We start from the raw sequence: 71,414 nt of genomic DNA on the forward strand, positions 1-71,414 counted from the left end.
GCTTAAACCAATAAGTTCTCCAAAGAACCATTTATTGGGAAAAGTTCAAAGAACCATTCATTACCCCAATAAGGAGGGGATGCATAACAAGATCTTTGATCCGGGCTAAAAGAGCCCAACATCTTGCTAAAAACGTTAAAGACTAGCAAAGGCATTCGTAGGGTGTCAAAACCCTATTCCTCCCTCATTTCTATCTTCTATTTCATTTCATGCAAAGTCTAGATACTTGTTTTTGGTTCTCATATGCATTGAAAGGAACTTTGGTGAAGATTACATGAGCTTTCATGTCATTATTGAGCATTCTGCAAAGTTCGATCGATCGAACTCCATTCTGCATCCAACACTTAGAAAAAATTTTGACCTGCAGAAACCTGCAACCAAATCACATCTCTATCCTATCGTTCGAACTAACTCTTAGATCGATCAAGAGACCTTCGATCGATCCAACTTCCAAGTTCAATCGATCTCATGATTCAACACTTAGAAAAATTTTGAGCTTGCATCCACCTGCATATTTCAGCTCTCTGTCTGATCGTTTGAAACATTCCAAGATCGATCTGAAAGTTCTTCGACTGATCCAACTTCCAAGTTCAATCGATCTCATGTTCCAACACTTAGCCAAATTTTTGAACCAAAAACCTGCATATTTCAGCTCTCTGTCTGATCGTTCGGAACATTCCAAGATCGATCTGAAAGTTTTTTGATCGATCCAACTTTCAAGTTCGATCGATCTCATGTTCCAACACTTAGCCAAATTTTTGAACCAAAAACCTGCATATATTTTGCTCTCTGTCTGATCGATCGAACTCTTGTTCTGATCGATCTCAATTCTTCATTTCATTGTTTGACTTTGTTTTGACTTTTCAAATTTCAAAAGTCCAAATATATTTTCATTTTTTATTTTCTTGTTTATTTTCTTATTTATTTCAAAAAAAAAATTATTCTCGGTTCGATCGATCTTAGATTCTAGTTTGATCGATCGAACTCATGTGCGATAGTTTATAAATAGAGGATAAGATCCCATTTTTCCCTATTTCCAAACCCTAGTTCATACGCCGCCGTAACCTCACCCATCTCCTCCATCTCCGGCGAGATCTCCATAAGGAACCAGGTGTCGATCTCTCCCTCTTCTCGGATCTTTTTCTTCTTCACCTTTCATCTCTCCTCTCTTTGCTTCAAGGTAAGATCCGAGATCTCGTTATTGATTTCACACCTCGATTTGTTAACAATATGCTTTAAGTGTTTGATCCACTCCCATATTCATGATGATTGTTGGCCATGGATGAAGTTTTAAGCTTTTCTTGTCTATATGTCCATTTTTGTCTTTATGCCTTATCCATTATAATGAGTTGCTTTGATTTTTGGGAGTGTGAGCCATTTTAGGTAATTATGATAGATGATTGTTGTGTTGATGGGCCCACGAACATGTTTGTATGGGTCCCGTGTTCCCACAGTCATAGATCTGTGACTTCTCGTTTTCACAGAACACAGTTCGATCGATCAAACTTATGCCCCAGAACGATCGAAGTTGTGAGATCGATCTCACTTATTTTCGATCGATCCAACTTTTGTGATCGATCTCACTCCTTTTTCTGATCGATCGAATTTCACAGATCCCCCACACACACTTCATTCATCTTGTATTCATTTCATACTATCATATCTATGCCCAATGCTTGTGATATTCCACATTGGATGCATTTCATTCTTTTATTGCTTGGCATATTTCACATCCTATCACTTACATAGATTTATGTCATATATGTTTTGTCTATCCTATCTGACAAACATGTTTCTATTGTGCCTTTAATTCATTATTCTAGCACTTTATCCCATTGTAAGATTTCCTTTTTGTAGACTATGACTAAGAATGACAATTCTTCCACTTCAGTCACACCTGAGGCTCATGATCAGATATGTCACTTAGAGGAGCACCTTCAGAGTTTGGAGGATATGCTGGTTGCCCTTAGAGCTAACATTAATACCCTTCGTCTGAATGTGATGGTTGCCATTCGAGCTGACATTTCTCGCTTCCGTACGGAGATCTTGACTGCCATTGATGACTTAGCCAGGGAGATCCGCGGAGCTCCCTATGCCTGAGACTCCCAATCTCTTTATCTTTTTATGCTCTCTATCTATGTTATGTGTCTGCTACATTTGTGATACTATTATTTTTGCAGCCGGGTCTATCGGCTTTGACACTGGATGTATTATACTTTATTGTGGTTTTTATCTATGATGGATGTTGTATGTTGTATATTTTTATTGATATATCTGTCATTTTAATTCCATCAGGTGCATCTCAGTGACTTCAGTGAGAGAGTGCTACCCAATTTTTAGGACCACCCTTACACCTCTCTTATTTCTTTATCTGTTTATCCCATTTACACTTGCATGTCCACTGTGCACTGATTATCCCATTTTGTTATCTGATAAGTTTATCCAAGTGTCAATTTTCAGGACCACAGTTCATCCCAAGTTTTGGGGGGCTATGCCACCCACTTCAGATACTTCAGTCCCGATCATTCTTGCTTAGTTGCATTGGTATACTCTTTTCTTTGTTCTCTTTGCACATTGAGGACATTGTGCAATTTAAGTTTGCGGGGATTGGTGCTTTACAGTGTTAGTTTTAAATTCAAATTTTTAGCATGACTTGTGTATTTGAGGGATATTTCTATGATTGGTCCATATCTAGCTATGATTTTGATCTTTTGAGGACTATATTGCTTAAAATTTAAAAATTACTTGACTTGAGAGTCTAAAACTCCTTGTATGCCTTAGGGATATGCCATTTAGGAGTAAATTTTTCGAAAAATTGATATAATGCTTGCACTTGTAGTCCACATCATCCTGATTTTGTGATTGTTTTGAGATTCACTCTAGTCTTCTACACTAGCAGGTGCATACTAGCAATCATTTGTGGGGTACATGCTTTGTTGACTATTGAATTGGTTATATCCCAATTGAGCTAGTAGTGCATTGAAAGCTTTCATTCTTGATAAAGGTGGATAACAACCCATTTCCATTAAGTAGTCGGGATTCTAGCCTCATGAAGCACTGAACTTTTCGCGCCGAAAGGTGGAGGGCCCAAACTCTAGGTTAATAATTGAACTTGCTGAAAATAAAAAAATAAAAAAAATAAAAAAAAGAAAAGAAAAAAAAGAAGAAGTTGCAAAAGTAATAAAAAAGTGAGGACTTCTCCCAAAAGGTGAGAAATGGAAAATGATTAGATGGTTGTTGTCTTGATTTGTAGCCTAGTTGATTTGAGCTTGTAAGTTCGTAGGGGTATTTGAATGCCTAATGCCCTAAAGCCGTCTGGTTTAGGAGTCATTGACCTAACGCTCGACCTCATGAATCACTAGAAAGCTTAAGAGATCAACACATTGCACCATACTTCCATCTTAGATCCTAAAAAAAAAAAAAAAAAATCGAGTGAAAAGAATAAACGCACCTAGATGAATAAAGCTTTAATAAAATGGTCCACTTTTTGTTTTGATGATCAGTACTAGATTTGTGTGCTAGTTTGAGGGTAAGGATGTGATTAATTCTTTAGTTGGCTAAGATAGCAACACATTTGATGCCGGTTCACTCAAAAGGATTCTAGAGTTGTTTTGATTTTTATGATCATTTTCTTGATGTGTGGAGGACCATACTTGCTTGCTTGATGTTGAAATTTTGAGAGATTGCTTGGAAATGTTTGAAAAATTGCATACTTGAGATAGTTTTCTCCAAATACTTGTTTGCAATATTGGTGCCTCTTTTGAAAGAATGAGCTTAATGTTTATGGGTACCATTTCTGGAAACCCTCACGAGACTTTACTCGTCCACTAGGGGTAACCTAGGGGTTTAAAAGGCTTGTTGCATATGCTAAGTGCAATCGTGTTCCCTACGAAAGTGGCATTATCCATTTATTGTTTTCTAGTTCATAGTTGTATAGTTGTTCATTTCATTCCTTTACTTTCTAATTCATTAATAGGGACTAGCAATATTTAAGTTTGGGGGTGTGATGAGCACTGAAAAGTATATATTTAAACCCCTTAAGCTTAGGCATTCTAGTACCTTTATCTATCTTACTTTACCATTTTATATTGATTTCGTATTATTTCCTTTTTCAAGCACTTGTCCCGAAAATAAGCTAACTCAACCAAATAAGAGCTTAATTGAAGCAATTCTGGGATTAAGCAAAGAAAGGAGCAAAGTGGAGAAAGAGGGAAGCAAATGAAGCCAAAGGTGGGAAGTAGCAAAGTTCGATCGATCCAAGTTCAAGGTTCAATCAATCGAACAATGATCGATCTCAACACTTCAAGATAGATCCAAGCCTAGACCCAAAAGCATAAAGTCCAAAAGTTCGATCGATCCAACACCATCCTTCGATCGATCGAACACTTTTGTCCTTATTCAAATGATTGATCCTATCCATAACTGTACCACCTACTAACCACTTTTGTCCTTTTCCCATAAATATCTCGGATTTGTCTTTTTCCAAAAAGCTCAGCCAGTTGGATCGATCCAGCCTAAGTTTAATAGATCTCAGCCAGTTCGATCGATCCAAGACCAAGGTTCGATCGATCGAACTTCCTTCAGTGTGAAAAAATTAAAATTCCATCTCATTGAAAGTTGTCCTTTATCCAATCATTAGGGAATATTGTGTGCACGACCCCAACTCATTTTAGGTGTCATTTTGACCTACCTATATAAGGATAATGATTGCTTTTTACAAAGGGGAGCCAATTTTATTTTGATTTCATTTCTTGGAGAGGAAGCTTAGAGGAAGAGGAGCCTAGAGACACCATTGGAGACTCTTCATCAACAAGGAGCAGATTTCAACCATAGAATTAGCCCTTGAGGGTTGGAGCATCATTACCATGAGTGGCTAGACATCCTCTTGGGGGTAGAGTTAGCCCCAAGCATGCTTTCTATATCTTAATCTTATGTATTATTGAGGGATTAGTGTTGTAATTAATGTTTTGACACTTTTATACATATAGATCTTGTTTATTCAATGATTTATGTGGTTTAATGCTTCCAATTAATCATTTCATTCTATCCATATGTCTATGTATGCTAGAATAGATGTTCATGTGTTTACCTCTTCTTCTTGTGTAATTGATGCATGTCTATGTGTATTAATGTTATGGATTTAGGGATTGTCAAAACATTGTGCTTAAAAGAATGCTCTTGTGATTTTTTAGATGGTCCATGCTCACTTCTTGATGGATTATGCCTCTCTCTTAACTTAGTTAGTTTAATTTCATGTCTTTAGTTTAATTGTAATGTAGTGATAGCATAGTTGTTAGATGAGAGGACAATCCATGCTAGTTGTTTGATGTTCCATACTTTTGAATGCAAGTAGCATATGTCTTTAACCTTGTGGTGTATTAGGCTTGTAAGCTTAATGAAAGGATTAATGACTTGCTAGATATGTTGTGCTTTTCACATGCTATTTAGACAATATATACTTAATTGCTAGATATATTGTATTTTTCACATGTTGATTAGACAATGTATGCTTAATTGGTCACCCCTTACTAATTGAATCAACCGAACACACACACACACACACACAAATATTGCAACATACTTTTCCCTCATTAGTCACTAGTTAGAAGTGTAGAAAACCATTGCTTGGTGGTAACCTCTAAACCCCAAGATTTCTCTTTCTCTTACTTATTCTTTGTTACATTCAATTACTTAGTTTAATTTAGTTGCTCTCTAGTTTACTTACCCAACCAACCATTTGTTTAATCACTCGACCTACTAACCCTAGTTGCATTTTCACATTCAAGTACGACTCCAATCCCTTGGGATGATCCTTACTCACTCTTGCTACTTTAGTAGTAGTGTTGGTAGTGGTTTTTATAAATTCAAATTTGACCCAAAAGGCTTTTCTTGAACTGCACATTCACTACATCAATTTGGCGTACAAGGAACAGCCATAACTCATCAATGAGTCAATGATTATATACATATTTTCCTATGCCATGTCGTTGCTTAGACAGTTCGTTCCTTGAGTGTCTTAGTTGGCCGCAAAAGAAACAATTTACTTCGCCTTCAACATACACTATCTTATTTCCTTTAACCTTTTGGATCCCCATGTTTTGTGCTATCCTAGTCCTATTGTCATCCTTCTTCTTTTCCTTTGCCCTTCCACTTATGCCTAAAAGAAGATGGTATAGACTATGTTAGATTGATAGGAACACCTATACTTTTGTTATCCCTTCGTATGTTACCAACTCTATAAGAATATCAGCGAGTGTGAACTCAAACTGATTCCTTATTTAGTTCACTCTAAAAGAGTCGAACGAGATTGAGAACAAGACAATAATCATATCAACTTGAAACTTACCACCCAAGTCAGCCCTATTGACCTCCAGTTAATTTTTAAATAATAAACAATCATTTTCCAAAATACGATCTCATACTGGAGTTCTTTAGGCTATCTTGATGGTATTCAAGTCTGACATAGTACTTAGGCATACACTCTATCTAATCTCACCAAAGCATCTCATTGAGATATAATATGATGCTTGAAACAAATAAAATAATACAAATATTAGCTCTGAAGCGTATTTGAGATAAACTATAGAATGTTACACCGAGCCATATCATTTGTCTTATTTCACTTATTAAAAGCATTAATGTCATATTGGGTATCTTAAAGTAAAATGATTAGGTATAGAAGTAGTAAATACATTTTGTACCCTTATATTGTGAGTAAAATATCTAAATTCATTTTTTTCAGTCCGTATAAACGAGGTCCAGTTACATTGAATATGTTAGCAAGCAGATTAAATGGATTAAACATAATTAATCTGAATATAAATGCATTGATACAATAAGTAAGGTGAATTATTTAATACTATTATGCATATTTAAAATTAAAATGAGTTTGTCAACCACATAGTATAATAAATCTCAATAGAATAAAAGTTCATTATCACTATTGGTGAACAATCCATTTTAATTAATGTGAGTCCCTCAACTTCGTAATATAATAAATCACACAATCAATACGTCAATAATTTATCCTGATGGAGGAGTTCATTATTACTATTGTTGAGATTCATTTGCTATTAGACGAGCACTTCCATTAAAATAATAATATATGGGTCCCTTAATTACTTTGCATGAAAAATCGGATAACCAATACGCCAATAACTTATTCGGTTGGCAAAATTCATTATTATTATTGGCGGATAAATTCCATCATTTCCATATTTCTTAAGACAATGCCTTGTCTATATATATGAAATGATTCCCGATTATGTTTAGCCTTTCTAAAATTACCTAGTGTAGACTACTCTGTTGGGGAGCTAATACTATTGATTTTAGATTGAGTGTATAACGTTATTAATACTTCAATGAAAAATAAAACATTAAATATCTTGTCATTATAATCTTAGACTCTTTAAATCACACGTAGGGCCTTATTTATAAATATCTAATTACAATGAATATTTAATATTTTTATTTTTATAAGACAACCATTCTTATAATATTAAGACTCTTCAAATCATGCGTGGGGCCTTTTAAAAAGTAAAATAATTTTTGAAAAATAATTTTTCATTTCTCCTTAAGTATCCTCTAATTAATTAGTAATCAAATTCAATTAATTTTTATAATTTAATTAATACAAATCAAGTCATTTAAATAAATATTATAGATCCAATGCATAAATAATAATAATTAATAATTATCTATTTCATGCATTTTATACATCACATAAATAAATAAATGACAAGCAAAAACAAATAAATGAAATGGTCAATGGATTTAACTTTTAACATTAAAAACTAAATAATTACTAAGTGCTATAATTATTACACCACATATAAACTCCCACTATCTTTAAATAATGGAGAATAATTTTAAAATCCACTTTGGAGCAATAATTCACTCTTTAATGAGCGAAAACAGTACAAAATAATCATAAAACAAGACTGAAGGTCTACCGCAAAGTCCTATACACCTGCAGAAGCCAAGAATCAGGTTCAATGCTCTCCCACGCGCCAGCCACACGCTTTCCAAGCGCCACACGGGCCTGCACGCACTTATGGAAGTTGGCAGCGAGTGGCACGTGTTGCCACGCGCCTTTTGGCTTTGGATCTGCCAGCGCGTGGTCCTCACACGCTGGTTTATTGGTTGCACATGGTGCACACCCTAGGTGCGCTGCACCTGATCGTCTCTTTGTTCAATGTCGCTGATTGATGATCCTGCGGTTGCTGGTGCACGAGCATGTGAAGCGCATCGCACCAGATCAGCCACCTTCACTCCAGCACCGGCGTTCCGGCAGCCGGAAAAATGCCGAAAATTCCAGAAATTTTTTTAAAAATTTCCAGAATTCATTATTTGACCTAAAAAATTCCAAAAAATTCTTGAAACCAAAGTAAATCATCTTGGATCTTCTTGAAACTTCATAGCATTCTTTGATGAAGATTACATGACTTTAAAAAATATTTACACTTGAAATATAATGAAAAAAATTAAATTACATCATTAAACTTTCAAATGGATAAATCAAAACCTTAATTACATTTATCGAAAGATAAAATTACATTAAATTAACCTATAAGCTTCATCAATGGCCCAAACATACATCAACATCATCCAATCACAAATATACATACATCATGATCATATATTAATATATACATATGCATATATAAATTTGGATCCATGAATGATGATTTTCTTCAATAAAAAATATGAACTTTATACATGAATCAAATCTAGCTCTGATTCCACTGTTGGGGAAACGGAAGTTTTAAAAACTTTATGAGGGTTTTTCAAATAAAGAATTTGATTTATGTGTAGAGACAAGTTTTATGCATGAAGAATATGATGATCCATTCAATTTTGGAACTGAAAACTTACATCAATATTTGAGTAAACCTTTGATCTCTCCTCTAAAGTGAATATTCTCACTTATTGTAAATCCCTTTACTAGATGCCTTCTCCTTGGATCTTTGTCTTCTTGGTAATAGTTTTGCTTTTAGGAATCACCTATAAGCCTCCATGAATGACCTTGAGAGCTAAGATTGTGGGAGCCTCCATTAGATGAGAACACTAACCCTTAAATTCTAGAGAGAGAAAGTATTTTTTTATCTTCTAAAATTATTTTACAAAGCATAATCTAAAATATAAATGAACTCCATGTATATATAGGCAACATAAAAAATAATAATTAAAGACATTATATTTTTCTCAATCTCTAAAACTAACGTGATATCTCAAATCTAATAGGTCTCCAATATCAAGTTAGGTTATACGTGAGAATCTTTTGGGCTTATTATTTTCTTAGCTACAATGAATTAATAATTGGTCCTGTCCATGAACCCAATTAAATTAATTCATTAATTAATTTCTACTCCACTAAAAGAAATTAATTGAACTCAAATTAAATAATAAATAACCTTTAAGTCAATGTTACACTTTGACTCTTCAATGCATAATTAGTTATCGGATAAATAAAACCATCAATCTGACTACTTCATTAATATATTTATTTTAGTTCCTTTGATTATTTCCGGCTTGATCACAATAAAATATTTGTTTGATAATAAATAAATAAATATATAATAAATCATTTTGTCTAAAAACACACGAAGGCCTTCAAATTACTTTGTGATCAATCATAATCAATACAAAATAAATACAAGTAACAATGATGCAAATATTGAAAATATAACCCTTTAACTATTAATTACATAATTACCCAAAGTGTCGGTCTATGAATTCCGAAGATTCCGCTGAACAAATCAAAGTAATTACTAATTAATAAAAGAGTTTATATTTTTTTCATGCTTAAAAGTCAAATGCCATAACAGTGATAGGGAGCAATTGCATATGACGGCTCTCGCAATATATCTCAACCTAACACGAATCCAGTTCAAGTCTTAGTTAATAATGAGTCCATCCATAATTACCGACTATGAACAATTCATGATCATCATTTATATTCATGTATTGATTGTCATCACATACATAAATAAATATCTCTTGTAATCAAGTGAATCGCAACATAATACATTGAATTCAACAATTATATAAATCATAAATATTTTAAATATGTCAGGAACATATGTCACTACAATCCAAATAGAAATTTGATATGCCAGGGTGTATAAATCCCAACAGAAAGGTGTTGAAAAAGTGAAAAGAAAAATTAAAAGAGAAGAAAGTGCTAAAGAAGAGGCAAAAGTTGATATATGAAGTTAATTGGTGAGTTAACATCTTCAGGTATGATTAAAAATTCCACCTTAAAATAAGTTATATTTAACTTATTCGATGACATTATTATTTTTTCATATTCATCAAATAGTACTTTTTTTTGTGGAGAATGATGAACTTCTCTTGAAGAAAATTGTTCCAATTAAGTGTGAGATTGAAACTCAAGTTGATGAGAATTTCTTGAATAGTTTTTTGCAAAATGGTTTCGAGAATTTTGTAATTAACACAAAATGAGGTAGAACTCAAGACCAACCAATGAACTTTTGATCGAGCCCCAAGATCAATATGAAGCTTTTTCAAGTTACCAAATCAAGTTTAAAGGGGGGTGTTGAAAAATAAACTTAATTTTAGTATTGAATTAGTCATTTCATGAAGTATTTATCTTACATAATGTATGTGGGCATTCAACATGTTAGTGGGTAGTAAATTGTCTTAATGAGAATTAGTATATAAGAGTTAGTATGATGGTGAAGATTCAAGGGTCATGAGAGTTAAGATTAGATGGTTATATTAGTGAGAGTTATGCCTACTAAATATCATGTTAGTATAAATAGTGAGTGTAATTAGTTATTTAAATGTAATGGTTACCCATATATTTGTGAGGCTTATATAATTATGTACTCTAGCAATTTTATTAAAATTATTTCTTAATTCTCTTCCAAATATTGTATTCAAGGACGGATCCAGAATTACATAATAGGGTGGGATAATCTATTCTGGGGTGGACTAGTATTGGGCTAAAATTACCTCTAATAAATTTTTTTTAAAAAATATTTTTTGGGGTGGGCTCAAGCTCACCAGAGCTCACCCCTGAATCCGCCCTTGATTGTATTGAGGGTTGTGTATGTATTCAGGTCACTATTTCCAACAAAGTGATATTAGAGCAAAAGGCAATAAGTTTTGCAAGTACCAAATTAAAAAATAATAATTAAAAAAAATTAGTATATCTTTAACTGTGAGGACCAAACTATCATTTTAGTCTTTTGAACTAAAAGGATGAAAAAAAACTTATGTTTGTATTTTGTTATTTGTTAATTTATTTGTCGGGGTTGTAACTAAATCGAGCCTAGTCTTGGATTGTTCTGGCTTGGATAGTCAAACTGCAAGAATGTTTGAGCTTGGCTTGCGTTCGAACTAGCTCTTCTTAGCCTTGATCGTGCTCAATTTGACAAATGTTAGAATGAAATCGTCTGTCAATACGTACATTTATTATATAGATACACACACACAGAGATTGTATAATAATCATCTATATCAATAGGCATATATATACACGCACATAGACAAAATAATCATGAAAACAGAAAGAGCAGAAGATGGAGAAAAATGAGAGAAAAAATTGCCAAAACAAAGAGGAAAATGGAGAAATATGTACTAACCTACTTGAAATCGTGGAGTGTTGCTTGCGGCTGCTAGGTCGTCATCGCCGCTGCGTGTTGGTATTGTCCTACTTAGGTCGTGTGAATGAGGAAGAAATGCAATAGGCCATTAGGGTTACCTATTGGGATACTGCACTATGGCCTGGTAATTAGATGGGCTTAGGCTATTTTATTTTATAAGGGATGAAATTATGTAAATTTAGTTGTGTTGGCTGTTTAATTTGGGCTAGTTTGTTTATGAATTGTAGTAAAGTAAATGGTTTTTAAAACTATATATATATTTATAATTTATCATGTTTGCAAAAACATTCACCAGCTTTGTCGATGAACAAACGAATTAGCGAGTTTATTTGAGATTAGTTCGTATATCCGAACTATTATTGAGTCGAGCTCAAACTAGCTATTTGCCGGATGCTTGGTTTAGTTACAATCCTATTCATACATGCTAAAGCCAGTAAACCAGATCATAATTAACCACAGTAGCAGACCAACATTTGTTGAATTAGAACACATTATACTATTATAGGACTCACTTCATTGAAGGAACAGCGCAACACAATAGCAAGTGATCTTTTAAATTTGTTTAAAATATATATATATATATATATATATATATATATATATATATATATATAGTAATAATTGTAACAAAGAAAAATCAAAAATATTTCATAAATATGGTTAATAACTGATATGGCCAACTGTAAAAACAATCTTATTCACTTTTCTGGTTTTGGACAAGAAAAACGTTTACACGTCAGTCAGTATATATATGAGCTTCTTCGCTGGACTAAACAATAGTTGTTAGTAGTTTGTATGGTTGATCATATTTAGCTTCCTAGCTCCACCCAACTCCAAATTCAACGTCTTCTTCATAATTCTCTTTCTTTTTCTTGTCTTTTTTTTTTTTTTTTTTTTTTTTTTTTTATGATCTGTTTAATTTTCTGTATGTATTTTTTTCTTTTGGATTAATTTCAATTCCATAAGGTTTTGATCGATATAAAAGATTAGATCAAGATGAGTTCACCCATAGAACAAGATGAGACAAAAGTAATGACCGGCGAGGACTCCTGCGTAGCTGAACTTATGCCGCTGCATTCACAGGGCATATGGAACCTACAAAATTTGCATAGCATTTACAATTATCCATTGCCCATGCTTCACATGCAATTGGCAGTAATATTCATCCTCACTCAATCTATACACACGGTGTTGAAACGCTTCAATGTGTCCCGGATCGTCTCCGAGATCCTTGTATTTTTCTCTCCCTTTCTGCTTCCATAAATGTTCTTCGTAAACTTTGTTAACTGTTTTGATAATCTGCTTGCATTTTGTCACAACTATATATTATGACATGTTCAAAGAATGATATAATCAGAAGTTTTTTATTATTATTATTAAAAAGACAGTAAAACAAAGAACACTCGTATTGCAAAGTAATACAATACACTATATGTATACATTTTTTTGGGTAGATAAGATAATTGATGATCATAAATATGTTGATTTCAATCTGCAGGCTGGTGTAATACTAGGACCAACTTTTCTGGGATCAATTCCGGGGTTTACCAAGACATTCTTCCCCCAACATTCAACCTCTGTTCTGGACATGTTATCGAAACTTGGCTACATTTTATTCATGTTCCTCATAGGAGTGAAGATGGAACCAAGCATGATGATGAGAACTGGTAAAAAGGTCTGGACTTTGGCATTTGTATCGGTCGTGCTTCCCATATTTACGGCCATGGTCTCTTCTAATGTCTTCCCGATGACAGCAACAGTAAAATACGTTATATTAACACAAACCTTTAGTCCATTTCCTGTCATTGTCTGCCTCCTCAATGACCTAAAAATCATGAACTCCGAGATCGGCCGCCTTGCTTTAGCTACAGCATTGATCAGGGAGTTCTTCAGTTTAGCAATCCATACTCCACTCAACTATGCTAGAGTTTCGACACAAGGCGGGTCGTTTAAAACTGGGGGACTCACCCTTTTTCTGTTTCTAATTTTCATCCTTACCATTTGCTTCCTCCTGCGCCCGGTGTTTCTATGGATCATTAGAAAGACACCCGAAGGGAAGCCAGTGGAGGAAGTGTACCTCTCTTTCATTTATTGTGGGACTCTCCTCTCGGCCATAATCACTGACTTCTTAGGGGCTCAGATGTACCATTTCGGTCCTATGATACTCGGCCTCGCCATTCCTGTCGGACCACCTCTAGGATCCACACTGGAAGAGAAGTTCGACACCTTTGTCACGGGGTTCTTCACGCCAGTGCTTATGACCTTATGCGGCATGAATGCAAATTTTCGTTCAGTAATGAACCTGAATATCATGTACGTCTTATTGACAGTCTGCGCCGCTGGTGCTGTAATTAATTTTATAGGGGGTTTTCTTCCTTCATTGACCTGGAAAATGCCTCCCAAAGATGCAGCTACTCTTGCACTCATCCTGAGTACTCAAGGCATTGTTGAGATGGCCGGTCTTATCGCCTACACGCAAAATCAGGTACTAAAAATATGTCTTCAATATTGATCCTTCAAATAATAAAATGTGATGGATCATATATTCCACTGCACTAATCACTCTAACTCTCTCCCTCTCAAATTGAAGCACAGACATTAGATGAAGAAGCTTTCTCCATTGTGACTCTTGTAGTCATACTAGCAGCAGTGATCATACCGTATCTTGTGAGACTTCTCTACGACACTACAAGGATATATATAGGCTACCAGAAAAGAAATATGCTACAGGCTCAAGATAACGCCGAGATGCGAGTATTTGTGTGTGTCCATAGACAAGATGAGGCCTTGGCAGCAATTAAACTACTTGAAATTTCCAATCCTACCAGAGGAAGTCCTCTGCTAGTCCATGTACTCCACCTCATGGAGCTCAAAGGCCGAGCCACCCCCCTCTTAATCAACCACAAATTCGGCCAAAAGATATCCGCTGTCTCTCGTTCACGGCAGATCATCGACATTTTCAATTACTATGAGAGTCAATTCTTAGGGTTGGTACATGTGCAAGCCTTCACTGCAATATCAAAGCCAAAGTTCATGCATTTCGACATTTGTTCACTAGCCTTCGACAAGTTGACTTCGCTAGTAATACTTCCATTTCATAGGAAATGGAATTCTCAAGGCAAAGTGATTGTGGACAACAATGCCTTGAGGTCTATCAACCATCAGACCTTGGAGTTGGCCCCTTGTTCGGTGGGCATTCTTGTCGACCGTCGCAAAATACAGAGCACCATGCCAGTTTCGCCACTGTATCGTGTGGCTGTACTCTTCTTGGGAGGTGATGATGATCGCGAGGCACTGTCTTATGCCAAACGGATGGCTCAATCCCCAGCTGTTCACTTGACAATTCTGCGTTTAGTGGCTGAGGAGAATACCAGTGAGGACAGCTGGGAGACCATGTATGACGCAGAGAATTTGAAGGACATAAGGCTGCAAACTTCACATAGAGGTAATGTAGTGTATAGAGAGGAGGTGGTGAGAAATGGACCGGGGACGGCTCTGATAATCCGTACCATGGAGGAACTTTACGACCTGATCATGGTGGGGCGGTGCCACAGATTGGATTCACCGGTGCTATCAGGCCTGTCAGAATGGACTGAGTTGCCGGAGCTTGGGGTGATCGGAGACCTACTCGCATCCCAAGATATTAGTCAACCAGTTTCCGTCTTGGTGGTGCAACAGCAGCACACCAAGTTGAAGACAAAGTAGCAATTTAAGTTGTGATACTAAAATGTACAGGTATTTGAATTAACATGTAATAAAACCTAGCAATGTTAGTATCTAAAACATCGCGCATTAATTCAGTTATTTTCTATATATATATATTACATATTTTGTGATGATTTTCGGTGTCAACCTGCAGGCTGGTATAACACTAGGACCAACTGTTTTAGGAGTGTAGCTCTTGGTGTTGAAGATGCGGGTGTGATGGGGAGGTGTGATTCGCACACATGAGCTGCACGTGTTTCAACGCCATTGATGTAGAACTGATTATTAGAGATATGTGGCCCGTTTGAACTGGTAGAGAGTCTAACGGACTGGCTGCAATATCGTCTAGGCCCTCAAATGGGAAATATTTAGAAATTTTCGTTAATTTTGTTAATAGTTTTTGTTTATTAGGTTTCTTATTTCAGAATTTGTAAAGAAACTTTTTCTTTTGGCATATCTTTTAGTATTAGTTTTCTTCTGAAAATATTTTTTATTGTCTAGTTAGTTTCCTCATGTAATGCAAAGAGAGTAGAATTACATATTTAATTATCAATATGTTTTTTCAATATGTTAACCAAACATACGTACTTGTTCTCCGTGGAGTAAAGATGGATACAAGCATGCATGGTGTTGATATTTGGGGAAAAGGGCCTCACCTTCGTTGGTAATCCGCTTAGGACACCTTGATCATCTCTGAAATGGTTTCCGCAAGTAGACAAGAACAAGCTACCAAACATTAGATTTGTGACGGCAATATGAATGGTAAACCCATTCCCTTTTTTTTTTTTGTTTTCGATAATCGGGTATTCGAAACTTTGCCCCAATTAATTCATGAGACCCGTGAAAGGTGATCCCCCACATTGATTGGATAAAATTCGGACTATGTCCCCAATCGTGGCCTCAAGCTAGGAATTGCTCGCACTTGAAGAAAATCAAATTTGAGACCTGAAATTTAATGAGATTTTAGATTTCAAGTATTTTCTACTTGACCAATCTCTTAGAATTTAAAACCATTCCCTACTTGTGCTGGATTCGAATGAAATAAATGTAACGGAAGTAAAACACATAGATCCTTATCTCAACCAACGGCTATCTACCAAAAACCAACTATTGTGGCTCTAATGGAACAATTGACTATGAATTTGACCAATTGTTACCAATATTTTCGCAAGGCATCGGCGGTTCAGCTTGCGAATTAGGTGATTGGCCGTTTAGTGGATTAGTGCTCCTCTATCGTGGTTTAGGGTAGGTTACAGAGTATGTTGAATTTTCTTATGGGTGTGTAAAATGTGTGTTTTCGTAATTAGTTTATATATAATGTATTTAATTTTTAAATATATTTAATATTTAATTATTTTTTGTGTAATGTTAATATTATTATTTATGTAAATACATAATTTTGAGTTTTAATTTAAGGTTAAAATCATAAAATTTTCATTACTTTCAAATTTTGATCATAAAACTCCAACCTATTTCAAAAAATTCATACAATTTTAAAAAGTGATTACATTTTTTAATATTCGTATTCGGCAAATTTAACATTACTATTTAATGTTAAATTAAAAATTAAAAACTATTTTTTAAAATAACAAAAATACCCTTTAATCTCCTTCTTTACACTCTCTCTAAAACTCTCAAACCACCCCCCCCCCCCCCCCCCCCCCCCTCTAAAACATAATTCTTGTAATTTTAAAAAGTATTTTTGTAATTTTTAAAAATAATTTTTAATTGTTAATTTAACATTAAATAGTAAGGTTAAATTTGTCATTTCATAACCCGGTTAACAGGTCGGATACGGATATTGGGGCAATGTAATCACTTTTTAGAATTGTACAAGTGTTTTTAAAACAAGTTGGGATTTTATGATCAAAATTTGAAAGTAATTGGGGTTTTATGATTTTAACCCTTTAATTTATAACATTTCTCAAGAAGGTATATTGAGTTTTAATTTTTTGAACCATCACAAATGGTATCAAGAGTCGGAACTCGGAAGTGTGGCCAACGAGTTATGTTGTGGCAAACCTATGTGAGACACTAGGCAAGTTACAAATTGCACAATCTCATATCGCCCAAGGTGAAATGCTTATATGTGCTGGTACTGTACGAGCTCGAATCCAAAACGAATAATATTGTACTATGTGATGAAGTAGGTGGTTACATCAACCCATCTCTATATATATATAATTTTTTTTTTGTTAATTGTTTATAGATCATAGTTCGCATGATCGGTCACGGTCGCGATGTAATGGATTCGGAGAAAGTCAATATAAACTAGCCGATACGAATCGCGTATCATATTTAAAAAAGTATATTTTAAATTTTAAATTGAATAACAAAGTATATTTGGACTTGATTGTTGTTATTCAAATTAAGTACGCTTGCACTTAGACTTGACCCTGTACATTATTAGCGGTGATTGATTCAGGTCTCCGCTTTTATGCTGTTCGATGGAGAATTGGTGACCTAAAATTTTTTTTGTTTGCCTTTTTCTTCCAAATGATTACTCCCTTCCTCCCGAATTAAGTGTCGTCTTTAAAAATTATGACTCAGTTCCCAATAACGACACTTAATTTGAAATAGAGTGACTAATAAATTACTTTTGACATTGTGAACATGGATCGCCCTCTTTTGTGTGAGTACACATTGTTTTTTTTATTGTGTTTTCAATTCTGAAAATGTTCATCATTTTCTTCATTACTCTATGATTCTATTAGAAGATTTATTTAGGATATTTATTTCTTAATCTTAACAGCAATGTTAATGCAAGATTTTGAGGCGACCCAGAACGACATTGTACCTAAAAAAGAAAGAGAATGGTGATTAGAAGGGCTTCAAGTCAGTAAGTTAGTGGTAGATCTGATGGAAAGAAGGTGAAAGGACTCTTGAGCATTTGTGTCGTGCATGTTTGGTTGACCCAGAACGTCTCTTTGTAGCGGTATCCAGTTGCATTCAAGTAATAGAGTTATTACTTTTCCTATTCCAACATGAATGGAAACTTCATCTTATTATCCTTATCTTTATCCTTCAGTCATTAAAACTTGTCCAATTTTATCATATTCATGCGACGGTCAAACTTCCTAAGTAAAGACTTTTTATCACACCACAATATAGTTTCATAGATATTATTATTAAAGGAATAAACAACACTTCATCATTTGAGTTGGGATTAACTCCATAAAGCTTGTGTGTATATATATATTTTTACAAGATAAGAAAAGATAGAAATTAGATTAAATATAGAGAGTCGAAATCTGCCACTCAAAAGTTTACTGGAATCACTAACGGACTATCGAGGCATCTGCCAAACTGATTAGTGTATATTGGAAATGTAACTAATTGAATGGTATATCAAATTCTCACAAGAGTCGCAACATTAATTTTTTTGGAAAAATACTCAAATGCAGAGTTAGGATACTCAAACTTAAATTTTAAATTTTTTGAATGGTGAGTCGACTTCCTCTTATTGTTTCCACTTCGCAAATATCAAATGGTCCACTCCTATTAAGCATAGATGGTCATATTGTTTGAGAAATTATTAGATGGTTCTAAATTATTTTGATAAACCATTTCTTTAATTTGAGGGTCTTATTTTAACGGTCCATTAAGTATTAATAGTGTAGGACTATTTAATAATTCCTCCATATTGTGCGTGTTGTTTCAGTATTATTTCGGCATGTCGTGAATGCAGCAGCTGCATAAGCAATGGTGCTGAGAAGAAGGTTTGAAATTTCTTCAATGATGGGGTTACAGAGTAACAGAGATGTAGAGATCGAGGAGATTGTAGTTCTATTATGAAGCTTATTACTTTGGATTATGCTTCTGCTGTAATTTTAAAAGATGTAAAATCCTTTTGCAAATTAGCCGAGTATGTTAATTTTTACAAATAAATTTTTAGAATATTAATTTTTCAAAATGTTAACATATAATAAGTTATATTTTTTTAAAAAAATATGCTGAAAAAAAAAATGATCATTATTTGAATATTATATTATGTAAATAAAATTATATCTATATATATATATAAAATAATAGAATTCAAGTTGGAATTGGATTCGAATGGCTGTTATCTCAATTCAAGTCCAATCTTAATGAAATTCGGCTAAAATTTTAAAAGACAACTTAAAGCCAAACTCTAACCACCATTCCAAAATTTATCCAGAAGCTCACATAAATAAAAGACTATACTGTGATAAAAAAAAAAAAAAAAATGAAAATTTATATAAATTCAGAGCTTGTACATACTGATAAACATTTAAAATAACGGACAAAGAGTTCTGATCTTTATTAATTGGAATCTTAACTGCAACCGACCCATATATATATAGTTAGATCGAGTTAAACTAGTGATAACAAATAAATAAACAAGCAAAATTAACAAATAAAACAAAATACAACATAAGTTTTTTCATAGACTAAAATGATACGTTGGTGTCACATTCTTCTTAAGTTGGGTACTTGTGAACTATGTATCATTTTAGTCTATGAAAAAACTTATGTTGTATTTTGTTTTATTTGTTAATTTTGCTTGTTTATTTATTTGTTATGACTAGTTTAACTCATACATGCTATAGCCAGTAATGGTGTAAAAGATGATCTAACTCCTAGCTTCCTACATATATATCCAAAAATAAAAGAATAAAAATGGAAATGACAATTAAGCCCCTACAAGGGAGATAAGTATATCCACAATAGCAGGGCCAACATTTGTTGGTCTAGAACACATTATACTATTATAGGACTCACTTCATTGAAGGAACAGAGCAACAATAGCAAGTGATGTTTTGGACAAGAAACGTTTTACACCTCATAGTTGTTAACAGTTTTGTGATGGACAATATTTAACATCTTCTTTGGGTAAAAATAAATAAATTAATAAAGAAAATTATTTAACTACATCTTCTTCACAATACTCTACTTTTTTCTTTTTCTTTTTTAATTAGTAAATGTTTAATTTTCTGTATATATATTTTTCTTTCGGATAAATTTCAATTCCTAAGGTTTTCGATCGACATAAAAGATTAGAGCTAGAAGAGTTCATCCATGGAAGAAGATCAGACAAAAATAATGCCCGGCCCCGACGAGGACTCCTGCGTACCTGAACTTATACCGCTCCATTCACCGGGCATATGGAACATACCAAAATATAGAAGCTTTCAAACTTATGCTTTGCCCACGCTTCACATGCAATTGGCAATAATATTCATCCTCACTCAATCTACACACATGCTGTTTAAACGCTTCAATGTGTCCCGGACCGTCTCCGATATCCTTGTATTTTTCTCTCCCTGTCTTCCATAAATGTTCTGTTTCACTGTTTTGATATTCTGCTTGCATTTTGTCACAGATACATATGACATGTTCAAGACAATGATTTAATCCATTCTATGATGGAAGTTTTTACATGCATGCATTTTTTTGGGTAGGTAAGGCAATTGATGTACACAGTACACATTGATGATCAAAAATATTATCCTTCAAATTCTACAAGAAGTGTGTGTGAGGGGGTGTGTGTTGCTACTGATCATTAACTAACATTTGCATACTCTCTGATGATTTTGATTTCAATCTGCAGACTGGAAAAATACTAGGAGAAACTATTCGATACCGGGATTTAGACGCACATTCTTCCCCGCAATTCCATTTGTTTATCTGGACCTGGTAGCAAAAAGTGGCTACATTTTATTCATGTTCCTCATAGGAGTGAAGATGGAACCAAGCATGACGTTGAGAACTGGTAAAAAATTCTGGACTTTGGAATTTGTATCGGTCGTACTTCCCATATTTGCGGCCATGGTCTTTTCTTCAAAGCTGAACTATATCAGCTTCACTGTGGCACCAACCATCAAATACATTATATTAACACAAACCTTTAGCCCATTTCCTGTCATTGCTTGCCTCCTCAATGACCTGAAAATCATAAACTCTGACCTCGGCCGTCTTGCTTTAGCTACAGCGTTGATCAGGGATTACTCAGTTTAGCAATCCATACTCCACTCAACTATAAAAGAGTTTCAACAGAAGGCAGGTCGTTTGTGACCGGGGCACTCACCCTAGCTCTGTTTCTAATTTTCATCTTTACCATCGTGTTCATCCTGCACCCAGTGTTTCTATGGATCATTCGACAGACACCAGAAGGGAAGCCAGTGGACGAATTGTGCATCGCTTTCATTTCTTGCGGGGTTCTCCTCTCGGCCATAATCAGTGACTTCTTAGGGGCTCAGATGTACCATGTCGGTCCTTTGATACTCAGCCTGGCCTTTCCTGTCGGACCCCTCTAGGATCCACACTGGAAGAGAGGTTTGACACCTTCGTCACGGGCTTTCTTTACGCTGGTGCTTATGACGTTCTGCGGCATGAGAACAAATTTTCATTCTGTAACTAACCTGGAAGACATGAAAATGGTATTGTGCGTCTGCGTCGCTGGTACTCTAATTAACTTTATAGGGATTTTTCTTACTTCATTGAAGTGGAAAGTGCCTCTCAAAGATGCAACTACACTTGCACTCATCCTGAGTACTCAAGGCATTGTCGAGATGGCCGGGCTTCTCATCTTCACGCAAAATCAGGTACTTAACAATTCTTAAGAAGCAGTCTTCAATAAAATGTCCCAACACAATGCAAAGTTTAGCTTTAAAATAATGATCCAATCAGATAAATAAATGAATTTATGGTATAAACCAACTATGTGCCTCATGAAGCATCAGCTTTAAGGTTTAAACAATTCCTTGTGGGAGGTGTGTGAGTATCAACTTAGGGGGAAAATGTCCTTATATAATACTAAGTGTGAATTAAATGCTTTTCATGATCTATATATGCCTTCAATTAAATTTCTTCATGGTAAATGAAAAAAAGAAAAATCAATCGACTTCCACTCAGTTTGAACTACTTTGCAAATAAATTTGTTCATTTACTTGTACAAGTTAGCATTCATGAGGTGGTCAATGTAAGTGCTTATTTTCAGGCCATGAGGCTGAAAAGAATTGCAATTGATGCGTTAGAAATTTCTATTTAGTACATCAACGTATCATCAATATTTATCCTTCAATTAACAAAATGTCATCATCTTATTCAACTAGACTAATAACTCTCTCTCTCTCTCTCAAATTGGAGCACAGACAATAAATCGAAAAGCTTTCTCCATTGTTACTCTTGTAGTCATACTAACAGCACTGATTGTACCGTGTCTTGTGAGACATCTCTACAACTATTCAAGAATATATATAGGCTATCAGAAAAGAAATATTCTACAGTCACCAGACAATGCCGAGCTACGAATATTTGTCTGTGTCCATAGACAAGACGAGGCCTTGGCAGCCATTAAGCTCCTTGAAGTTACCAATCCTTCCCGAGAAAGTCCTCTGCTAGTCCATGTACTCCACCTCATGGAGCTCAAAGGCCAAGCCACCCCACTCTTAATCAACCACAAATTTGGCCAAAAGATATCCGCCACCTCTCGCTCACGGCAGATCATTGACATTTTCAATTACTACAAGATTCAATACTTAGGGTTGGTCAATGTGCAAGCCTTCACTGCAATATCAACGCCAAAGTTCATGCACTACAACATTTGTTCACTAGCCTTTGACAAGTTGACGTCGCTTGTAATACTTCCATTTCATAGGAAATGGAATTCTCAAGGTAAAATGATTGTCAACAACAATACCTTGAGGTCTATCAACCATCAGGTCATAGAGTTGGCCCCTTGTTCAGTCGGCATTCTTGTCGACCGTCGCAAAATACAGCGCACCACGCCAGTTTCACCATTGTATCATGTGGCTGTACTCTTTTTGGGAGGTAATGATGATCGTGAAGCACTGGCTTATGCCAATCGGATGGCGCAATCCCCAGCTGTTCACTTGACAGTTCTGCGGTTAGTAGCTGAGGAGAATACGGGTGAGGACAACGGGGAGACTATGCTTGACTCAGAGAATTTGAAGGAAATAAGACTGCAAAGTTCACCTAGAGGTAATGTAATGTATAGAGAGGAGAAGGTGAAAGATGGACTGGACACGGCTCTGATAATCCATACCATGGACAAAATTTACGACCTGATCATGGTGGGGCAGCAACACAGATTGGATTCACCGGTGCTATCAGGCCTGTTAGAGTGGACTGAGTTGCCGGAGCTTGGGGCAATCGGAGACCTACTTGCATCCCAAGATACTAGTCAACCAGTTTCAATCTTGGTGGTGCAACAGCAGCACACCAAGTTCAAAACAAAGTAGCTATTTAAGTTGAGATGCTAAAATGTACAGGTATTTGAATTAAAATATATAAATTCTAGCAGTATTATTGTCTAAAACATCACACATTAATTTAGTTATGTTTTAAAATATAAAAAATATGGTCACATCAAATTTTACAAAAAATTGCCTGCATTTATTGCATTGCCATTAGTTTTCTTTTTGAGTGGTCCTAGAATGCCATTGTTTTCAAACAAGAAGCAAGGTACATTTTCATTTAAAGATTGAAAAATCCGCTAAGTGTTTGTGATTGTTCTATGATTTTATTATATATTTTGTGATGATTTTCGGTGTCAACCTGCAGGCTGGTATAATACTAGGACCAACTGTTTTAGGAGTACACCTCCCAGTGTTGAAGATGCATTGTGCCCTGAAGAAGGAGGGGTTCTTGTCAAAATGTTAACGAAACTTGGGTACATGTTCTTGATGGGAGTAAATATGGATACAAGAATGGTGTTGAAATATGGAGATAAGGCCTGGGCTATAGCCATTTTTTCGATTGTAATCCCCTTAGGATACACCTTGATCATCTCTGAAATGGTTTTGGCCAAGGTTGCGGACAAGAGCATGGTACCAACCATTAGATTTGTGATTGCAACGTGAACGGTAAGCCCATTTCCTTGTTGGGTCGGAATCGAATAAAACAACGAGAGGAGTAAAACACACACAAGTACCTGGGGTTACTTCTTATCTCTAAAGGCCTGAAAGCAAATGACTATCAAGTGCTTGTGGACAATATTTTAAAACCCTTTCTTATGCTGCGAGATTACAATTAATCAAATCAAATCTTTTGGGCATCCTTCAGTTTTGGACAGGGCTATTTGCTCCGCCAAAGAAGATCATCAACAACATGAATAGCATACTTGGTGCCTCTATTCTCAAGCACACTTATAAGAATCTCTGTGTTGAATGGATCCATTGCAACTTACGCAAGGAAAAAAGTTTCTGGATAGTTAACATACCTCAACGTGCTTCCTAGGCCTGGACGTGGAAGATGCTTTGGCTAGACAAATTGTCAAACACCACATAGGCAATGGTCGATCAACATCCTTCTGGTATGACAATTGGTTGCAGATTGGTCCATTTGCGGACAGGGCCAATGCTATATCGACCCACATCTTCACTGCAGAACAACATCCTTCTGGCAACACATGTTCTTTGCTTTGTATCTCCATGCTCAGGGAAGATCAGGTGACTTGGAATCACTCCCCAAGTATAGATTGTTATCCCTTGCCCACACTCTCGAAATGGGACCTTCCCTCGTTCATCTTGGCTAACAATCAACCTCTTCATTTGCAGAAGAATGATGCTCTGGTTGACCTAGGTAGGGTTCGTCTGTTATGAAAATGGGGAAGATTGACTTTTATTTTGGCTGGGCCTGTTGATGTATGGATTGGGTTTTGATAGCCTGAGATTTCTAGCTAGAAAGCTAGCTTGTAGATCGGGCCACAATTTTGGGCCATCTTCTTGTAAGTTTTTCCCTTCTCAACAAATTTGTTTTACCATCCCAAAATAATCACACATCATCAACACATCCAAAGTACCATCCAAATTTTCCAAGACTCGGTAGCAAATTTATATATTCATTTTGGCCTTTGCTGTTCCTAAAAATAAACAAATAATTAATAAATTACTTTTTAAATTATGAACATGGATCAACTTTAGCGATCTTTATCAATTTTCAATAACATAAAGTATAAAATTTCTTTTTTTTTTTTTTTTTTTTTGACAGAATTCCAAACTATTAACTGTTTATATATTCATCTTAATTTGATGAAGATTCTAACATTTTCCTAATTCAATGATCCACCCTCTTTTGTGGAGTACAACATTGTTTTTTATATAGCATTTTCATTTCAATTCGAAAAATGATCATACTTTCATTCATAACTCTTGATTATAGTAGATATATCAAAGATATTTACTTCTTAATCTTACACACGTCCAAAATTTTGTTTCACAAATGTTAGAGATATTAAAATCACATCATCATTTGAGTTGGTATATCGGAAACGTTCATAATTGAATAACATATCAAATTCTCATGAGTCACGACATTATATTTGTTGGAAACCTCAAATTTAATTTAAAATTTTTTTGGGTATATAAATGTGCATAAAATAAAAGGCACTATTAAACTCTGACAAGTTGAAAGTTGAAACAGCTAAAACCCATAAAAGGGACTAATAAAAGGCAATATTAAATGTTTATAAAATAAAAGGCACTAATAAAGGAGGTTAACTAAAATAGACAAAGACGATTTTTGGATTTTAAGTTTTGAGAAGGGAACATAGGCGAGCGGACACAATATGACAGAGGATTAAGGGAGAACAAATTACTTTTTCACTTGAATTAAAAAACAAAGAAAAAAAATAAATTGTCTCTAATATCTGTGACAAAATTTTGGACGTGTATAAAATTAAGAAGTGACAAGGCACAAAACCCACCCAAGATCTTTTGAGCTCAAAATATCGAAAAAAAAATATAAAAAATAAAAAATTGTACATTATTCAAATCCTTTTCTTTCCAATATTAATTTCTTTTCATATAAATGATATGCTGGTAGTAGTAGATTGCATAGAGTTAAGGCCTTTAATATGTCTTATTAAAAGATAAGGGCAATAAGCAATAAGTATCAATCGGCTGTAGCTGAATGTCATTTGACAAAATTTCAGACAAGGTCAGCATAATTTATACCAAAACTTTTGAAACATAGAAAAATCAGAAATATTTCTAAAATATAGCTAATAACTTACATCTAACCAACTGAAAAACAATATTTTTCACTTTTTCTGGTTTTGGACAAGAAACATTACACACGTCTGTCAGTATATATAGTTGCTTCTTCGCTGGACTAAACAATAATAGTTAGTAGTTTTTGCGGTTGATCATATTTAGCTTCCATGCTTCACCCAACTCCAAATTCAACATCTTCTTCATAATTCTCTTCCTTTTTCTTTATTTTCTTAAAGAACTGTTTAATTTTCTGCATATATATATATATATATATATATATATTCTTCGGGATTAATTTCAATTCCCTAAGATTTCCATCGCTGTAAAATATTAGAGCGAGATGAGTCCACCCATAGAAGAAGATCAGACAAAAACAATGCCCGGCCCCAACAAGGACTACTGTGTAGCTGAAATTTTGCCGCTCCATTCACCGGGCATATTCAACCTACCAAAAAATAGAAGCTTTAACACTTACGCTTTGCCCGAGCTTCACTTGCAATTGGCGATGATTTTCATCGTCACTCAATCTACGCACATGGTGTTGAAACGCTTCAATGTGTCCCGGACCGTCTCCGAGATCCTTGTATTCTTCTCTCCCTTTCTTCTATAAACGTTCACGGTTTTGATACTCTGCATGCATTTTGTCACAAATATATATAACACGACCAAGAGAATTCTACGGTAGAAGTTTTTATATTAAAAATACAGTATAACAAAGAACACCCATATTGCAAAGTAATACACTACATGTATGCATTTTATGGGTAGAACAGATATATGCTGCACACAGTGATGATCAGCTTCCAATTGAGGATTGAACCGTATTCTACAAAAAGTGTGTGTGTTCTGTGTCGCTACTAATCATTAATTAACATTTGCATACTTTGTGATGATTTTGATTTCAAACTGCAGGCTGGTATAATACTAGGAGAGAGTTTTCTGGGATCAATTCCGGGATTTAACGAGACATTCTTCCCCGTACTTTCAACTGTTTATCTGGACCTGGTAGCTAAAACTGGCTACATTTTATTCATGTTCCTCATAGGAGTGAAGATGGAACCAAGCATGATGATGAGAACTGGTAAAAAGGTCTGGACTTTGGCATTATCATCGGTCATAATTCCCATACTTGCAGGCATTTTCTTTTCATCAAAGCTGACCTATACTGACTTCAGTGTCATACCAACCATCAACAACGTTATATTAACACAAACCTTTAGCCCATTTCCTGTCATTGCTTGCCTCCTCAATGACCTGAAAATCATAAACTCTGAGCTCGGCCGCCTTGCTTTAGCTACAGCATTGATCAGGGAGTTACTCAGTTTAGCAATCCATACTCCACTCAACTATACTAGAGTTTCAGCGTTAGTAGGGTCGCTTGTGACCGGGGGACTCACCCTAGCTCTGTTCCTAATTTTCATCATTTCCATTGTGTTCTTCCTGCGCCCAGTGTTTCTATGGATCATTCGACAGACACCGGAAGGGAAGCCAGTGGACGAATTGTACATCACCTTCATTTCTTGTGGGGTTCTCCTCTCGGCCATAATCAGTGACTTCTTAGGGGCTCAGATGTACCATGTCGGTCCTTTGATACTCGGCCTGGCCATTCCTGTCGGACCTCCTCTAGGATCCACACTGGAAGAAAGGTTTGACACCTTTGTCACGGGCTTCTTTACGCCGGTGCTTATGACCTTATGCGGCATGAAAACCAATTTTCATTCTGTAATTAACCTGTTTGTCATGAAAATGTTATTGACCGTCTGCGCCGTTGGTACCATAATTAATTTTATAGGAATTTTTCTTCCTTCGTTGACATGGAAAATGCCTCTCAAAGATGCAACTACTCTCTCACTCATCCTGAGTTCTCAAGGCATTGTCGAGATGGCCGGGCTTCTCAGCCTCACACAAAATCAGGTACTTAACAATCCTTAAGAAGCAATCTTCAATAAAATGTCCCAACACAATGCAAAGTTTAGCTTTTAACTAATGATCCAATCAGAGAAATAAATGAATGTATGGTATAAACCAACTAGAGCTTATAGCATGTCCTGATATAACTCCAAGGGTCGCCTTAGGTGGTCAAGTCACTTGGCCATGGTGCCCCATTGAGCATCAGGTCTAGGGATCAACTCTTCCTTAGACCTGATGCTTTTGGGAGGGGGGGGGGCGGGGCGGCGTATCAACCAAGGAAAAAAATGTCCTGATATAGTACTAAGTGTGAATTAAATGCTTTTCATCATCTATATATACCTTCAACTAAATTTCATCATGTTCAGTTCGGTAGATGAAAAAAATAATAATAATGAATCAACATCCACTCAGTTTGAACTAGTTTGCAAATAAGTTTGTTCATTTACTTGTACAGTTTAGCATTCATGAGGTTGTCAATGCAAGTGCTTATTTTCAGGCCATTAAGGCTGAAAAGAATTGCAATTGATGCATTAGAAATTTCTATTTAGCATCAACATATTATTCATATTTATCCTTCAATTAACAAAAAGTTATCATCTTATTCAACTAGACTAATAACTCTCTCTCTCTCTCTCTCTCAAATTGAAGCACAGACAATAAATCGAGAAGCTTTCTCCATTGTTACTCTTATAGTCTTACTAGCAGCACTGATCGTACCATGGCTTGTGAGACATCTCTACGACTTTTCAAGAATATATATAGGCTATCAGAAAAGAAATATTCTACAGTCACCAGTCAATGCCGAAATGCGAATATTTGTCTGTATCCATAGACAAGACGAGGCCCTGGCAGCCATTAAGCTCCTTGAAGTTTCCAATCCTACCAGAGAAAGTCCTCTGCATGTCCATGTACTCCACCTCATGGAGCTCAAAGGCCGAGCCACCCCAGTCTTAATCAACCACAAATTCGGCCAAAAGATATCCGCTGTCTCTCGTTCACGGCAGATCATTGACATTTTCAATTACTATGAGAATCAATTCTTAGGATTGGTCCATGTGCAAGCCTTCACTGCAATATCAATGCCAAAGTTCATGCACTACGACATTTGTACACTAGCCTTTGACAAGTTGACGTCGCTTGTAATACTTCCATTTCATAGAAAATGGAATTCTCAAGGCAAAATGATTGTCGACAACAATACCTTGAGGTCAATCAACCATCAGGTCATGGAGTTGGCCCCTTGTTCAGTTGGCATTCTTGTCGACCGTCGCAAAATACAGCGCACCACGCCAGTTTCGCCGCTGTATCGTGTGGCTGTACTCTTCTTGGGAGGTGATGATGATCGTGAAGCATTGGCTTATGCCAAACGGATGGCGCAATCCCCAGCTGTTCACTTGACAGTCATGCGGTTAGTGGCTGAGGTGAATATGGGTGAGGACAACTGGGAGACCATGCTTGACGCAGAGAATTTGAAGGACATAAGGCTGCAAAGTTCACCTAGAGGTAATGTAATGTATAGAGAGGAGAAGGTGCGAGATGGACCGGGGACGGCTCTGGTAATCCGTACCATGGAGGAAATTTGCGACCTGATCATGGTGGGGCGGCGACACAGATTGGATTCACCGGTGCTATCAGGCCTGTTAGAGTGGACTGAGTTGCCAGAGCTTGGGGCAATCGGAGACCTACTTGCATCCCCAGATACTAGTCAACCAGTTTCAATACTGGTGGTGCAACAGCAGCAAACCAAGTTCAAGGCAAAGTAGCAATTTAAGTTGAGATACTAAAATGTACAGGTATTTGAATTAACATATTAAAAACTAGCAATATTATTGTCTAAAACATTCAAATTTTACAAAAAATTTGCCTGCATTTATTGCATTGCCATTAGTTTTCTTTTTGAGTGGTCCTAGAATGCAATTGTTTTCAAAGTAGAAGCAAGGTCCATTTTCATTTAAAGATTAAAACATCTGCCAAGTGTTTGTAATTGTATCACTGAGAGTTCTATGCATAAGTGTGTATTATATATTTTGTGATGATTTTCAGTGTCAACCTGCAGGCTGGTATAATAATACTAGGACCAACTGTTTTAGGAGTGTACCTCGCAGTGTTGAAGATACATTGTTCCCTGAATGTGTTTTTGTCAAAATGTTAACAAAACTTGGGTACATGTTCTTGATGGGAATAAAGATGGATACAAGTATGGTGTTGATATTTGGGAAAAAGGTCTGGGGTATAGTCATTTTTTCGATTGTAAAATCCCCTTAGGATACACCTTGATAATCTCTGAAATGGTTTCGGCCAAGGTTGTAGACAAGAGCAAGCTACCAACCATTAGATTTGTGATAGCAACATGAATGGTAATCCCATTTCCTTGTTGCGCCGGAATGTAATAAAACAACGATTTCCAAGGAGAAAAACACACACAAGCAATCACAAAGAAAAAAAAATCACACACAATCAACACAAGATATACGTGGTTCACTCAAACCCTGGGTTACATCCTCGGTATGAGTTGTGCTATGTGGAATGGTGGTGGAATAGCAGTTTAAAAACAGCTAGAGGGGGGGTGAATAGATGAAACTTGCTCCAAGAGATCTGACCAACCGAGATGAAGACCTCAGAGACTTTCATAATATTGAGCGAAACGATCCACTATTTCGAAGCAAAGTACAATAGTCTCTTAATCGGGCTAGCACCCACTTCATGATGAGTTTTGTGGCTCGAATTTAATATGTATGCAATGTTCTAGAGAAGATGGACTTGTCCAACTGGGGTGAACATTGTAGTTAAGGAACTGCACTGGCCCAAGTTATGTCGACCAATCCATAATGCCTGATACAAGTGCGGGAATGGTTTCCTATTCTAATTTGGAAGACTGAAAATGTGAGAACGATTTGTGATTGATATGGTAACTCCTTGTAGACAAGTTGGGGAATTCTTGTTGAACGAGGAATGGGGTTTGAAGACTCTGTAAATACAGGTGAGGTTGAGGAGAGAAAAGTATAGAGAGAGAGAACAAGATAATTGTAGAGAGAGAAAGTGAGTTGAGTTTGTGAGAAGAGAAAAGGTGTGTAACCAAAGTTTTGAAGTAAAGATAGTCGTTTTTCACTCGTGGATGTAGGCAATTTGCCAAACCGTCTTGTATTGTGCGTGTGTTTTATCTGTTTTATTTGCGGCAACTACTAAAGATGGAAAGTACATGGTCCAGAAGTTTGACAGAAGAAAGAGAACCCCAGTCTTTGGAAAGTTCAGATGCATGAATTACTGATTCAACATGGTCTTGAAGAGATTTTGGGCACGAAACCGGAAAAATAGAAGATGCCGTGTGGGGGAAGACCAACTCGAATGCAATAAGTGCAATTGATGTTAGCAAATGATGTGGCATATGATACGATTGAAGAAGCCTGAGCAGCAGATATGTGGAAGAAGTTGGAGAATCAGTATATAGGAAAGAATCCCACCAAACGGTTAGTCTTGAAGCTAGAGTTGTATTCTTTCGGAGAAATTGTGTATACTTGCAAGAACATCTTGGTGAGTTCAACAACATTATCTATGATTTAACTAATATGTCAAGTTGAGTGACAAGGATGAAGCAATTATTTCGTTAACATCAGTACGCTCTACACATACTTTGCTTCATATTTTTCAGTAATATGTCTAAGAATTTTGCAAGCAGTGTATATCTTATGTAGTATTTACTTCATAATAAAAAAGATGGAACAAAAAGGTTTACCTGACAAGATTGCCTTTTAGTTTCACAGAAACTTTGTGGTTCTTAATCCACACTCAATCCTGAAACAAATACTAGCTAAATAAGTGCCTGGTTAAATTTTAGGATCCACTGTAGCTAAATGCTTTGACAGTCTTGAAGCACTTTTGAGGCAAAGTAATCGCCAAACGAAAGGTACAACTGGAAAAGAGCTCACCATCGATCAGAGATGAACATCCCCAACTTGTGGATTCAAAGACACGGCGACTTATTTCAGCGCATGGTGTCCATTGCTGTACTCTGCAAAATGGTTGTGTGACTAAGCAAATGAAGAACAGAGAAAGAAAAAGAAGAGTTAATACATCCTCTTGCAATTTTGATTCAAAATTTGTCACCCTTTTATTTTCTATATGGCCTTGGGAAGTATAAAATACCACCCATTTTTCCAATGGAGTAATGGAACAAGCTAGACACTAGAACCAACAAGTATAAGCTATTCACTGTGCATGTGAATCAAGACTCGGAAGCAAGATATCACTATAACAAAAAAAGGCCTTTAGCGGCAGTCAAAACCACCACTAAAAGTAGAAAAAATCGCTGCTATAGCCTTTGGCAGCAGCTTAGCAGCGGCTGTTTTGATAGCCATCTAAAGTTTTGATGGTGCAGTTTTCCAGCACTGTGTTAGATTTCAAATCAATTTAAACCATATAACGGCAGTCTTATCCGCCACCTAAACATTAGGGCTGAAAAACTATTAACCAATGACCATGTCTTAAATTTGTTTTTTAATATCCTCATCAAAATAAGATTTAAATTACATCTAATGTAACAAAATAGAGAAATAATCGATAGTTGAATTGTTACATATATCTCCAAAAACACTTGAAGTGCAACATTCCATGAATACTTTATCTTCTCAATGTCTTCCCAATTTAGCTACAATAAAAATTGTGGCCCTTGTGGGATGTGAAAATTTGGCATATAAAGCTACCAAGATTAATTACATAATGGATAAAAATATTAAATAATTAGTGAAAATTCTAATAACAATGACAGCAGCTAATATATGAATTATGATATGTCAATCAGTTAATATATTTGATGCCTAAGAAGCACGGACACGGATACGGGACATGGATACGACACGACACGGACATGGCGACACGGCAAATCCAAAAAAATTAGGACACGGACACGGCGAGTAGTATATATATGTATATGTGTGTGTGATGTAGTACTTTAAAAATTACTGAGTGTTATTATTTTTCATCAACCTCACAATGAAAAAAAACACAAATCATAACTCATAACTAATAAACTATAAAAGAACAATGTTGCATAGTTATAAAATCAAATAAAAAACAAGACATTAGAATAATAACTAGTATCATTTAATCATCATTGCAACTTTACTCCAAATACAAAAGCATAGACAGAAAGGACTATTAACATTCATGACTGTTTAACATTTAGGACTTTACCGTTAGCACTTAATATTCACAAAAACCTAAAGGCTAGTCCCCAAAAAAGATACAAAAACAAGTCAGTGTACTATCATCTATTCCCATCCATCATTTGACCTAGGACTTTTACCATTTAAAATACCAAAAGGATAGTACAAAACAAAAAATAGAACATATCAGCATTAAAAAAAAAAAAATTCCAGAAAAGTGTGTCCGAGCCGTGTCCGAGCTGTGTCTGAAAATTAAAAAAATTCCAAACACGTTTTTTGGTGTGTCTGACACGTGTCGGGGCGTGTCCAACACGTGTCCGTGTCCGACACGTGTTGAACACGGATTCTTCGCCCATTTTGGAGTGTCCGTGCTTCCTAGTTTGATGCCTTAGATTTAGGACATATTTGTGATGATGCTATTTACTGCAACATAAATAAATTTCCTAGACTTTAGCATACGAGATTTCAAGTGCATGAACAATTCTAATAGCTTACAAGATAGGTACAACTAAATGAGGCATATTCAACAAAAAGACACTAGGTGTATGTATACATAAACAGGGAAAAGAAAGGTATACCTCCAAAAATATTGGTGTACAAAATCTAGAAAAGAAACGACCTGACTATTGTTTTCCCCTGTCCAGCCTCCAATTTCCCCTCTACCTGAAATTATGGCATCATGGGAAGTGAAGACGTAACAAAGATTATAATAGGTTTGGCAAATGCGTAAAAGGAGATAAAAAATCAAATAAAATAAAAAAATTGCAAACTCAATGATACTAGCTAGTTCAACTATTCAAACACTGATCAGACATGCTTGAGAAAAATAAAAAATAAAAATAAAGGAAGCACAATGTTTAGCATCAGTAACACTTCCTACACTCCTTACAGTGTGAGAGAGGGTTTTATGAGCCTTTTGCAAGAGAAAATAATGAACCAAAATTTTATGAATGATTTAGATTGGCCAACATCTAGCTAATCCTGATCACTTCTAGAAAGAACAGTACAAACTTATGACTTGTACAGATCCAATTTGCCATAACCACAAAATCTACCAGCCTATTTAAATGAGCAACTTGAACCTACCTAAAATATATTAATATAGCCTTGACAATCTTCCAAAAGTGTCAATGATGTGGCATCATCTTACATTCTTTCACTTTATATATTTTGAATACAAAGGGATGCCATTGCATATACAAGATAAGCAAGTAAATCAATTTTACATAAATATAGATATATACACACACCTTGTGATATTTGCCCTTTTTATTGTGCCCATTTTATAGATACTTTATTCATCACATTGAAAAGTGTGGAAAGACACTGCTTATAAAAGATGAGTATGATCGATCATAAAGTGAATAAAATCAATGAGACATCCAAATTCTGTGAAGTTGGTGTTAGGTAATGGCATACTTCAAGTCACATTCTCAAATCCAGGGGAAACAATCACTAGAGAATTCAATATAACAACGTATGTAGGGTACCCAAATGTATTCCACTTAATATATTATCAATATTACAAAAGACAAATTCAGGGAGTTTGATTGCATGCTACAGAGAATACTAGTGTTAGTTATACCAGCTGAATTTATAATAATATCTACAGTCCTGCATAGGAGGTCTTATTATTCTTATAGAATCTTGTATTGTTTATGGGTTTAGTAAATATACAAGTCATTTTCCCCTTATATAATCGTAATAAGTATTATGTTACATAATAAGCAACGTAAGAAAAGTGCAAAGATGAGCATCAAGTCTGACACAGATCCTTAATGAACTAGAGATAAAAAACAAATAAATATTTAATTAAATAGATGCTCCCATAAAAATCAATCAATAAATACAATCAAACTATTCATTGTCACTAATCAATGTGTTACCCAAATTTATTTAAATTAAGCTACAAAACAGCCTTTTTATCCATTTTAATCAATCTTAAAGTATTTTTCATTGAATCTCAAAGCATGATTTTAAAGAGAATAATCGAGTTTTCTCTCTATTTAGAGTCCTCCTCAACCAATTGATCCCACTTCATATTTTTCAAACCTGAAATTCCCCAAATTGAAACATAAGCTAAAATGAAAATGATCAAACACAAAACAATGAAACTACCCATTGTTACCCTCACAATGCAGCAATTATTTACAAACAGCTCCTTGGACAGACACACACTCAAACCTTGTAAATAGAACACAAATATCCATATATTTGGAAATAATGAAAAAGAAAATAGAGAAAAGCTCAATGGTATCTCACCTATGTTGTGAAAGAAATGGTTCACTGGCCGCACAACCATCTGAAAGAGAGAGAAGCGATTGAGTCCATTGAGAAATCAACTAAATTAATTTCATTATTTAAGAATAAGTAGTTATTAATGAATATGCAAATTAAGTAAGCAAGTGTAGATTATGAGTCACAGAGATGAGAGATTATAATGATGCAGTGCGCTTGTTCTCTTCCTAAAAATCAAGCCCTAGTTTTAGAGAAGCCAAGATGCCAAATTGAGATATATATATAGCATAATTACAGATATAGCTAGGTTACCTAAGGTTTTGGAATTACAGATATGAACAATAGAGAGAGATATAAGTGTAAGAATAGATTTTCGGCATCATCGGACCTTCAATTCCCAAACACAACCATATGAGTTAACAGATCCAATCAAACATCAAGAAAATTATACTTCATTTCGTTTCCAAGAAAATGTATAAACAGAAAATAGACAAAAAGGAGGGGGGACAAAAAAAAAAAAAAAAAAAAAAAAAACCTTAAAATCCAAAGTTCCTTTAAAACTCTACTAATCCAAGCTTAATCAAGGTGTTATTATCCAGCTCTAGTACCTCAAGGCAATAAAAAAATAAGATCGTAATATTGCTTTTCGTTTTCCTCAAGTTTCTCCGCAATCAGACAAGATCCGCTACTTGGAACAATGAAAAATTAAACACAGATCGAACAAGAAATTTTCGCCTGTCATTGAATAGATAGATTGTGAAGGGCATTGGTTAGCAGTGAAGGGCATTGGTTAGCAGTTGACTGTCGAGCTCGATGTGTAGTCATGGTGATAAAATTCAGGGCAAAACAAAGAAGCTTAATAGAAAATAGAGAGAGATTCTGAATAACTCTTCTGATTTGAGAGAGAGAGAGAGGTAGAGGGAGAGAGAGAGAGAGGGTGGCTTATAATGATGTGAGAGCCACACTATCTAGAAAGATAAACTTAATAAATTGCAGAACAAATGGATTGGGGCTTCGTTACTTGGTGAGCCTGTAATAAGCAAACCGTAGTTGTTCAGCAGACTAAAGAATCTTGAAAGCCAATGTGACATAGCCTTATATTTTGTCAGCATTTTGAAGAGCTCAGTTAGCAGTGGAACATTTTCTCTGTCTTCCAAAGCTGGAAGTACCAAAGATGGGAAGAAAAGAAAATTAAGATATGAGACCAACTCACAACACAAGTAATTTTTTTTGATAAGTAAAATGTATTAGAAAGCGTTCAAAAGGGGAACGCGTCCCGAGATATACCACAACACAAGTATATATGTGTAAACCACATAAGATTAAAAAAAAAAAAAAAAACTAAACATGCAAATATACAATTAATTAGCAACACACTTTTGGAATTTCCAAAAAAGAAAAGAGCATAAGAGATGAAAGTCGACACAAATTTAATTCTCGCAATGGGGAATTTGACCTTGAAATGCATAACAAAGTTCAATAATAACAAAAGAGTTAACAACCATACTAGCCAGTAGCCACAGATGGCTGTGACCACCAGAACATACCTAGACAGTGGAAATACATTTTCCATATATTTTACGCGCCCCTCACTCCTAAGAACATCTCTTGCATGTACAACTACAGCAATAGCCAGTGCTATTGAGCAGCCAGAGAGGAAACCGGCAGAATGACAACAGTTAAAGGGTGTTTATATTGAATAATTGTTGAAAAGCATAAAGTATTTATTCTATAAATACAAAACAATACAATTAAAATTTCAGAATTTCAGCAACATATAAAACTAAAACATTTATACATTTACAGTGCTCTAAGAGCCAGTTATATAGTACTCCTATCCAATAAAGGGTAATCTCAAAAAGAAATTAAACAACAACCTAAGCATTCTGAGAAGTTGAAGTTCCTGAGCATTCTTCCTTGTTAACTTTTCACAGTCTGCAATAATATGTCTAGTATTCTTGCAATGAAAAGAAGACTCGTTAACTTTCTCAGTTTTTCCAAATTCTAAGGTTTCTAATGGGTCATCATATTTTTCTTCTCCAAAAACTTTAATTGCTAGAATCTGTAATATCTATATATTCAGTACAACATCTCCACACCTTCGGTAATAATTAAGTACATGTTGGTGCCACTATGATATTGAAGCTCTAGGCAAAGTAACAACAACAGATGCACCAATAATTCAACATGCGCAGACATGGTGCCCAACTAGTAAGTGGCTGAACTTTTAGCAGATAGAATGTCCAGATGGGCAAAAAAATCTGAAATTGAAAAAAATGAAGTAGGAGAAGCAATTAAAAGAAAAAAGCCACCAGGCCCACCACACATTTATATGATGCTTCCCTTGATATATATTGATAAAGTAGGAGAACTAGACTTGAGTCCTTTATTACATGAGCAAATAGTAAGTGGCTGATCTTTTAGCAAAAAAATCTGATATTGAAAATATATATATATATATATATAGTAGAAGCAATTAAAAGAAAGAAACCACATGTGAATATGAATCTATGCTGCTGCTCTTGATATATATTGATAAAGTAGGAGAACTAGACTGAGTCCATTATTACATGAACTGGGAGCCGTGCTTTCTTTCTGTGGGCATGTAGTGTTTTAAAGCAAAACACCATGATTAATTCCAAAAGGCTGGAGTAAAATTGAAATGTTAAACTAAATGCAGTTGATAATATGTAAAAAGAAACAAAGTGGCTTAGACAAATCTTTTTTGTCTATAACCTCATATTGTACTAAAATATTTTTCCTTCTTTACACACTCTGAAACATAACATGACCAAGACAATACAGGCAAAGAAAACAATGCAAATGAAATATCTGCATCTGAAAGCAGAAAAGGAACAGAAAATGGTGAATTGTACACGCATAAGTGCCTTGATTTAAATGCAAATTATATATGTACACCATGGAGTCGGAAACAATGTTTTTCATTCATAGAATCTGCAGGCTATATATCATTAGTAAAAGAAAACTGATTCCGCTCCAATAAAAATGTGAAACACTAGCATACTAGTGACAATTTATACATATCAGAACTACACAAAATTTATATTTACAGGGAAAAAAACTACACAAAATCTATGAAAAGTTGCACACTTATCGTGATGTGTATAATCCATCTCTCACTTCACAGCAAATCTCCATTCCCCTCATTCTCTCTCCAAGCGATGCGATCCGCAGTAACAGCCATGGCTGCTCACACCATCCCCTCCTCCGACCCATTTCACTCTCTTCTTCTATTTCCCCTCTCAAACCCTAACCCTAACAACCCACCCTCCTCCGCTCTTCATTCGACGGCCTCTCCCCCGAACGCACCACCAAATCCCTCACCCTTTCCTCCGCCGCCGCCACTAAGAATGCAATGCTGTCCTTAAGTAGAAGGTTTTAGAAAACCAAGTAGTTTCCGATCGGTTTTGTTATTGACTATGTGACGCGACAGCTATAGAGAGCAATTACAGTGAATCAATGTCCGAAATGGGATGGGTGATCGGTAATGCGGATTTCAGCAAGAATGGCAAACCTATCAAAGAATCGACCCACCAAAGCACTAATAAAATATTAGCAACAAGAAATTGAGTTTGCTGGTGTATATATACATTTATATAGTTATATATATATAGTTATAGTCATCTGTATTTATATATGTATGGAAAATGGAGGTGGAGGAGATGCACAGAGAGGAACTCTAAGGGCGGTTAAACGCTCTTACTTTCCGGTTTTTTTACTGTCAAATCCTAAAAATGTGAAGTAAAAATGAAAATTATGTTTACTAATATAATTTTAATCTTTTAGAAAGTACTTTAAAGAATGAATATGTGATTTCACCTCTGTGCATAGGAATTACTTTCCTTATGGCCCGTTTATTAATGTTTTTATTTTCTTATTTTTACTTTTTAGAAAAGTAAAATTATGATTTTGATTTCTTTGAGATGTAGCAGAAAGTAAAATTATATTTAGTAAACTGTTGTCTACTTTTGAAATTTGAAAGTAAAACACAGAAATGTGTTTAGTAAACTGTTATCTATTTTTGAAATTTGAAAACAAAACACAGAAAGTGTGTTTATTAGTAAAAAATAATAAATTTTTATTTTTGTTTTTGGTTCTTGAATTGCTTTTGGTTCTGATTTTGGTTTTCTTTTATGAGATTCCATTTTCTTTTCTTTTTTTAATAAAGAAACGTATAATGAATAAAACGGAAATTAACATTAGCCTACATGAAATATAAATAGAGCATGGACAAAATTTCAAGTCATAATTTAATAGTTCTTACAGATTGCATGGGTAGGGATCCCAACTGCACCTGCCTGGCTTCCAACACAAATGTTCATTAAGATACTGTCAAAATTTTCAGCTTGTTCTCATGGGTAGCTCACTATTATGACTTTATTTCTACAGTTGAAATTGCCAAATTTCTTTTTTAGAAAACCAAGACTTGAAACAGAGTCATTTTGAGGTACCTATTGTTTGCTTACTTCTTGTGTTTGCCTGCAATCTAATAGGCTCAATTATGAGAGAATGTAAATTATATGCTCCTTCGGCAGAATTTTAAGATCAGATGATGCAGTTATATTTAGAAGAAGAAAAAATAACTATCTTAGAGGATTCTTTGGTTCGTCATCAAATGGCTACTTTTTCTGTTTTTTTTAAAAATATATGCGATTTTTGTATATCTGTCAAAATATAACGCGATTTGTTTGGAGATGATGCTAATAATGTATTCTTCTGCATCTTCTACCACTGTTTATAAAGTGCATTAGATCTGCCATATATGAGAAAAATGCATTATTCTTCAGCAAAAAGAGATCAAATGTATATATGTATATACTGAAGTGTAAACTTCTACAAAAACTAATGGGAAATTGGGAATATATTGGTTATCAATCTAATCTAAATGCATCCCAAATTGGTAGCCTACAAAAACATAATGACTCTGAGACTTGAGCAACAAAATCCAAATCAAATGTGAACCCTTCAAGATCACTCTTTAACAGATGCCTGGATAAAGCATTGAGAAGGAAAATCGGAGAAGGATAAATATATTGAACTTCACAGGAAATTTTATGTCCGATTTATAAGACGAGAAATTTGGAGTCAGCATACACATAATATCAAAAGGATGCAGATTATAACATGAATTCAAATGGCATTTAGATACAAAATTAATCTTAATAAAAGTGACAATATTGCAATATCCAAATAGAAAATTAATCCAAAGTGACAATATTACAATATCCAAGTTGAAAAATATAAAAATAATCCTAATAAAAGTTATAATATTATAATGAGCAAATAGAAGTGATTCATCTATCACGATAGTTGTTCCACAACTCATGAATTAGCTCCTGTGTAACATTTACTCTCTGAGAAGTACCACCTAGCTCCACTTCTTCTTCTTCTTCTTCTTCTTGAAGATTGGCATTCTCATCCCCATATTCATCAAAAAGACGATCTAAACGGGTTTCGTTACGAACAAAATTATGTAATGTGCAACAAGCAATAACGATGAGTGCTTGTACACTCAGTTTGTAGGAGGCATCAACTTAAGGATCGGCTAACACATTTTTAATACACCAAAACAACGTTCTATCACATTTCTCAGTACAACAATTAACACACCTCTACAACTTATTAGATCCGAATAAAATAACCTAGCATTGAACATATAATATTGTAAAATAATATAAGGAACAAAATATCTATATTACAGTAACTAAACACAATAATGATGCTGTTTGGTTATGTGCTTGCCTCACCATTCAAGTTTAGAATGACTGTTCAAATATAAGAAAATCTGAAATTTATCCATGTTTTACCAAATTGCCAGCATAAGATTGATGAAGATGGTATATGTTATTTTATATGCTTAATTTCAGACCTTTTTAACTTAGTTCTACACTTGTTAGTGAAGCATCCACTCAAATAAAGATTAGACCCAATCATGGGTAGTATGGATACTTGGAGCTAACATACTGTCATCAAGATGGAAGAACGTCTAGGCTTCTGTTCCTAATGTAGACTTCAATTTCGACTTGAATAGAAGGATGAATAAATTATCCACCTTCAAAAATCAGAAGAAATAGTAAATTATTCACTCATTTTGCACACTTACTTTTAAAACTCTTCATGGTAAAATTTAGATGTTAATATGAATTAAATATTTAGATGATTGAAGGTCTAGGTTTAGCTATATTAACCAACAAATTGTCTCAAAATTACTATATATAAGCTGTCAAACTTGCAAAAGCAAGCTTTTCATTATGTTATAAACCATACTGCCTTTATATATGGACAAAATGAACATGTGATGAAACACTAGTTCCTGTAGAAATCAACATTACATAATAGATAGCAAAACCCATCTCACATAGTTATATTTTGAGAAGCAAACAACCTTGATTTTATTTTCATTTACTCCCAAAAGAAGATATAATGATTGTCAAATGTGGAAAGTTCTTTGTTAAAACTACTCATCATCACAGATTTAGAGTAAATCAATACAAGTATAGGTGTCTTTCGACCTTGAATAGCTATAAAGCATGGATGGAAAAAAGGAACAGAGTCGCAAAAAGGAAAATGTTGTCTATAAATTTCAAGCAATTTCATTATTACCCAAATCAGAATAAATCCTGAACATGAATTAAAACTAAAAAAAGAGCTTTAAAAAGTAGCAGATGAAGCCATTATTTGTAAAATAAATTCTAGAATAACAAATTAACAATACAGCCTTGCAAGCATGAACCTTTTACTTCAATTCGAACATGAAGCACAATCAAATAATCAAAATTAACCATATATAAGACATATGTGCAATAAAAGAACAGAAAATGAAACGAACTTTAAATACCTTAGAAGTACTAGTTGGAGCAGAACTCAAGTACGAATTTGTTCTTGAAAAATCTACATTGGAAAGAAAATTGAAGTTTAAGAACTCCGTTGTAGAAGGTGAAACCCTAGAATTTCCATGGAAATGGACACGGATACCAAATGGGTACTGTGCAGATGATGTACCCATCAAGAAAAGAGATAACCCAATTCACCAGAACCAATCAATTCCAAGAAAAAGCAAGCTTTTAGAGACGACATACACCAGAACCAATCAATTCGAAGAAAAAGCAAGCTTTTAGAGACGACACTTACAGTTGAAGAATTGGAAGACCCAAATTGAAACCCAGAAGACTATGAAATCAAGGTCACTGAGAAAACAAATTTCGTTGTTGTTCACTGAATCAGAATTCGGAAAGCAAATGGTACTGAAGACAAAAAGAGCATAACTGGATAGAAGTGATTACATAGGGACTGGGTATTGGACCGAGTATAGATGAAATTGAGGCCCATATTGATGCAACTATTACAAAAAATAAAATAAAATAAATCCAAAATCAGAACTTCTCATAGAAATTACACAAAGAAAAAAAGATATTTCACTCATAAAAATGATTCAGGAAGAGAAATTATAGATTCTAGGACAAAATCTTCATATACCAGGAGAGAGAGAATTTGAGAAGAAAGAGAATCTGAGAAGAGAGGGCGAACTTACCCGTAGTGTTGTTGGTCGGCCGTTGAGTCTCCGTTGCCAATCGATGCTTGCAGATGAAGGATGACGATCACCTGATATTGATGCTCGCAGATGAGGGATGACGATCACCTGATAGAACTTTCTTGAAGAGGCGAGAAGCTAGGGCTGGGATGTTGCAGATGATGATAAAACAAGAGGACGGGTTTTAGGTTTTACTTACTTTTGCTACCATGTTTAACGCTACAGTGTCGAAATTACTTCCTTCGCACAGTACAGGAAGTAGAAAAATTTAGGAATTACTTCCTCAAAATAAAAAAATGAAAGTAATTTAATAAATGTGATTTTACTTTTCAGAATTGAAAGTAGAAAGTAGGAAATAATTCCTGTTACTAAATAACTTTACTGTAGCACTATTTATCCGAATCACAAAAAAATAAAAATTCGAAACCGCAAACCCTTGTTGCCTCGTTCGTTTTCTTTGCTGTAGATCCGGCGACCACCATCCCTGTCGCACCACCACCACCACCGTCCCTTTAGTCGACATTTGGTAATGAACGGGGACAGTAGTAGGGGCGTGGCACCAAATCTAATCCCTCTGCTACTATAACAGTTGGCCCCAAATAACCCTTTCTAATTCTTGTTTAAATTCTTGCTTGCACAGTCATGCTCAAAAAGCAAAAGAAAGTGGTGCGCGGCGCAGAGCTCTATATTTACAGCAGAAATCGGGGATTGGTCAGCCTATTCTATGGATCAAGATTCTGATTTAAGCCGCATGGCTTCGAAACCGCTACCCTTGTCTGAGCCCAGTTCTCGTTGTGAAAGCTTGATTTATAAGCCCTGATACCTTTCTTCGATTCTGGTTCAGTCCCGTCCATCCATTGCCTCTGCAGCAGCCGGTCATCAATCCTCTGACCAGTAGTAACACCAACAACAATGGGACAGATATAGATATATACATACACCATATACTTGAAAAAAATGTCTGACTTCTTTCCTACCCAAATCCATCTCACCTTTTCTCACAAGCCCACCTTCAATTCCTTCAACCACTTCACCAATGTCTCTTTGTGGCAAATTATCAAGACGCCATGGAAGGTAAGCCACAGATGGCGTTTTTTAGAGAGAGAAAAATGACCACGAAAGTAAAATTATAATTATAATCACTAAACTTACTTTCTATTTTTTTCCTTTCGAAATATTGAAAATAAAAATAATTATTGAACACGTTTTTAATTTTTATTTCACTGTAAGAAATTAAAATCATAATTTTATTTTTAGAGAAAGTAAAAATAAAAAAGTAAAAGCGTAATAACTGGGCCCTAAATGGGTTCAAACTTGGGGATTGGACCCGTTTAGAAATGGATTTGATCCACATTTTAAGTTTTTTAATATTTTTTTGCATCTCGAAAAATATTTTCTTAAAATATATACATATATATTTTTATTTTTAGGTATTTGACAAAAAATTTGGTCGAGGTTGAGATCAAGTCCATCGGGTAAAACGTGTAAAATAGTTTGTCAAAATTTAATAAATAAATTATTTTTATTAGATTTTAAATATTTTTCAAAAATTATTTAATTCTTGTAATTGAATTTAAGTATTGAAGTATATTAACAAGGGAGATGGTATTCGTACTCCACTTTTCTAAGTTTCCACTACAATCTTAAATAAAATGACTATTATAACATTAACTTTACAAATAAATGATTATTACTTTTTAAATGACATAATTGTCTTTTCAAATTTTCTTTTTTTTATCTCTAATCTTTGATATTTTAGGTATCTTTTGGCAAAATGAAAAAAAAAAAAAAAAAGTAATCATTAAAATAATTATCTCTTTTGTCAAGATCAAAAAAATAAATACCGAAAAAAGAGGATTAATATATATATATATATATTGAATAAATTATCTTTTTGATAATACCATTAATATATATATATATATATATATATATATTTTCTATAGAATAAATTATTTCTTTTGATGGGACCATAAAAAATAAAAATAAAAATAAAAAATTACCTTTTTTGATAGGACTAAAAGAAAAAAAAAAAAAAAAAAAAATCAACTTTGTTGAATAAATTATTTGTTTTGATTACACCAAAAAAAAGTCGCGAATAAATTATCTCTTTTGACTGTAGAAAATAAATTATCATTATAGAATAAATTATCTTTTTTTAGAGGACCTTCGAAAATTAGGGATGCCAATTTTTACCGCCCCGCCCCTTTAATAACGGATATGGAAACACTTTTTATAACGTTGGGGTGGGCATTGATACAAATTTTGTACCCGTCGTGGGTCACGGGGCTGGTAAGGGTTCAATATACATATCCTAGGGGCCCCGCTCCGCCCCGCTAAGCATATAACTATATTTAATATATATATATATATAATATTAATAACTTATTTTAGCGGCTTACCCAGTTACCCATCTCTTACAATCCTAATTTGGAATGTAAACTTGGTATTAAATTTACTTTTGTTTTGGTTATGGTGAAAGTTGGAGTTTAGAACTTCTTGTGATTTGGTTGTATTAAACTTTTATTTTTGTTTATTATGTTATCTGAATTACATTATGTGCATGTTATTTTTTTATTTTTGTTTGGAAAGATATTCATTTATGTTGTGCCATTTCCATGCTTTCCACATTTATATAGTAGGAACTTAAGTTCCAAAAGGTGAAAGAAAAAAATTTGTTAGCGGGACGGGCACGTGGACACAGTATTTTCCAACGAGGCGGGGCTGAACATGAAAATCCAACCCGTCACGGGTCTCGGGCGCAGGCATGAACTTGACAAAAATTAAAAGAGGCGGGGCGGGGCGGGGCGAGATTTAGGGAAACCCGCTCCAAACCCGCCCTGTTGCCATCCCTACCGAAAATAAAGTGCAGCAGAGGGAAAAAAATAATAATAAAGGAACTAAAGAAGGGAAAAATTAAGTGGTATAAAGAGTAGTTATGGTATTATAAAATAAGGCATAGCAGGGGCGGAACCATGTGTGGGCTAACCTAGGCTATATCCCAGGTTAAAAAAAAAAAAAAAAAAAATGGGAATTACTATTTTCTATCAGCCATAATCCAACCCAAGTTGTCCAATTCATAATAAAACATAAACGATAAATAGAGTCCCAATTAGTCATAACCCAACCCCAAGTTGTCCAATTCATAATAAAACATACAAGATAAATAGAGTCCAGGCCAAAAGCTGAGCCCAAACAAGGCCAAACCCATTAGGCTAGACCAACCATTATAGACCAACACATGGATGAATTGTAACTTGAAACAAAGACATACTCTGGGAACCTATTTCTAGATTCCTCTAAATGTAAAGATATTGTAGCCCATTTGTCTCCTTCCTAATTCGTTCTCTTTAACAAACACTTATCAGTGAACCAAAAAATTGTTTTAAGTTTCTTTCATTTTGCTTTTGATTCTTATGGGTTTAGATTCAGTGTTCGATCTTATTGTGTTTTCATTCATTTGCTTATTGGTTCAGAACTAGATGATGCGGATCTTGCTTTTGATTCGGTTAATTGATTTGAAGCTTCTAGTTTTGTTTAATGACACAAAAAATAGGCATATATCTTGAGATAGTCATTTCACTGGTGAATTTGAATACGGTGTCCGAGTCTGCTCTTAGCAGACATTTGATTTATTGATACATGTCTATTGTACCTAATTCGAATTCATCAGTGCAGACTCGGACACCGTATTGATTCTGGTCTTTTACATCAAACCTGAGTCATTAACTGAAATTAGTTGTACTTAGGAATTTTTCATATGCTGCCTCGATTTACCGTTATTTAAATGTTCATCGTTATTGTTATTGTTATCATTATCATCCCCCACCCACTTTAAGATCCTAGCTCCGCCCTTGAGGTATAGTGTATTAGTGAATTGAAAGTCCTTCTTATCATTTTATTTAAAAGAAAAAGATAAGTGTAGTGCAATTGGAGAAAAGTAGAGTGCAAATATTTCCTCCTATTAACAAAGTGCTTCTTATTATGAAATTACACAAGTTTTAAAAAATTATAATTGACAAGATTACATTTTAATTTTATATTACTGATTTTTCGTGATGTGAATCCTGCTAAAGTGAGCAGTGAAATTTCGTGACATATATTATAAAACAACAAAATATGTTATTTTTACTTATCTATTGAACAGTTTTTTCATACTTTAGCTTACTTTATCACATGATTTGTTTTAGACAAAGAACATAGTTCACAAGTACCAAGTTATGGGGAAAAAATAAAAAATCACCCCTACCTCAAATTTGTATAAAAACTCTAAAAATGACATAACACAAATCCGGACAAGTTAAACTGAAATACATAAATTTTTTATTTTTTATCTTTTTCCTCCTAACTAGTGTTATCTCATATTTTTTTTTTTTCATTGTACCAAACATAACTTAAATGAATCATAAATTTATCGAAAGCCATCCCTTTTAAGGCCAAATTTAGTGTTAGGAGTGACAATTCGTGTTAACGTATGTATGGACATGGGTACCAAGTTATGGGGAAAAAATAAAAAATTTAATATATCTTTGAACTCAGAACAAATTATCATTTTAGTCTTTTGAACTAAAAACATAAAGAAACATATATTGTATTCCGTATTATTTGTTAATATTGTTTGTTTATTTATTTGTCATGATCAGCTTAACTAAGTAAAGCTGGGAAAGGTGAAAATTTGATCTAGCCTACTTATATACACAAAAATAAATAAATAAATAAGAATGATATCAAGTCTTACAAGGGAGATAAGTATAATCACATAGCAAGCAACATTTGTTAGACCTAAGAAACACAAACACAAATATAAATATAAAATACGAGTATGTTACGGATATGAAGGTACAATAAGTCTCAAAATATAATAAGACATAAATATTACTTTAAAAATTAATAATACAATATATATTATTATATATATATTTGCTATTTTATCCATTTAATCATAAATAAATCAATAATTTAGATTTTTGAGCTAGTTGTTTTATTTTTGTTTTCTTAAATTTTATATAATTTTTTTTAATTAACCCATAATATTTTTTTAGATCGTATTGAATTCTATTTTTCTAAAACTTAATAATCATTACAAAACCATTCTATCATATTTTTTAAAATGTCCAAAACGTATGTATAATTATCGTGTTCAAATCGTGTCTAACTAAAACATAAAATTTTTGTTATCCAATATACATTCAACATGTGTCCGAGCTGGACGCACATATTAGGTAAGTCTCTCTTACCCGCGTCATCTTGAAAAAAGTATATGTGTTTTTACATTATACTATTATTGGACTCACTTCATACGGAACAGAGCAACAATAGCAAGTGATGTTTAAAATTTGTTACAAAATTTTGGCAACAAAGAAAAATCATAAATATTTCTAAAATATGGCTAATATGTACATAAAATCTAGCAATATTTAGCAGAGTATCTCGGGGAGGGAACATATGATTGAAACAGTAACCATTGTATTTCATGTTTTTCAGCCACTTGAAAAAAAAATTCACATAATTTGCAATTAAAGAGTATATAGGCATATTTACAGAAAATATTGAATAACATATTTGTGTTTTTGTGTTTAGATGGTGATGGTTTAGAGGTCATGAATTGATAAGTAATGTATCTTGACAAACATTGCATAAGTGGGTTTTGCATTGTTTATTATTATTATTATTATTATTATTATTAATCAGTAACCTTTTTAATTATTTTTTGAACAATATTTGGATCAATGAATATTACTGTAAAATATTATATAAAAATCTACAATTTACCAAAAATAAATAAATTAAAAACTAATAATATATCTACAAAGGTAAGGATTTTCGACCGTAATGTATTTGTGGTAAACTCTAGAGGGAATCTTGGAGAGAATCTTTATCCAATTTTGCTTAGTAGGGCTAAAACCAGCATCCGTACAAGAGGCCCTTGATAGCAGCATTTGTAAAGATGTTGACCATCTACTCATAACGACCCTAGTCTCCAAAACTTGAGCTTCACCATCCCATTGGCCTCTCTCTCTCGCTTCTCTCTCTCACATCTTCTTCTCCAAACTCTCTCTCTCTCACACACACACACACACAAACAAAGCCCAGAAATGGTAGCAAGGCCATTCCATGATACGATACTGATCGGAAGGAGATATTATGGAATTGTGTGCCAAAATAAAGGAAGCATCATTTCAAAGGGTATATGGTTGAACCAGAACCCTTTGGAATATGCTACACCTCTTCTGTTGTTGCAGCTCTCTATGATATCCATAACCTCGAAGCTCATCGATCTCTGTCTCAAGCCTCTTGGACAATCCACTATAGTCTCACAAATCATCGTAAGAATTATTCTTCTCCTCTTCTTAGTTACTATCTAGCATATATGACTTCATGCCAATATGTCTATGCAGAAGTAATTAAATAAATTAAGCAAGAGTATAAAATGAAAATTTTGTTGAAACTGCATTGATATATGCAGTATATATATGGTTTTGCATGATCTTCACAATGGCTTGGTTTTGCATATATTTACTAGAAATGTTACCCTAGCCGGGGCTGGCGAATTCATAAAATAACAATTATATGTTCACTAAATTAAGCAATCGCTAAAAATATGTGCAAAATTTAACAAGTGTGGTTGTGGTCACGTTCGTATACACAAGGGAGAACGAAATCCAATCTACAAAGGTGAAAAGGAAATATTTTTTGCAGACCCTAAAAAATGGCTAATTCAGACCTGTACTTGGTCTGCATGCTGAATTTATATACATTATATATATAGATACACACATACATACATCCACTTTGTTCTAATTGGAACTTGAACCCTCAACCTTCTCGTGTAGGAGATACTACTCAACCTAGCTAAAACACAGTAATGTGTATGTATATCCTAGTAACTTTATTTGCTTTTTGACAACTTTAACTCAAGAAGATGATAAAGATCAGTTCAGGGGCAGGTCGTTGTACCAACTTATATGGGAAACTTAAGTAGTCCAATTTGCAATTCAACAGCAGGAACAATATGTAATTAATTAAGGGGAATATATGTATGTACATAGAAAAGAAATGCAGATTGTGATGTAGAGCGCTCGTTGTCATTTTAATTTTACTATCATCTGCATCAGATTGTTGAATTAATTTCAAGAAATGCCAACATTCAACTATTTCCATGACACAACTAATAATTTAAACTCTTTTTTTTTTTTTTTTTTAATTAAAGTGTAAGCTTACTAATAATTTAAACTTACCTTCCAGGGTGGTATAATATTTGGCCCTTCAGTTCTTAGTCATGACTATCTCATGGGACGTGGGATGTTCCCTCCAAGAGGCGCCATGATATTCCACACTTTTGCAACATTTGGCCTTGTTTTCTTCCTTTTCACAGTAGGACTGAAGACGGATTCGAAGATGATGGTACGGCCAGGGCGCAAGGCCATAACAATTGGCATCACCGCTATGTTCTCCACCTTTGTGCTCACAGCTTCACTATCCCTCATCTTAAAGAAGTATATCTCCATGGATGCTAGCCTTGCAAAAGTACTTCCACTACTAGCAGCATCACAGAGTCTAACACCATTTCTGAACATCGCTTGCCTACTAGATGAACTCAAGATCCTCAACACTGATCTAGGCCGCCTAGCCATCTCTTCGGCTATGTTTTGCGATGTCCTTGGTATTTCCATGACAATACTTAGTTTCTCATTACTGCAAACTACAAGGGGCCATACACTAACTGCAGTGTTGTCAATTTTATCATCGGCTGCACTTGTGGTTTTCATCGTGTATGTAATCAGGCCAATATTACTAAACATTGTAAAACGTATCCCAGCAGGGAAACCTGTAGGAGAGATGTATGTTGTGTTCATTTTAATGAGTGTTCTTGTAGCCACCTTGTTTAGCGAGACCATCGGCCAACATTTCGTGTTGGGACCGTTAGCTTTAGGACTGGTTGTGCCGGCTGGGCCACCTTTAGGAGCAGCCTTAGCATCAAAACTAGATACACTTGTTTCAGGCTTGCTCTATCCAACTTACCTCACAGACAGTGGGCTGAAAACAAATATCTTCAGAATCAATCTTCAATCTCTGTGGATTGTAGGGTTTATTGTTCTCTTTGCTAGCTTAGTTAAGATTGGAGCAGTAATGCTGATAGCGCACTACAACAAAATCCACTTTCGAGAAGCTCTTGTTCTTGGACTCATGTTGAATGCAAGAGGCGTTTGTGAGCTCATTGTGTACAACTTGTGGAGGGGTAGTGAGGTGTGTTTTTTTTTTCCTAGTTAGGACTCACACACACTGCCTCCACTGAGGTTCAAACCCCTGACCTTCCTTTGGAAAACAGAGGTCTTGTACCACTAGGCCACGGGCCTGTTGGTGGGGTAGTGAGGTGTGGAACGCCAGTATTTGTTCTCTCTTTTGTCCAGTTTCTATCATTCTTAATCCTAAAATAATCTGATCGATTTTGTGATGACAGATTCTGACTCAACAAGAGTTCACTCTCGCTGTTCTATCGGTGATTGCAGTGACGGCGATCATAACACCACTAATAAAAGCCCTCTATGATCCATCTAAACAACACATCCCAATCCAGAGAAGAACCATACAACATGCCAAACGTGAAGCAGAGCTGCGGATATTGGTGTGTATTCATAACCAGGATAATGTCCCTTCAATAATAAACCTGCTAGAAGCCTCCAATGCAACTGAAAAGAGTCCCATTGCAGTCATAGCAGTCCTCCTTGTCGAGCTTGTTGGCCGCACTACGCCCATCCTCATACCACACCAACCACAACAAACCCTAGAGAAGAGTGATCCCAAATCCTACCACATCATCAACGCCTTGCAACACTATGAGTTCTACAATGAAGGCTGCGCAACTGTTCAATCACTCAGTTGCATCTCACGTTACAACAGAATGCATGATGACATTTGCCGGGTTGCACTCGACGAAAATGCCAACATTGTGATCATTACATTTCATAAGAATTGGGCTATCGACGGTACCATCGATTCAGTGAACCGTTCCATCCGAGCTATGAACCTCAATGTCCTCAACAGAGCACCATGCTCTGTCGGAATCTTCATAGACCGGGGAGTTCTACGCGGCTCATTGTCCATTATAAGCAGTCAATCAATATACAACGTGCTAGTGATCTACATAGGCGGAGCAGATGACGGAGAGGCACTGTCCTACAGTGCTCGCATGGCAAAACACGAGAATGTTACTGTAACAGTCATGCGTTTCCTCCTATTCGGAAGTGACAGCGCCAGAGAACGGAAGCTGGACAATGATTTGATCGATGAAGTCTGCTATGCTAACATAGGAAATAAAGGATTCTTATATCGAGAGGAAGTTGTGAGAGATGGAGTAGGGCTAGCTTCATCTATTACAGGATTTGAAAATGGTTATGACCTGTTTATAGTTGGGAGGAGCCATCAGGAGTCCCCTATTCTGTCGGGACTCGATGCATGGAGTGAGTGCACTGAACTTGGTGTTATCGGAGATATGCTTGCCTCAACGGATTTTGGGAGCACATCGTCGGTCTTGGTAGTACAACAACAAAGATGCGGAGGGAAGTTGATAAATCATCCCACAAAACAGGTGGTTGGTGTTAATGATATAGATCCACTCCTTAATAGCAAGCGACGCCATGGTTCATCAGCAAGATCCACGGGATAACACAGCATATATGGAGTACTTCCCTCCATTGAATTTATAGTGATTAGGTTTAGTGATATGCCAACTTCTCTCCTGTTTTCCAGTTTAAGTTCAATACAATCGATTCAGCAACTCAAGGATTTTTGTCAAGGCAACCTCATCATGCTCCAAATCTTATGCATGCCCATACCCCATTGCCACTAGAGTAAACTTGCAAAATCAAAAAGAATGTCTGAGAAAAAAAAAACGTAAAATTCTTTTTATTTTGAGTCAATAAAGATATGGATAGGAGAATTTTAACACATACTTTTCAAGAAACTCATAAAAGCTAATCACAATCAGAAGTTCTTTTTGGTGCCAAATGTACATAGTATCTTCCACTTATAACTTGCAACTACAGACTGATATATCAGATAATTTCATATGTTGATTTTTTCTTTTTCTTTTTTTGTTTCAACTAACGAAAAATTTACTTCGCTGAGCTCATCATAGCATGTAGAGGGGTAGTAAGCCAATGCAAAGTCACCCATCCCCGGTCAAAACAGGTACCTATTTAACTGTGTTGCTTAGAATTAGAAGATAGCAAGGAACAAATTAGAAATCAGTTAACTTACTTACCCAAAAAAATATATATATAGAAATCAGTTTCAATATTTTTATTATTATTATTATTTTTTGGTAAAAGAAAATTGTGTTATGAACTAGTGAACAAAACAAAATGTTCAGATGGAGGGCCAGAGACCTAACCTAGAGGCACCAAACAAAGCTGGGAACCAGAAACAAAGGCACAAAAGAAGCCTAAGGAGAAGAGCTCGCAAAAGCCGAACAAAAACAGAACAGTCAGCTAAAGGACGTCAGCCTGCACTTTCTTTTATTCAACAGAGACTTAAATAGAATATCGTTTGATATTTGTTTGAATTTTGATGCATCTAGGATATATTGAAACATAAATTGAATCAAAAAAATAGAATATATATTTCAAGGACAGAACAAGTCATTTTGCTTAAGACAATGTTTGCTCCATAATTATATATTTATGGCATATGCTGGGCCAAGGCAAATCCACCTCCACGATAGAATGAATGCACCAATAAAAAAGGGTTAGAAAAACTCTTACAATATATTTGGAAGCATCGAGTCCACGTGACCAAACATAATATTACAATTACAACTCTACTGCATTTAAATTTTTAGACGGGTTACTCAGGAAAAATTTACTAACACTACATTCTATTTGTTTTTATCAAAAGAATGTTTTCATATATTTCATTTACAAGTACAAATAGTTTCACACAAAATTCACAAAAAATTATAAGCTCTGAAGTCAAAATTATTGTCATACACTTATACCCAAAATTTTTTTCCCTTAAACTTCATATAAATAAATAAAAGTAAAATTAAGAAATTGAAATATAATGGCCAAGTGTCAAAAATCAAAATTCACATCGTCTCATATTTACAACCGACACTTCATTTTTCCTTTTCCTTTTCCCTTTCCTTTTCCTTCTCCTTATTAGTTATGTTTTTATTGGCTGATAAGCATCGATGGATAAGATAATGGTTGTTAGAATAAAAGGCTCAGTTTTATGTGGGTCACACGGTCCAAAAATACGGGCTAGTCAATGAGACATCATGTCTGGTTCATCTTCTTCTACCTCCTCATCAAGATTCCTAAAGATAGGTATGGTAGGATTTGGCAACTTTGGTCAGTTCCTGGCAAACACCATGATCAAACAAGGTCACACTATAACGGCGACTTCTCAATCCGATTACTCTCAGCTGTGTGCCCAATTGGGTATCTTATTCTTCGGGTATATAGATAAGAATACATGTTTGCAATTTTTTTGTTTCCTGAGTTTATAGATATTAATATTATATACTACTATCCTGTATAATACATGTTTATGCATTGGCAGGGACATGGAGGCATTTCTTGGAGAGGACAACGATGTCATATTGTTATGTACATCAATTGTATCTCTATCAAAGGTCCTCAAGTCAATGCCATTCCACTGTCTGAAGCGGCCAACATTCTTTGTCGATGTACTTTCAGTCAAAGAACACCCAAGAGATGTTCTATTGCAAGTATAGTTTTATACCTAGTTGATTTCTGTTTTGTTTATTGCGTATGATGAAGTGTGTTAATTTATGTATCTATACCACTATGCCCTTGTTTTCTTAAGGTACTGCCGGAGGAGTCAGATGTGCTTTGCACTCACCCGATGTTTGGACCAGAGAGTGGGAAGAATGGGTGGAAAGACTTGAGGTTCATGTATGATAGAGTTCGAATAAAGGACGAAACTATATGTTCAAGTTTTCTCCAAATTTTCGAAAGAGAGGTAAACATTATTATGAGCAGATACATTTTGTTTTGAATAGACAGTGATATCTATATGTATATATAAGTTCATCACAAAGTCAAGTATTGAACTGTCCTAAAGCTAATCCATTCCAATGGAACAGGTTTAATAGCGAACCATTAGAATCAACCATAATTGTATATCTATCTCCACCACTCGTTGTCAATCAATGGCCAAAATTGATGTGACCAACCTCCACTTGTAACAAGATTCACATTTCTCATTAATTTTGTGTCTTACATGTTGCAAAGTCACTGCCTAAAGTGCTGGCTATAAAATATATTTCAATTATCAGTTCAAAAAATGGTTTGGTGAAAAATTATTAGTTCTATATTCTCTAACATCAAATGTTAGAATGGTGCACTAGAAATGACTTGTTGTCTCTTCCTATTGAAACAAGAACCTACTTGATCAGTCTGAATTGGAAATACAACTCTTCTTGTGACACAGATGAACATGTAAGAACTTTGTCTTATTTGCAATCTGTTACAGGGTTGCAAAATGCTGGAAATGACTTGTGAAGAGCACGATAAACAGGCCTCTAAAAGTCAATTTCTTAGTCATGTAATCGGCAGGTATTACAACTTATGCCTCCCTAATCCGTATGAAACAACTACTGCAAATGTCAGTTGACCTGATTTTTTTTAACTTTGCTGTTGCACAGGGCATTGGCAGAAATGGACATCAAGTCCACATCTATAGACACCAAGAACTTTCAGACACTTGTTCAATTGGTATATTCAAATTTCTACTGTGTTTCTTTTAGTTAGGTAGCTTCTATAGACTACTGCATCTAGAACTGGCAGCATTTCTCTCAATATACATGTTTCATCTGATTGCTGAGAAGAGAAAGGAACAGATTGAACATATCCAAACCTTCTTTTCTTTTCCTCATCTCCTAAATATCAATACATGAAGCATACTAACCTAGGATTATTTGCAGAAAGAAAACATAATGAGAAATAGTTTTGATCTGTTTAGCGGGTTATTCAGCCATAATAAGTTCGCGAAACAAGAGGTACAAAATTGCTTCTTCTGCTCCTCAAATTATTTCTTTAATGAAATAACGCTGCACATTTTTATGCATAATTTTTTCAAGAGACTGAAGGTTGGAATGATTAAACCATGATACAGCTGGAGAATCTAGAACTTGCCTTAGGGAAAGTTAAACAAGCGCTGCTACAGAGCATGAATGAGGAGCAGGATTAAGTTTGTCTAACCACTAATGAGGGCCTTTGCGGACATAAATGTTGTAATCATTTTGACTCGTGTCTCTATTTTCTATGGTTATCAAATTGTTATGGATACATTCATTACTAGTGAGGAAAACATGATATGAGCTAAACATCCATTGTACTTACTTCGTATGCTGTCTTTATATGACAAACACATGGTTTTTAGAATAATTCTAACTAATAACTAATGGATCCATCAACTTTAGATTTTCAGCACTCTAGTAACTTAAAAGTAGTATTTGAAACAAACCTGGAACAAGAGTTTTAAGCCTTCATAAATAATCGCATATCTTGTTTGGGTATGGTATGAAGTGCTCCTATCTAGAAGGGTTGGATATTTGAAGCCTTTAACTGGAGATGGGGGCAATTTAGTTCTTTTGATCAATTATTCCAATAGTTTTGAACAATTCAAGCATGACAGTAAGAGAAATAGTTTGTACAGAAAAAAATTTACTACTTCCTTGGGGACTGTTTGGAGAATTAGAAATCAGAATATGTATAATCCAGCTCCTTGCAATGCTGCTCATTGTGCTTGAGTGATTATGTGGGAGGTTATGACATTATGTGCTCAATGTTTTGCTATGAGTTTCTGTTCTTTCTGTATGGGTGGGGTTGGAAGCTAATCTGCCAATCAGGGAGCCTTCTGCTATTAGCTTATGCTCTGATTCAACTGTTACCTATTTATAGGCGGATTGTCTTTGCTTGATGGTGGTTAATGTTGTTTCTTGTGGCTGGTTTTTGGAAATGGGATTGGTCTATCCCTTTGTATTTTGAGTGTCTGCCCTCTGTATTTTTTGTATATTTTTCTTGTTGAATAAAAGCTCATTTGGGGGGGGGGGGGGGGGGGGGGGGGGGAAGGTAATCAAAGCATAAATTCATCCACTGTGCATAACAAAATTAATGAATATCCTACAAGGATCACAACGGTAAAGAAACGATATATTATCCCCTGCATTGGACATGTAGGCCAAATAGCCATTTGAATCACAGGTACATTATTCAACACCAGAAATATATATACAAGATCAACACAAAGTGGCTCAAATCCTAACCGTTAAAAGTTCTCTCAAAATTCTTGTTTAATTTTGTTTTCTACTTCTTTTAGGATGGAATTTGCTTTTCTATTTTCTATTAGAAAAAGAAATTTATTCCCTGTCCAATAAGAAACAAGGTTTTTAGGACTCTAACGTTAATTTATTGGTTGAGACTTGGGGGAGAGATATAATTATGTTCCGAGGGTTTTATGGTAGCTTGGAGATAGGTCAGGTAGAGATGTTAACACCTAGCCTCCTAGGAGTAGAGAAACTAGGTTTATCTTAGGGCTCAATTTTGTGCTTTGATGTACTTTGAACCTTTAGTTCCTCCATGGTTATAGTGATTTCTTCTGTCATTCTAGACATCAAGAGGTTCCAAATAAAACATTGAATATTATCTTTATCACAAGTGCTTATTTATGTTCTTATTAATGATTCTATCTCAATACTAATGTGTTCCAAACAAACTGTATGAGAACTTGGTACCCATCGTGGTATCAAAACTAGGCTTGCTAAGTCTTATAAGTTGCGATTACATACATTTTAGTTGCAAGTAGAGTCAAATGGAACTTGTGAACAAGTCAAATGACATTTGATCATGAAGATTGACGTGTGACATGAAGGAGAATTATACAACTGCAGTAGTAAAAGCGATCATTGGCCTGATGAAAATTTGAATTAGAGTGGAGATTGTCGGGAATTTTGTCTTAAATCATTGTTTGATTCGACTCCTATTATATAGAATTTTCTTTTTTATGGAAATTTCTTACAGCGTATCAGTTCAAATTCATCCATTATTAATTATGCTAGTGACAGTATGCAGTAAAATTTTCACCTCATTGATTCTTGATGGCTTCTTGTGCAGCATGATTTGGTCAGTCTGGATTCATAAAATTAAGGACCAGCTTTCAAAAACCCACAGATACCTTTGGCTTGAACAATCCTCAGGACCTAGATGAAACATAGTATGAGAATATAGTAAGTTTTCTGAAATTACTATAGACTCCTGCTTAAGCTGCAAATTAAGAGACAAACAATTCAGAAAAAAGGGACATATTAAACATGATGCTTTTGGTCATCAAAGAGATGTGCCTTAAAATTGAACTATAGAATCCCCAAAAAGTCTATGACTGTGAGATTCAGATGTAGATGAAAGTGAAAAGTTAAGGATAAAATTTTCATTTCTGTTGCATTTGTGTTATAGCATTTCTTCTCAAAAGGTTTCTGGATTTGTGACAAAAATCCAAAAGCAAATGACTCAGAGAGGGAAGCCAAAAAAAAAAATTCTAGCATGGAACACAGACTGTAGTGGAATAAGAATGAGCAATCAGCACTGTCAATTGGCTGCATCAAACGATCAATAAATTTTTTTAAAAATAAAAATGGCGGTATTAAAATCAAATGCAAAATGTTCTCCACCTAGCATGTTTGACATTCTAAAGCTCGGAAAAAATTACAATTTTCTACACGAGTCGATAGTAGAATGGGCTTTTCATTGTGTTTGAGTGGCATCATTTTGACAGAAGGGAAGTTGCCATAAGGGATGCTAATATGATAACCTCAGGGGATTAACATATGTATTCACATGTGCACAAGCATTTCTTTCAAACTATCCATATCCTTAATTTTTGCCTCTGAAATAAATAAATAAACTTTGGGGAAAAAAAAAAATAGAACTTGCAGTTGAATTTATCTCAAACAAACAATGCGAATTTGTTCTGTTAGGACAAACCTTCAAATAGCTTCCAAGCATCGAAAAGAGGAGCATTGAACGACCGTGATTGAAGAGTGTAGCAATGGTCATCTATCCCTACTTGGACCTAGTTGTGTAATGTAATTCAAATTAGAGGTGTATAACATCATAAGTTGTTTATAAAGCTTTTGAATATAAACATTTATTTCATGCAAAAAAACTAGCCAAATGCAATTAAATTTACTGATTGTAGTTCAACACCATAATGCCCGACTCTGGAGCCCTATATTGCAATCTGTATTTGCAGAATCCAATTTGAACACAATTTAAGAAGCAATTCATATAAAATGCAATCGTCCACAAATTGCTCTACATTCTCATGTGCAACAACACAAAGATTACACACACCCTCAATCAAGGACATTAGAGGCCTTGCACGGGTACCATAGGGCAAAACTTCGAACGCCCCGATTATTGACTAATAAAACAAACTTAGATTAATAAAATTCTCACACAAGCTTCATAACAAATTAATCTCTCAAGCCATTGCATAATTTGAATCGAAGTAGTCTACTACGATCATCAAGTTCACTAAAACATCAACTGGTGAGTACTAAGTACTAATGCACTATAACAGAACAAGAAATGATCTGTGTCACAAATCATCGAACGACGTGCTATGTATAATAATTTTCATATATAAATAGCAGTAGGATGTGATGAGAAAACTGACCGTTGGGCTTCCACACACCTTCTTATCTTCAAAGTCGCCGGAGGTTTCGCCGTCAATGGCAGCGACGGAATTGGCGATTTGGCGGTGCCGCACTTTCCCGCTCATTTTCATTCGATGGAGGAAACACGCGTCGATGGCCGCCAACAAAGGGTATCATCTTTACTGTTTATAGTACTGTATAATTTTAAGATAAGATGAGTTAAAGAAGTAAACAAAATTAAATTTTAAAAAATAAATATTACACTTATTTTCCCTATAAATGCTTAAATAATAAGATATATGGAATGATTTATACACTCGTTATACTTTTATTAATTTAACAAACAGACAAAATAATATTTTTAAATTTTTTTGAACATAGGTGTGATTATCCTTAAAAAAAACATACTCGTATCACCCCAATAAAGGAATCTAATTGACAATATTTATTTTAATTTTTTCAATTGAGATAATGGAGTCCAAAGAAGCTACACTACGCTGGTATTGAATAGCAATGGAATAATTAATAATAGGGTAAAGTGCAAAAAAAAAAAACTCAACTGAATTATTAATTTTTTTACAACTAATTCTCCTAAACTAAAGATTACTCTCCTAAACTATTAATTTGTTGCAATTAAGATAAATTCATCACAAAAGACCATTTTACCCTTTGTTATTAAATTTGTCATTTCTTATTAAATTATTTTTTATTATATTTTTTCTTATTTAAATATTAATTATACCATTTATCTTAATTTTATAATTAGTATCAATTGATTATAAAAATGAAAAAAATAAAATAAATTTGTAACTATCATTTTTTAAAATGATTAACTTATTATAATAAAACTTATTATACTCACTTTAAAAAAAAATTAGTATAAAAAAATATCTTCTTTTTAAAACAATATTCATGAAAATTAATAAGTTATGTAAATAAAAAATATATTCGTTTTAATGCAATATATTCATGAAAATTAAGAAATTGCTTAAATTGTTTCAAAATTTTCTATTTAAGATTTTTATTTAAATAATTAATTAAAAAAATTAAAGACAAACTTATGTAAATTTAATGGAGAATATTTCATCAAATTAGTATGAATTTTTTACATATTATTTTAACAAGAAAAATATATCAAGTGTAATTCAATAAGAAAAGGTATTATGGTCATTTAGAAAATTTTATACATAAAACATAGTTTGGAGGAGTTATTTGTAAATTTAGACATAATTGAAGTTTTTTTTGTTTTTTTTTGGCACTTTCCGCTTTAAGAATATTCTCCATTGGGAGAAGTTTGTTTTTAACACGTCTTTGCCACAATGGAATAAGTTTATTCTGCAGTACTACTTCTTGGGAAAAGTTTGTTTTGAACACGCTAATGCACACAAACTGAAAGTTGACTTTACCCGCCAATTTAAGAAAAATGTCTAAACTTCTAACAAACATGTAAAACTGAGAAATTCTATCCAAATTAAGATAACCACGCGTTTTACATTGGATGCTATAATAAGTGTACAAATTTCTAACAAACAAGTGAGAAACTTCTAGCAAGTAAGTGAGGAATTCTATTGAAAAAGAGATGGAACACTCGGTTTCACCCTTAGATGTCCTTTTAACTACCAATTTGAAAAATTGTACAAAATTTTGTTTAGTTGATAATTTTTTAATATTGTTTTATGAAAATTAAGTTAAAAAAAATATATATATATCTTTTATAAATAATCTAAAAACAGTTTTTAATTTTCTAAATTTTTTGGTAACTTTTTAATAATTGTAAAAGTCAATTATCGCTAGCATTTCTCGAATTTATAAATTAAATGGTTAGGCAAAGGCAATAAAGATCCTTCCTATTAAATTGATCATGCCTCGAATGTAGAACACTGAAAATTCTCCCGTGGTGAATTGTTTATTTGATATGAACATTTTGTAATGAAAACCTTTAAAAAAAAAAAAAAAAATCATAATGAGTATTTGATACTATTATTATTCTTTCCCCTAATGTTATTATTAACGTCTAAATTTGACAAAAAATAATAATAATAATAATAATTTTCAAAAGTTTATGGTTAATGGCAACGTTGCGAAAGAGACTATGATGAGGATAATTTTTGTTTTTTTTTTTTGCCAAAGCCAAAAATGCTTACCATGTCATGCATGACTTATCCATCTTTATTGTAAAACTGATAAATAATCAGGTGTGAAATTGAAGCCAAATTTCTAAGAATTGTGGATGCAAAATTAAGCTAATTTTACTTACGAAAAAAATAAAAGAAAAAAGAAGAAGCTTATTTTGAATATGAATATAATAACCACTTGTGTGAATTGTTGATGTGAATGATTAAATTTAAGCCATAAACGGCAATGCCATATTGCCATTTGTTACACAACCAAAGATAACATAAATAAATGCCGTACATTTAGAATGCAATACACATTTAAATTTGTTTTATTTTGTTTTGTTTTGTATAACCTCTTACTTAAATATGCATTTTTTTTTTCTTTTCAAGTCGTATAAAAGTAATTTTTAATATGAAAATTCATCAAGAACGACAGGAAAGGTAATTAATGAAAGTATTATTAATCAATATAACAGTCTTATTTTTATTATTTTGTTAAAAAAATATATCTCTAACCTTTTATAATTTTCAAAGCTGACATTAGTGACTTTCCAATCGGTTTTGAACTGAAAAGTTCACTTTCCATAGTGTTCTAATTTGTTCACGGACTCAACAAACCATAATAAATGCATATGTGCCTTTATTTAGAGAAAGTTTTAAATAGGGAAAATTACATATAAATGGAGTCAAAGTTTCATATTTACTTAAAGGCTGAGTCAAAGTTCCATATTTCTCTAAAATGGATTGCTGAGGTGGCACATGGTTTTTTACAGTTTAGAAATTGTGGTGCCTAAAATACCCTTCCACGAAGGTACTACTTTTTCTTCGAATGTACTACTTTTTTGAACTGAAGGTACTACTTTTTGGCGTCCAGGTACCATGTTTTTTAAACACCCGCGAAGGTACTACTTTTTCTCCGAATGTACTACTTTTTTGAACTAAAGGTACTACTTTTTTGTACTGAAGGTACTACTTTTTTGTTAAGGAAGGGCATTTTAGGCATTACAATTTTCTAAACAGTAAAAAACCATGTGCCACCTCAGCAATCCATTTTAGAGAAATATGGAACTTTGACTCAGTCTCTAAGTAAATATGGAACTTTGACTCCATGTATATGTAATTTTCCCTTTTAAATAAGTAGGAGGTAGCGGTGATATTATTCAATTTATTAAATATTATTATTATATAATAATAAGATTCACTAAAATAAAATAACAAATTGTAGTTGCTTGGATATATGGATTAGTGTTAGGGTACCAGTATACAGACTTGAACTATCTACATTTACTAATTTAACATATAACATTATTGTCTTTAAAAAATAAAAATAAAAATATTTTTACTTATGTGACATGAATCACGTGATACAATTAGTTGATAGACACATATAAAGAAGTGGTAAAATACATATATTTATTTGAATTTTGAAGCCATATGTGTGCCATAAATTTCATCGTTATAAATTTGAAATTGAATTCTAATTTTATGAAATTTGCAAATTTTAATTCCGGCAAACGAACACAACTTTATTCTACTTCTTGAAAAGTGTAAAACCCACACTCAACCATTTGAGCCGTTTGAAGGCAAATTAAATTATCGGCATTGAATCATTTGAATTCAGATTACCCAAAAAACCATTCGAATTCAATTATTCAAAATTTGAAAGACTATTCTTCTCCCTTTTTCCTATTCTAGGAAATTTTGAAAGAGTACATACTACATAATTACTTAAGCTGTGTTGCATTGAAAAAACAAAATAAATAAAGAAATTAAAAAAATGAGAGGAGGAAAAACAAAAGGAGAAATAGATACTCCTCAACAAAAATGAGAGGAGTAAATTGTGTACCAATGAATTGTCTAATTTACCCTTAATGTTACCATAAATAGAAAAAGCGTGGAAAAGCCAAAAGAGAAATAAATAAATGTACAGAGTACTCGCTGAAAGAAGACAATCTGAACGGAGGGCAACACGGTCATTTCACATATGCCCATTACCTTACTACCACCACCCCCATATTGCTACGTTCATGAGTGTTTTGGGGCTACCGCTTGGGCTGTCATCTCCCTCTGAACTCCTCATTCTCAGAGGATCAGAGCCCTAAAATAACTGTGTACAGTAATTTTTCTCTCTCTTCTTTAAATTCAGCTTCATACTATGACAGCCCTTCTCTCTCTCTATATAGTATAGTGTATATATATACACTGTAGAAGCTCTTCTCTTTCCGTTGTGAAGTTGTACTCAGTGGATCGTGCGATCACCGGTCGCAAATCGGAAAAAGTATTTTCACATCTCTCACTTTTTCCATTTCAGTCTACGAATTTCTTCAAATGCTCATATGATTTTGATTCAAATGTATCATTATTTAGTGAGAAATGGTTGATTTTTTGTGAGCATTGATGATTGTTGCTCTTTAGAGATGCCATCGGCATTTCATCAGAAGTGTGTGTAATATTTATGGAGTAAAGTAGCGTAGAGTTCTTATGCTTTTCTTCATCACCAATATCATCTCCCTTTCTTATATATATGTGTCTGTGTGTGTGTCTGTTTGTATGTCTCTCTGTGTATATTTTATATACGAGTATATAAACAGTATCATTTTAATTTTTTATTCTTTTCGGTTGAGTGAGGTCCGATATGATCGGATTGTTAATTGTGGATCATTAATTAATTTCTTGAGGCCAAATTGCACCACTGTTTGCATCAATTTTGTAGGTCACAATGAGCCTAACTTTCATTAACAAGCTGTTTAATATAATGAGGAAAAACAGTGTTATGGAACTTTTAATACCAAAACTACCCCCATCGATTTGGGTGTACTTCTTCAAATGGTCAATTCATAAGTACTCTGGTTATTCTCCATGTGAAACCCCTCTTCCAGCATGTTCTTCCTTGGAAACTTCTTCCTCTGCCTCTTTAATTTGAATTGATCCATCTCTGATTCTCTGCTATATATTTTGAATTTTACTCTAGTTTTCTTGGTTGTGTGCCTTTGAATTTGATTGAATGGTTTTTGAAAAGTTTAACATAAATAAATAAATAAATATAAATAAATATATAGAGAGAGACACACACACACAGAGACTAAAGTCACACTATCTAATTAATTTTAGAGTGTCTACTACTTTGGTGTTTGTAGGGCTCTTCTAGGAAGTGCAAGTGATTACTGCTCCAAGCAGGTCAAGTGTCCACTGGTGGTTGTGAAGCAGCCTAAGTATGTTTAAGTTTTAAAAATGCAATTTATGAGTTTAGTGATAGTGTGATACCATCCGCTGTATCAATGTGGTTTTATTTCTCTCGCTATCTGCCATAGATGTTTAACATGTTATAGAAGAAGTATTTTTTATTTTTTATGATGATAAATCTGTTGAATTGTGATTAGCAATCCTTTTATGGTAGCATTTTTTTAAAAAGGAAGCATTTTATAGAAAGTTATAAGGCAAAATTCCTTGTAGTAGCATTGTAATCATGTTTTTGGCATAATGTCATGTAATTATCTGGTTTAAACATCAAGAAATATGTATTAATGTATTCTTTTTTCTTTTCTTTTCCTCAAAAAAAGGCTACTCCTGATCCACCTTGAAGTCCATTTTAATTGTATTTATTTTTGTTAAAATTGTTTTTTTTCTTTCCTTTTTGTTGTGCGTATCTTCTGGTTAATTATTTATTTTTATTTTTTGGTTATGAAAATACTCTCTCTCTCTCACACACACCCCACAAGTGCCCCACTCTTTTCTTGTTATCCTGTTGTTTATGGAAGGGTTGAATTTTTTTTTTTTAACTGTATTTTTTATTTTTGGTGAGTTGATTTATTTTTTATTTTTTGGTGCGTTGATTTTTTTATTATTTATATTTATTAATGTTCACTAAAAACTCACAATGTGGGGTCAAATTGTGATATATGTTCTCATGAAGTATTGTTTTTTTCCTTAAAAGAAGAAGATTGAGTGTATGCTATTCTCTTGCTGGAGGCATAGTATCACATGCTCATTTACTCCTTTTTAATGTTCTATCGGCTCGATTAAGAACTAATCAGTTCTTCTTTTTTCAAATTAGAGTTGGTATAACATTTGTTTATATTGAATGCTGAACTAAAATGAGAGTTCAGTTTCCAGTTTTTTAAAAAGTACATTTTTTTTTCTGTACAAAACTGAGTTGTTAGTCAATATGTTACGGTCCTCTAATGATTAAAAGGGCATATATGATTTTAAACAAAAATAGCTTGAGTTGTTGAATTCACGCTTTCTGATTTTCTTTTTTAAATATAGAACTCTAGATGCTTATCATCCCATATTTTCTCTTTATAATGTTCTAATGTCAAACCCTCAAATATTGGCAACATTTCTAATTTTTCAAAAGATGTGATTTTTTTAATTGCAGTTGCTATGGCTTACAGAAAATAGTTTATATTGAATACTGATGTTTCTTTTTTTGGCTTTTTGCTTTATGTCGGTATTTTAAATTGGTTAGTGCCAGATTGGTGCAATTTATAACTAATTACCATTTCATGTTTGTATCAAATATATATGTTTTGGATTCATATTTATAGTGGGGAAGAAGAACAAGGGACTTGCGATGAACGACAAGAAGAACAAGGCACTTGCAATCAAGGACAAATCTCAATCTTCTTGGTCGGCAAATTGCAGTGCACCTGCTAGGAATCTAAGTAAGAGTGATCTTGGTGCAGTTATTTTTGGATGCAAGCATCACACAATCAATGAATGTTATAACAGGCTGCTGTTTGGTTAGTTGGCTACCTTTTTCTGCATGCTTTTCTCTTTTTCTACTATATCTAGATTTTGATTTATGCAGATTTAGCTATTCAGACTCATTAAATGTTTTTCATATTTTTGAACAGGTTTACCAGCTGCTCATTATTCATATGTAAAGAACGTCACTCCTGGTTTGCCATTATTCTTATTCAACTACAGTGATCGGAACCTTTATGGTATCTTTGAGGCTGTAAGCCCTGGACAAATGAATATCAATCGATATGGTTGGATGGAAGATGGTTCAAAGGACACACCATACCCTGCACAGGTATACGCATGTTACTATCACACTCTTTTTGTAACTTCTTTGAGGATTGTGTTGCATTCAGGGTAAAATATATAAAACTGTGAATCCTATGCTTTCTTTGTGTTTAAGGTTCGGGTCCAAATCCAGATGCAGTGCCAGGCCTTGTCTGAAGCTCAGTTTAAGCCAATAATTGCTGAGAACTACTATGGGTATAATCTTTTTTATTTTGAGCTGGACCGAGCTCAAACACGCAGCTTGATCTCCTTGTTTTCATCTTCACCGGTTGCTGGAAATACCTCTCTTTCCCAGAATACATTTAGATGTCGGACCACAACTACTACAAGTCAAGCCGGTGATGACATGACCTCCGTTTCAGAGGCGTATGTTGGTCATTCAGATCGGTCTAACATGCAATGGGGCTCATGGGACTTTCCTGGTTTAGACAGTGAGAGCCAGAATTTGGAAGCACCAGTGGGTGCGGATGCAGCTGGAAAGTGCGAGCAGGAGCTTGTAAACCAAAAACAAAATGCTGAACGTTCATTTTCTTCAGTCGTTATTAACACGAGTGCTTCCCTTCCTCAGAAGAAGTGGAGCTCTCTATTCAAAACTTCAACCACTTTTGATACCTTAAAAGAAAATGAAGAGGATAGTACTCTAGCTTCAGAGATAACAGCTCCTCATTCTGATCACAACATGGAATTGGTGTCTCCATGTGATGCACCTTATCCAGGCAGAGAAAACCAGCTTTTGGAAGCTCATGTAGATGAGTCAGTTGTAGAGAAACATGATAATGAACTTATAGGCTTGAAATCAGATTGTAAATATTCGTACGCTTCTTCTCCTCTGACAGAAGCAACTGGTTCTGTTCCATCGGCCACTTTATTTGAAACTCTACCCTCTGCTGGTACAAGACAGGAAGAAGAATATCCTAAGAGGGTGGAATCAGATTTGAATCTTCTACATTCAGATGAGTCCAATATGGGATGGGAATCATTGGCTACACTTCATTTGGATGGAGAAAGCCAGCCTTCAGAAACTTCTACAGACAACAATTCAACAAAAACATACAATGAAGAACTAGTGCGCCCACAGCAAGATTCAGATTGTTTGTATTCCTCCACAGTAAGAAAAGAGATTAATGCAGGTGACAATTATTCGAAAAACCATGCTCCTTTTGTGATGGCAGGAATACATTCAGAGGACAGATGTTTTTCAGAAGCTGTGACTGTTTCAGAAGTAAAGTCTTCTGATACACAGTCTGTTATAGATAAGGTAACTAAAGTTGTTCCACATCCTTAGCTCCTTTTTTTCTATCATTTAGAATCGGCTCTGTTTACCTTTTGCTTGTTAAATACTTGAGATCTATTATTGTAGTTGATTCAGCAAGTTGAAGCATTGAAGGCATCTCAACTGAAACAAATTCGGAAAATCAGCTCTCTGGAGCAGGAGCGGGTATGATCCCTGACTGTAATATTTTTTTTGCTTTACTCTGCATTTTCCTACTATTGAATCCCATGATATTTCTCATTTTCCTCATATTTTTTTTTGGTAATAGAAAATTGCAATGAAACTTTTGAAATGGTAGCAACTCAGGAGATTTTCAGTTTTTATCTATTTATTTTTTATTATCCATATTTTATAGAAGATGAATATCTACCACCGGGTGGTGCTAGCCCTAATTGAGACCAAATGGGTGTTTAATTGCTTGGTTGGGTTTCTAAAGTGTTAATTAAAGGGCATGGTTTCACTTCTGTGGTAATTATATTATACTAACACGACAAATTATGCTGCTTTGATTATATTATCCGTTCCTGACTTTACATGTGTGGAAAATGGGAATAATACTATCTGCATATATCCTGTTATAATTTGGAAGTAGGACAGAAAATCACCTAGTGTAGAGCAATTGTTATGGTGGGCTACTGACGGGAAATTCCATGGTCTGTGATTCGGACAAGAATCTGATTTCACATGATCTCAATTGTTCAAAGCAAAGGGTCTCTAGCTCAATGGTATGATCTCTCTTCTTTCCAAAGGAGGAGGTTGAGAGTTATGAGTCCCCATAGGAAGATGTTATGAATAATGTGTGTGCGTTTGCTTTACCTTCCAACAAAAAAATTGATCTCAGTTGTTCAAGGAGACAAATCGAATATTCCCTAATACCGAGGCCAAATTTTGGATGTGGCAGGACAAGAATAAACTAGTTATTAACGAATTCTTATTGTTCTTTATAGAAAATAGAATGGTTTGGTAGCTTTGACATTGCCAAGTTACCTTAGCAGAAACTGACACCTAGATGAGCTTTTCAGAAAATGATTTTTTATTGTTACTAACTAAAGATTCAAACAAAAACTTATAATTGATTTTATTCTCTCTGAAGTCCCTCCATAACAATCCCCCAGCTGACAATAATATCACATTGTAAAAAGTCTGCATCAAGCTTTCTGCAGGTTTCACTTTTGAATCCTGTAATTTACTCTGTGAATTAGGTCAACGGAACACGTCTTCCTTTTATGTTTTGTTTGGTTGGAGGGATGGTAAAATGGATAGAAGGGAGAGGGGAAGGGATGGATGAGGCATCCCCAAGGAAGGGAATGTATCTCCCTCATTTTTTGTTTGGTTGGATGGAATGGATAGTAGAAAGGATGGATGTAGTAGAGAGAGAGTTTTATATTGTTTTTACTAATGTACCCTAATTTTATAAAATTATATAAGCATTTCAAATTATGCAACAAGGTAACATTAATCTAACAAGGTAATCAAGGCCTCCCTCTCAGTCTCTAGAGCTTTGTCATACAAGCCAAAGAATGCAAATTGGAATGGTGCTCGAAGTATCATTCTACAACTTCACTGTATTTTTTACATTATAAAGCAAGTGATGCTTTTGCAATAGTTCCACAAATCATGACTATGGAAAACATTTATGTGGCATGATATGGTGCGACAGCCTGGTCTGTCAATTCTGGGGTTTGAATTCGAAGGTAACACGAGAGCTAAAAAAAACTGAATGTCAGGTCTGTAATCACTCAACTACTTCTAGCACGTTCAGCTGAACAACAATGGTAATGTATTGATATATTGGTGTTCTTTTGCTTAGGCCATTTGCTTTTACCCCCTTATTTGGTGACTATGACTAACTTCAAATTCCTTGGACTGCATTATTCTTTAGAAGTGCAATGTTTTTAGATATCCAAGGCTGTATCACCACCTCTGGGTTTACATGCCATCTTGTGGTTTTTGTGCACTTTCAGTTGGTCTCCATCTTATGTTTGGCAATATGACTATCCAAAGTCTTTTACTCCTTATTGTCAATTTTCATAAACCATTTTCCCGAAAGTGTAATGATTATAGATTTTAGTGGCTTAATCTCCCCACCCACTGGCTTTGAGTCTAGACACTGTTTTCCCAGTGACCAAGTTTCCAAATTGTCACCTGTTATCCCTCCCATAGAAGTTCTTCCGAAAATGTTTGTTTGGGCAGAAAAAACTCTCTAGAGGCATCATTTGCTGCCTCTGCAAATGTTTGTTTTGTTTGCACCTTTTTACTACTGCTATATTAACTTAACATGGGTGTCCTGCAAACTCTAGGTTGTATTGAATATTATTACGGTACTGTAGCTGCTGGCATGATTCCCAAATGCCATCTTGGTTTACTAGCTCTCTTATTTCTCTCCGTGTCTATAACAAAAATCACTAATAGATGGTAAGACGTAACAAATTCAATATATTACAAAAATTACTTAACTGAATACAAATACATTTGCTACCTGATTTGGAGCTAAAAAATTTTATGTTGGTGGAAGGGAATTTATAGCCAATAAACGACGTTGCACTTGGTAAAACAACTTGGAGTTGAATGAAATTTTCTTTTAGTTTGACCTACTATATATAAATGGCATGTAGTTCATGCTACCAATCACATTACTGATTTTACTTGGTCTTCTTAGTGTCATTCTCCAAAAAAGGCCTTCAATTTACCTTTCTTACAGTTGCTTACAAGAATGAAATTAGGTTGTGTTTGAATCATGTTGGTCCAAGTTCATGCTTTTATCTAATTATTCTTCTTCATGACCTAATGAATTGAAACTATTTTTCTGGTAACTCAGGTTAGATCAAACATAGAAATTCAACAATTGAAAAGCAGATGTAGCGCGTTGGAATCAGGGTCATTCTCTTCAAATTGGAATGCTGAGGAAGGAGCATCTTGGTAGGCATTTGATGGTTCTCTGGGTCCGATGAGATCTTTTGCGTCCATATATTACTCAGCATCTAAACTCAATGAATGGTGGTGAATTTTATGTACTTTTCTCGTATCGATAGTGATGATGTGTGGTATGGACTTGGATACTATTAAACCTTTAGTGTATTTTGATCTAAGTGTACTGGATGGTAGACTGGAAAATTTCATTGAATTAGAAGGAAA

The 71,414-nt window shown here is 34.5% G+C and overlaps 6 protein-coding genes and 1 long non-coding RNA gene across 10 annotated transcripts; 6 read left to right on the forward strand and 1 right to left on the reverse strand.

Moving 5' to 3' along the window:
- Nucleotides 1-12,662: 12,662 nt before the first annotated feature.
- Nucleotides 12,663-15,335, forward strand: LOC132269849 (cation/H(+) antiporter 15-like). Its single transcript, XM_059771084.1, has 3 exons — nt 12,663-12,863; nt 13,129-14,115; nt 14,226-15,335. The coding sequence occupies exons 1-3, from the start codon at nt 12,663-12,665 to the stop codon at nt 15,333-15,335; spliced, it is 2,298 nt and encodes a 765-aa protein (XP_059627067.1).
- Nucleotides 15,336-21,125: 5,790 nt separating this feature from the next.
- Nucleotides 21,126-23,560, forward strand: LOC132269850 (cation/H(+) antiporter 3-like). The gene is made up of 4 exons (XM_059771085.1): nt 21,126-21,308; nt 21,461-21,565; nt 21,803-21,901; nt 22,586-23,560. The coding sequence occupies exons 1-4, from the start codon at nt 21,126-21,128 to the stop codon at nt 23,558-23,560; spliced, it is 1,362 nt and encodes a 453-aa protein (XP_059627068.1).
- Nucleotides 23,561-23,755: 195 nt separating this feature from the next.
- Nucleotides 23,756-30,032, forward strand: LOC132269851 (cation/H(+) antiporter 4-like). The gene is made up of 6 exons (XM_059771086.1): nt 23,756-23,783; nt 23,883-24,148; nt 24,653-24,769; nt 26,649-26,897; nt 27,227-28,228; nt 28,816-30,032. The coding sequence occupies exons 1-6, from the start codon at nt 23,756-23,758 to the stop codon at nt 29,986-29,988; spliced, it is 2,835 nt and encodes a 944-aa protein (XP_059627069.1). The 3' UTR covers nt 29,989-30,032.
- Nucleotides 30,033-40,763: 10,731 nt separating this feature from the next.
- Nucleotides 40,764-44,310, reverse strand: LOC132270747 (uncharacterized). 3 transcript variants are annotated; one of them, XR_009469567.1, is made up of 3 exons: nt 43,178-44,295; nt 42,930-42,985; nt 40,764-42,833 (listed from the first exon to the last, which is right to left on the reverse strand). It is a non-coding gene; the product is annotated as an uncharacterized LOC132270747 (long non-coding RNA). The 3 variants fall into 3 exon arrangements; XR_009469566.1 differs by lacking the exon at nt 42,930-42,985 and having other exon boundaries at nt 43,178-44,310; XR_009469565.1 differs by having other exon boundaries at nt 40,764-42,985; nt 43,178-44,310.
- Nucleotides 44,311-49,272: 4,962 nt separating this feature from the next.
- On the forward strand, nt 49,273-52,844 carry LOC132269852 (cation/H(+) antiporter 15-like). Its single transcript, XM_059771087.1, has 3 exons — nt 49,273-49,503; nt 50,423-51,424; nt 51,639-52,844. The coding sequence occupies exons 1-3, from the start codon at nt 49,273-49,275 to the stop codon at nt 52,842-52,844; spliced, it is 2,439 nt and encodes an 812-aa protein (XP_059627070.1).
- Nucleotides 52,845-54,416: 1,572 nt separating this feature from the next.
- LOC132270748 (arogenate dehydrogenase 1, chloroplastic-like) lies at nt 54,417-58,637 on the forward strand. Of its 2 annotated transcripts, XM_059771946.1 has the most exons (7): nt 54,418-54,634; nt 54,740-54,908; nt 55,007-55,162; nt 55,676-55,758; nt 55,848-55,917; nt 56,127-56,201; nt 56,318-56,589. In XM_059771946.1, exons 1-7 carry the CDS (start codon nt 54,456-54,458, stop codon nt 56,390-56,392), a joined length of 807 nt encoding a protein of 268 aa, XP_059627929.1. In that variant the 5' UTR covers nt 54,418-54,455; the 3' UTR covers nt 56,393-56,589. The 2 variants fall into 2 exon arrangements, with proteins under 2 accessions (XP_059627931.1, XP_059627929.1); XM_059771948.1 differs by lacking the exons at nt 56,127-56,201; nt 56,318-56,589 and adding an exon at nt 58,318-58,637 and having other exon boundaries at nt 54,417-54,634.
- A 7,911-nt stretch (nt 58,638-66,548) lies between these two features.
- On the forward strand, nt 66,549-71,412 carry LOC132269853 (uncharacterized). The gene is made up of 5 exons (XM_059771088.1): nt 66,549-66,717; nt 66,832-67,013; nt 67,122-68,264; nt 68,367-68,444; nt 71,098-71,412. Exons 1-5 carry the CDS (start codon nt 66,549-66,551, stop codon nt 71,200-71,202), a joined length of 1,677 nt encoding a protein of 558 aa, XP_059627071.1. The 3' UTR covers nt 71,203-71,412.
- The last annotated feature ends 2 nt before the right edge of the window (nt 71,413-71,414 follow it).

Source organism: Cornus florida, unplaced genomic scaffold (assembly GCF_030987335.1).
Source record: "Cornus florida cultivar Cherokee Brave unplaced genomic scaffold, ASM3098733v1 CherokeeBrave_3.0.0_Hap2_Chr08, whole genome shotgun sequence".
Lineage (NCBI taxonomy): Eukaryota > Viridiplantae > Streptophyta > Magnoliopsida > Cornales > Cornaceae > Cornus > Cornus florida.

What these genes read in the sequence shown, in the direction of transcription:
- LOC132270748 (XM_059771946.1), top strand. Translation starts at nt 54,456, where the DNA reads ATGTCTGGTTCATCTTCTTCTACCTCCTCATCAAGATTCCTAAAGATA. An exon ending in CAAGAGATGTTCTATTGCAA is followed by an intron (nt 54,909 to 55,006) that starts GTATAGTTTTAT and finishes TGTTTTCTTAAG; the next exon opens with GTACTGCCGGAGGAGTCAGA. An exon ending in CTTAGTCATGTAATCGGCAG is followed by an intron (nt 55,759 to 55,847) that starts GTATTACAACTT and finishes GCTGTTGCACAG; the next exon opens with GGCATTGGCAGAAATGGACA.
- LOC132269850 (XM_059771085.1), top strand. Translation starts at nt 21,126, where the DNA reads ATGGTCTTTTCTTCAAAGCTGAACTATATCAGCTTCACTGTGGCACCA. An exon ending in CGTTGATCAGGGATTACTCA is followed by an intron (nt 21,309 to 21,460) that starts GTTTAGCAATCC and finishes ATCATTCGACAG; the next exon opens with ACACCAGAAGGGAAGCCAGT. An exon ending in TAGGGGCTCAGATGTACCAT is followed by an intron (nt 21,566 to 21,802) that starts GTCGGTCCTTTG and finishes ACTTCATTGAAG; the next exon opens with TGGAAAGTGCCTCTCAAAGA.
- LOC132269853 (XM_059771088.1), top strand. Translation starts at nt 66,549, where the DNA reads ATGAACGACAAGAAGAACAAGGCACTTGCAATCAAGGACAAATCTCAA. An exon ending in TTATAACAGGCTGCTGTTTG is followed by an intron (nt 66,718 to 66,831) that starts GTTAGTTGGCTA and finishes ATTTTTGAACAG; the next exon opens with GTTTACCAGCTGCTCATTAT. An exon ending in GCTCTCTGGAGCAGGAGCGG is followed by an intron (nt 68,445 to 71,097) that starts GTATGATCCCTG and finishes CTGGTAACTCAG; the next exon opens with GTTAGATCAAACATAGAAAT.
- LOC132269849 (XM_059771084.1), top strand. Translation starts at nt 12,663, where the DNA reads ATGACCGGCGAGGACTCCTGCGTAGCTGAACTTATGCCGCTGCATTCA. An exon ending in GGATCGTCTCCGAGATCCTT is followed by an intron (nt 12,864 to 13,128) that starts GTATTTTTCTCT and finishes TTCAATCTGCAG; the next exon opens with GCTGGTGTAATACTAGGACC. An exon ending in TCGCCTACACGCAAAATCAG is followed by an intron (nt 14,116 to 14,225) that starts GTACTAAAAATA and finishes ATTGAAGCACAG; the next exon opens with ACATTAGATGAAGAAGCTTT.
- LOC132269852 (XM_059771087.1), top strand. Translation starts at nt 49,273, where the DNA reads ATGGTAGCAAGGCCATTCCATGATACGATACTGATCGGAAGGAGATAT. An exon ending in CTATAGTCTCACAAATCATC is followed by an intron (nt 49,504 to 50,422) that starts GTAAGAATTATT and finishes CTTACCTTCCAG; the next exon opens with GGTGGTATAATATTTGGCCC. An exon ending in ACTTGTGGAGGGGTAGTGAG is followed by an intron (nt 51,425 to 51,638) that starts GTGTGTTTTTTT and finishes TTGTGATGACAG; the next exon opens with ATTCTGACTCAACAAGAGTT.
- LOC132269851 (XM_059771086.1), top strand. Translation starts at nt 23,756, where the DNA reads ATGCCATTGTTTTCAAACAAGAAGCAAG. An exon ending in GTTTTCAAACAAGAAGCAAG is followed by an intron (nt 23,784 to 23,882) that starts GTACATTTTCAT and finishes GTCAACCTGCAG; the next exon opens with GCTGGTATAATACTAGGACC. An exon ending in TCAGCCTCACACAAAATCAG is followed by an intron (nt 28,229 to 28,815) that starts GTACTTAACAAT and finishes ATTAACAAAAAG; the next exon opens with TTATCATCTTATTCAACTAG.